The sequence below is a fragment of the Loxodonta africana genome, chromosome 12, assembly GCF_030014295.1.
Source record: "Loxodonta africana isolate mLoxAfr1 chromosome 12, mLoxAfr1.hap2, whole genome shotgun sequence".
Taxonomy (NCBI): domain Eukaryota; kingdom Metazoa; phylum Chordata; class Mammalia; order Proboscidea; family Elephantidae; genus Loxodonta; species Loxodonta africana.
Genome location: NC_087353.1, coordinates 54157777 through 54225183, shown reverse-complemented (window position 1 = coordinate 54225183; position 67407 = coordinate 54157777). Strand labels below are relative to the sequence as shown.

At 56.9% G+C, this 67407-nt stretch overlaps 5 protein-coding genes and 2 long non-coding RNA genes across 13 annotated transcripts; 5 read left to right on the top strand and 2 right to left on the bottom strand.

Moving 5' to 3' along the window:
• Positions 1-15512: 15512 nt before the first annotated feature.
• Positions 15513-21740, top strand: LOC135232946 (uncharacterized). 3 transcript variants are annotated; one of them, XR_010323585.1, is made up of 3 exons: positions 15513-15581; positions 16523-16814; positions 18982-21740. It is a non-coding gene; the product is annotated as an uncharacterized LOC135232946 (long non-coding RNA). The 3 variants fall into 3 exon arrangements; XR_010323584.1 differs by having other exon boundaries at positions 15534-15642; XR_010323586.1 differs by lacking the exon at positions 15513-15581 and having other exon boundaries at positions 15767-16814; positions 18982-19075; positions 19476-21740.
• Positions 21741-23515: 1775 nt separating this feature from the next.
• LOC111752715 (uncharacterized) lies at positions 23516-27716 on the top strand. Of its 2 annotated transcripts, XR_002787613.2 has the most exons (4): positions 23516-25375; positions 25468-25993; positions 26147-26186; positions 26301-27716. It is a non-coding gene; the product is annotated as an uncharacterized LOC111752715 (long non-coding RNA). The 2 variants fall into 2 exon arrangements; XR_002787612.2 differs by having other exon boundaries at positions 25468-25530; positions 25871-27716.
• A 3391-nt stretch (positions 27717-31107) lies between these two features.
• Positions 31108-31948, top strand: GNG13 (G protein subunit gamma 13). Its single transcript, XM_003417786.4, has 2 exons — positions 31108-31564; positions 31767-31948. The coding sequence occupies exons 1-2, from the start codon at positions 31467-31469 to the stop codon at positions 31870-31872; spliced, it is 204 nt and encodes a 67-aa protein (XP_003417834.1). The 5' UTR covers positions 31108-31466; the 3' UTR covers positions 31873-31948.
• A 2-nt stretch (positions 31949-31950) lies between these two features.
• Positions 31951-41117, bottom strand: CHTF18 (chromosome transmission fidelity factor 18). Of its 3 annotated transcripts, XM_010597443.3 has the most exons (21): positions 40989-41117; positions 40323-40517; positions 40088-40238; positions 39762-39930; positions 39131-39223; positions 38987-39039; positions 38708-38855; positions 38033-38242; positions 37484-37581; positions 37060-37183; positions 36690-36841; positions 36371-36464; positions 36011-36109; positions 35786-35916; positions 35310-35469; positions 34357-34581; positions 34063-34212; positions 33850-33980; positions 32704-32848; positions 32442-32570; positions 31952-32351 (listed from the first exon to the last, which is right to left on the bottom strand). In XM_010597443.3, the coding sequence occupies exons 1-21, from the start codon at positions 41077-41079 to the stop codon at positions 32142-32144; spliced, it is 2958 nt and encodes a 985-aa protein (XP_010595745.1). In that variant the 5' UTR covers positions 41080-41117; the 3' UTR covers positions 31952-32141. The 3 variants fall into 3 exon arrangements, with proteins under 3 accessions (XP_064151379.1, XP_010595745.1, XP_064151380.1); XM_064295309.1 differs by having other exon boundaries at positions 31951-32351; positions 40088-40517; XM_064295310.1 differs by lacking the exons at positions 31952-32351; positions 32442-32570 and having other exon boundaries at positions 32741-32853.
• A 352-nt stretch (positions 41118-41469) lies between these two features.
• RPUSD1 (RNA pseudouridine synthase domain containing 1) lies at positions 41470-45834 on the top strand. 2 transcript variants are annotated; one of them, XM_003417787.4, is made up of 6 exons: positions 41470-41588; positions 42186-42375; positions 42661-42784; positions 42903-43005; positions 43083-43184; positions 43715-45834. In XM_003417787.4, the coding sequence occupies exons 2-6, from the start codon at positions 42194-42196 to the stop codon at positions 44110-44112; spliced, it is 909 nt and encodes a 302-aa protein (XP_003417835.1). In that variant the 5' UTR covers positions 41470-41588; positions 42186-42193; the 3' UTR covers positions 44113-45834. The 2 variants fall into 2 exon arrangements, with proteins under 2 accessions (XP_003417835.1, XP_023413329.1); XM_023557561.2 differs by lacking the exons at positions 41470-41588; positions 42661-42784 and having other exon boundaries at positions 42260-42375.
• Positions 45835-45879: 45 nt separating this feature from the next.
• LOC111752703 (mesothelin-like protein) lies at positions 45880-61630 on the top strand. The gene is made up of 17 exons (XM_064295308.1): positions 45880-46832; positions 47127-47205; positions 48591-48696; positions 49162-49282; positions 50223-50343; positions 56787-56872; positions 57052-57178; positions 57250-57440; positions 57843-57933; positions 58113-58254; positions 58507-58694; positions 58943-59098; positions 59171-59298; positions 59959-60089; positions 60164-60258; positions 60501-60762; positions 61207-61630. The coding sequence occupies exons 3-17, from the start codon at positions 48654-48656 to the stop codon at positions 61515-61517; spliced, it is 2193 nt and encodes a 730-aa protein (XP_064151378.1). The 5' UTR covers positions 45880-46832; positions 47127-47205; positions 48591-48653; the 3' UTR covers positions 61518-61630.
• Positions 61631-62011: 381 nt separating this feature from the next.
• Positions 62012-65155, bottom strand: MSLN (mesothelin). Its single transcript, XM_010597515.1, is given in 11 exon segments — positions 62012-62091; positions 62166-62352; positions 62552-62765; positions 62884-63078; positions 63155-63321; positions 63520-63675; positions 63773-63951; positions 64118-64172; positions 64474-64588; positions 64854-64994; positions 65088-65155. Coding segments are annotated over 11 exon segments (1557 nt in total).
• Between the last annotated feature and the right edge of the window lie 2252 nt (positions 65156-67407).

Below are 67407 nucleotides of genomic sequence, written 5' to 3'. Positions count from 1 at the left end.
AGACACATGCAGAAAGCTGACCAAAAGCCCAGTGCCATTTTTCTTTCTTAAAATGCAGCCCTGCTCTGTTGTTGGAAGAAGCAAACATCTCCTGGAGAGGAGAAAACAGCAGGAGGAAGGGTTGCTAGTCCAGAAAGAACAGCCCTTTCCTGACCCAGGGGTGGGGAGAACCTCCCTTCCTCTCATCACAGCCATCCCACTCAGCAAAGATGGGCACCTCTCACAAATGTTGTTGTTGATGTTGTTATAGTTGTTAGCTGCCATCCAGTTGGCCTCCGACTCGTGGTAACCCCGCACACAATGGAACAAGACTCTGCCCGGTCCTGCACCATCCCCATGATCAGCTGCGAAGTGAACCATTGTGCTCCACAGGGTTTTTGTCGGCTGACTTTCAGCAGTTTCTCAAATGGGGCCCTAAGTACACCAGTGACTCACTTTGGCCAGAAGGGGAGGGGCAGAGAACTTGATGGACTTCCCTGACGTGCAGCAACAACTAAAGGAGTGAGACAAACAGACCACGGTCAGACTGTACCTGACACCAGTACACTGACCCATACCTGCAGCAGGCCCGGAAGCCAAACCACAACCCTGGAGCAATGACCAGGACTTGACCAACGATGGCAGCTTCCCTAACTGACCCTCCCAACCAGTCACATAGGGTGCCCCACTCCTTGTTAGCCGTCCCCAACTCCCCCACACAACAGCGTCCACTGAGACATGCCTGGAGCCTACCCTTTTCCACTCTGAAGCTTTCCTACCCACTGGATTCTCTGCCAAATGCAAGTGATGGTGGCCAGCTCCCTTGCTACAGCAGGTTCTGAATCAATAGCCCCTGCTTATTCTCATCTGAGGGGACGGTTGTTGTGGTTAGTTGCCATCAAGTTGACTCCAACTCATGGTGACCCCATGTACACCAGAACGAAATGCTGCCAGGTCCTTTACCATCTTCATGATCATTGGTATGCTTGAGTCCATTTTTGCAGCCACAGTGTATCTTGAGTGCCTTCCAACCTAGGGGACTCATCTTCCAGCACTATGTCGAGCAGTGTTCTCTGTGATCCATAGGGCATGCACTGATTTTCGGAAGTAGGTCACCAGGTCTTTCTTCCTAATCTCTCTTGGTCTGGAAGCTATGCTGAAACCTGTCCACCATGGGTGGTCCTGCTGGTATTTGGAATACTGGTGACGTAGCTTCCAGCATCACAGCAACACTCAAGCCCCCACAGGAAAACAAAAAACAAAGAGACCTCCCTTAAAACCCAGCAGCCAACACGGGCCTGACAACCTCATCTCCAGCTCGCCCTTCCTGTTGGGAGGCTTGGAAGCTCGCTAAGCATCCAGAGCCCTTTAAACAGGGGAGCCGGTCGGGTAATGACGGTCAGGATCTAGGCAAAAAGGTATATTGGCTCTATTTGCAGATGTTCACAGCCCCTGCTCTGGAACATCCCACAACAGACCTCCATGGACTCCAAGGACAGGGCCACTCTGTGGAGAGCCATGTCTCAGGGGCAGTGCTTTGGGAGCATCTCCCAAGAGTAGCACACCCCAAGAGCCCGTTCTCCTGCTCATGCTGCACCAGCCTCTTGGTATGATCCAAACTGGTGCCTTCTCTTTGTGTGTATTTTTCCGGGGTCCTGACCTGCAACCTCTCTGCGTTCTCTTTAAGATGAAAGACAAAAACAAATCTTTAAAGGCCATCTCCTGAAGCCACAGAATGGCTGGAATTAAACGAAAACTAAGCTTGTGACTCTCCTCTTGGGGAACTTCCTGCTTCTTGAAAATGCATGGAGGAAGGCAGGTCTGATGGGGAGGCAGTCTGTCACCCTGCCCTGTAGAGGTCGGTCAGCATCAAGGCCTATGGACTCAGTGTCGCTAGATGTGTTCGTGCGGTTTTCCGTCAGAGGGCAAAACATCGCCAAGACCTCTGAGTGGTCAGTGTAGAGGGCTGGCTGGTGTCTCCTTCAAAATTCATGTCCACCCTGAACCTCAGAATTTGGCTTTACTTGGAAATAGGCTCTTGCAGACATGATTAAGGTAAGGGTCAACATGAGGTCATACTAGATTAGGGTGGGCCCTAAATCCAATGAGAGTATCCTCATAAGATATAGAAAAGACACAGAGTGACACAGAGGAGAATACCATGTGATGATGGAGGCAGAGATTGGGGTGACACTGCCACAAGCTCAGGCACATCTGGGGCCATCAGGAGCTGGAGAGAAAGGAGGTGTATTAACCTGGGCTGCTCTAACAAAGCATCACAAAGTGGGGGGCTTAAAACAACAGAAATGTGTTCTCTCACAGTTCCGGAGGCCAGAATCAAGGTGTGGGCAGGGCCATGCTCCCTCTGGAGGCTCTGGGAGAGAATGTGTTCCGTGCCTCTTCCTGCTTCCGGTAGCTGCGGTAATCCTTGGCATTCCTTGGCTATGGCCATATCGCTCCAACTTCCACATCTGTGGTCACGTGGCAACTTCTCTCTGCGTCTCTTTTCAGAGGCTAGTGCAGAGTGGCCAGGAGAACCGGCCTTCGGGGTGCAGCTGCTCTTTGGAAACACACCCAAAGTCCTGCCTCCGAGACGTGGCTCTCCGCAGAGTGGCCTTGCCCTTGGAGTCCATGGAGGTCTGTTGTGGAATGTTCTGGGGCAAGGTCTGTGACCTCATGTTAACTGATAACATCTGCAAAGACCCTATTTCCAAACAAGGTCCTGGGGGTTAGGACCTTAACATATCTTTTGGATGACATGATTCAACCCATAATAGGCACACATGTGAAGTTCTGCCTTGCGGTCCTTCTCCTGTGAATGCTCTGTCTGGGACCGCAGACTCCGTGCTCCTGGGTCCTGGAGTCCTCTGCAGCATCTTACCAGAGGGAGAGAACACCATCCCTCTAAGATACACGTCCGCCCCATGGCACAGCACCCTACACTTTTACCAGGAGGAGTGGGCAGACCACCCACGACTCACAGGAGGCACCCCGAGGAGGAGGCAGCTGAGAAACATTAAAAAACCAAGCAACCCTCAAAAAGTTAAATATGGAGCTGCCATTTGACCCAGCAATTCCATTCCCGGGTATGCACCCAAGCGAACTGAAAGCAGAGACTCAGATACATACACACCAATGTACACTGCAGCACTGTTCACAATGGCCAAAAGGTAGAAGCAACTCAAGTGTCCATCAGCAGATGGTGAATAAACGCAATGTGTTCCATCCATACAACAGGATATTACTCAGCCATAAAGAGGAGTGAAGTCTTAATGCATGCTACAACATGCATGAGCCCTGAAAACATGATGCTGAGTGTAAGAACCCAGACACAAAGGACACATACGGTATGATCGCACTTACATGAAACTTCTAGAAGAGTCTCTATAGAGACAAAAGGTTATTAGTGGTTGCCAGGGGTGGGTGGGAGGGGGAGATGGGGGTTGTTGCTTAATGGGTATGGAATTTCTGTTTGGGGTGATGTCATGCATTGATTTGTGTACCCCAAAAATACATGTCCACTTGTTTAGGCCATGATTCTCAGTATTGTGTGGTTGTCCTCCATTTTGTCATTGTAATTTTATGTTAAAGAGGATTAGGGTGGGATTGTAACACCCTTACTAAGGTTACGACCCTGATCCAACATAAAGGGAGTTTCCCTGGAGTGTGGCCTGTACCACCTCTTATCTTACAAGAGATGAAAGGAAAGGGAAGCAAGCAGAGAGTGGGGACCTCATCCCACCAAGAAAGCAGTGCTAGAAGCAGAGTGCATCCTTTGGGCCTGAGATTCCTTCACAGAGAAGCTCCTAGTCCAGGGAAAGATTGATGACAAGGACCTTCCTCCAGAACCTACAGACAGAGAAAGCCTTCCCCTGGAGCTGACACCCTGAATTTGGGCTTGGTTTTTTTTTTTTGGTGGGTAGACTGTAAGAGAGTAAATTTCTCTTTGTTAAAGCCCTCCACTTGTGGCATTTCTGTTATAGCAGCACTAGATGACTGAGACAGGTGATGAAAAAGTCTTGAGAATAAATAGAGGTGGTGGTTGCACAACATTGTGAATGTACTTAATGCCACTGAATTGTTCACTTAAAAATGATTAGAATGAAAAATATTACATTATACATATTTTTACCATAATAAAATTTTTTAGAACAAGAAGACAGAGTGAAAGAAGTGGATGCCCCCTTGCAAAGCTGGCAGGAAGCCCCCAGGTCTTGCCTCTCAGAGAAGCCTCCTGCAGAGATTAAAAGTCAGGCAGCCCCCCACCCCCCAGACAGAAGTGGCCTGAGAGAGGCAGACACTCATCTCACTGTTTCCCGGCCCCGTTTCATCTGGTGCCACGAGGCCCCATGTCCTTCCTCATCCGAAACTGCTCTTTATGCCTGGCCTTTGATTTCTGCTCTTGTCAGCACAGACTCCCCTACCCTGCACCCCCAACCCAGTGTGCCCCTCAAAGGACATCCCTACACAGCAGACACCCCCACCTCCAAAGCCAAGAAGATGGCCAGACTTGAAACAGCGCAGACATAGCCACATCTCCTTCTCTGTAAGAATCTGGTGTTTCCCCAGAAAAAAGAAAAATGTGCTCTTATTGGGTTGTGCTCCAGCCCAAGTGTCTAATGGAAATTCTTTAATTAAGAAAATTAATTCTTGAACAATGCCATTTTCTTGTACTACTGGTAGATGTCCAGATGAGCTTGTTAGTCTACCACAGGTACTGGTTTTTCCAAATCATGTGCGGAGAAAAAAAAAAATCCCTGAATTCTTAGATGCAAATCTGTTTAATCCTAAAACAAAGCATTGGTTTGTTAAAGAGCTTTTAATGTACATTGAACCATTGATGCTCAGAAACAATGGGTTTCTCCAGGAATTTCTTTACTGGCCTAAACATTTTCAAACGTTTGGTATTTCAAGTGAATGGAAGGGGAAAACGACATGCCTGTAAAAGTAAGCTGTAATAATTACCTGGCTAATTTTAGTTTAGCCTTTATTGTAATTTGTCACCTCAATAATAGGAGAAATATAGATACAGCAAGTTTAAATGATTGAATTGGCACTTGAAATTCATTGGTTTTGTTATAATTTTTATGCAGTTTTTTTTATATTGAGGGATAAGATACTCAACAAATTGCAAATTTTTTTTTCTACAGATGTGTGATTAACAGTCACAGTGATCTTTTTTATAAATAGCATGCTAAACAGACTTGCTATATGTGGTAACTTTTTCTCTGATGGAGTTGCTATAAGCCTTGCAATTCCTATGTGACTGTCTTCCGCTATTTTGGACAATGCATGTACGATTATGCTTTGGATATAATGCTTTGGAAAGTTGTTTAAGTTTTGTCAGATAACTTATATTTTTCTTAAGTACGTGTTTCCTACTTTAAAAATAATTACTGACAAATATGCATTTCATATCTGTTTATACTTTGAATGTAAAAACATTTTTGTTTTGATATACTTTCTAACTTCCTGCATTGTTTTGATATTTTTTCGGCCAGATCATCTTTAGAAACTTTGGTTGAGTTCAGAAGTCTTAAGTATGCAAGTGTTTACGTGATTGCGCCATTCCAAAGAGCATCAGAACTGTCATTCCCTTCTAGTAACTTCTCAGGAGTAATGCAAATGACAAATTTCATCATCCTTTGGTAATATAAAAACTCCAGTGAACTCCCAAGGACACTGACAACATTTATATCATATGCTGTGTGTAAGGGTGCAGGTATGTGTGAAAGTATGAGTCGTTCTGTGGTTGTGTGTATCTCCCTGTAAGGTATGCACCGCGTTGGAACTATTCAGTGTATGTCTCTATGTGTATAGATATTTGTGCATGTATATCTCTTGCCTTTTGTTTACTTCAAAAAACCTCAAAGTAGCTCTCTTCAAACAGGGAGATATAGATTCCAAGCAACCTGTCTGTTTTTAGAATGTTCTGTGCATAGGGTTGCTATGAGTTGGAATCAACTCTATGGCAATGGGTTTGGGTGCATAGTCATCAGAAAGCATCAGTAAGTATCAAGCATATGTGTTTGCCTGTTAGCAGTGATGATGAAATCATCAAGTCAACACATGCTGTTCCCACAAGAAAAATAATAAAAGATAAACTATTTCTAGGAGAAGGACAAGCATTTCTTTACGTACCTGGGGGATACAGCTCTTCATGGTAAAGAGGGAATTTCTTTGGGGACATCAGTCAACTCTGGAGTTGCCATGTACAATGAGATTTACAATTGTGACACTCTTGGGTGGTAGTTTCAAAAGACACTACTAATATGCAGTAAGTGTTCCAACTATCTGTTGCTGGAAACTACTGTTTAATGGTCGATTAAGTCTGTGATGATGCTTGGAAGTGGGTGGAATTATGAAACTGTAGATGTTTTTAGAAAAACTTGTGAATGAAAACAAATTCAAGTGTTCTGTGTGAAGATGCTGAACCATTTCAATCAGACATTCCCTTCTCATGGCAGAAATTTTTGAACATTAAAAAATAAAATAGTCAAAAAAAAAAGAATCCAGTGTTTCCTAGGATGTTATGAATTGAATGTCTCCCCCAAAATATGTGGTAGTCCTGACCCCCTGCACCTGAATGACCCCGTTGGAAAAGTAGGGGATTTTTTTGCTATGTTAATGAGGTCATACAGGAGGAGGGTGGGTCCTAGACCCAATCCCTTCTGAGTGGTGTCTTTATAAAGAGCAAGATAGACACAGAGACACAGACACGGGAAGACAGACGCTGTGTGAGGCCTCGTCTACAAGCCAAGGAACGCCAAGGATTGCTGGCAGACACCGGACACTAGGAGAGAGGCCACAGAAAGATGGACACAGCAGAGGCCCTGATCTAATCTTTCAGCCCCCAGAACCGTGAGAAAATAAGTGTCTGTTCTTTAAAGCCAGTACTCACGGTGTCCCTACTGCTGCCACCCCACAACACTGAGCGGGCACTGCCTGCCCTGTTAGACAATTCGAACAAAAGCATTGAGGGTCTTGTCAAAAACAGCCATAAAAATGGGTTGTCATCACCTGTGGGGTAGGACTGAACTGCCACCCCTGGGCTAGGTGGGGACAGAGGGACAGGAACTCTCCCGTCGTTGTGGGCCTCTCACGCTTACACCTGCCTCAGACTCACCCATGGTCCCAAAAACATCTCAAGGGGTTGGGGCAACATCAACTTGAAACAGCATCAAGAAACCAAGAAAACCACCCATCCAACTCCACTTTCAGCTGCCATGACAACACCCTTTGGGACAGCGTTAAAATTCAAGGACACAGGGAAAAGAAACACATTTTCCAGGGAAATGTTTTTATACGTAGGCAGCCCTGAGACTGGTGCTAGAGGAAGAAGAAAGAAACGAGTGCAGGGACACGTGGAGAAGGTTTTCATCTTTGGGAAAGGCACATGGTCATAAAACAAGTCACCCTGGGTTGGGCTCCTTCCCTATAAGAGGCGACACCAGGTCAGGTCTGCCCGAGCAGGCATCTGCCCACCTCTGAACCAAGTACCAAAGTCCCCTTTTCCTGCAGTAGGGCCAGCTCCTCCCACCTCTTCAGGGTGCATCCAGCCCTAAAGTCACCAGGCTGCACTAAGTCGGGGCGAGGCTGCCTCAAACCTGCCAGGGCTGCTGCCGAGAAAAGCCCGAGGGACTTACTTTAAAGGAACCGCGCAGCAGGGGCAATGCCAACATGCATGGGCTGGAGCATCCAGACCATCCACCTGCACCCTCTCAAACTCTCCTCAGCAGTTTTCAAATGATGAGCTGAGGGCTCCTCCCAAAAGATCTAAGCCCTAGTCTTAGCGTGGTCTTTCCTTTCTCCCATCCATGTGGTTAGAAAAGACATGTTTTTTAAAAATCCACCCTCTGTGAATGGTTATAGCAAAAAGCCGCCTGTCAGCACCCTGCTGGACTGGAAAGTAGCTGGGAGTGAGGTCAGCCCTTAATCCTCTTTAAACGGTGAGAGCGGGTTACCAAGAGCGAGAAGAGAGAGGGCATGGGGGAGAGAAGACAGACGAGAAATCTGGTTGATTCCTTTTGAACAGCAAAATGTGTTACTAGCGTACAGCTTAAAATTCTAACAAGCTTTACTGAAGAAAAGAGAGGAACCACACACAGACACACACTACACATAACACACACAGAGACACACGGACACACACCACACACAGACACACAGAGACATACACATACACGGACATAGACACACACATAGACACACAGGCCACACACAGACAAATCCACACCACGGAATACACACAATAGGAACACACACGTGCACATAGGCACACACCACACACGTGCACACACACACATGCGCACCACACATGTATGCACACCACACACATGCACACGCAGACACACACGTATGCACACACCATGTAACATAGCACACGCGTACACATGCTGCACTCAACGCTGCCCCAAACTTAAAGTAGGAGCACAAGAAAATCACACACAGGAACAAAAGGAACAGAGGCACAGAGCAGTTCGTTCTGAAGCATCAAAGTCCTGATGTCTGTTTGCCAGGAATAAGGGAGACAGGGCAAGTTTTCAGAAAAGAAAAGAGGGATTCGGGGTGGGTCTGGGGAGCATCAAGAGGCATCTCATTTTGTCTGGCTTCTTTCCAACCATAAAATCTAATCCATCATCTTCTCCGGGAGAAGGCTCTTCATGAAAATTTACAGCGTGCAATTAAAAGTTAGAATTCCCCAGGGACCCTTCTCAAGGGGGTGTCTATCAGCCCCATGTAACTCAGGGGCCAGGCTGTGTGCAAAGCTGGCAGCTTTTAGCTGGCTCCTGGACTCCTGCACCCTCGCCACCACAGGAAGATGTTTCCGAAGGTGAAGCAGGGCTTGCTGATGCTGGGTCTTCCTGCTGTCTCCCAGGCTGGGGGGATGGGGTGTCTGGCTCTGTGTCACAGTTTGTGGTTCATGGCCCCCCAAAACCTTTGGGACGGGCAAGGAGAAGCCCAGATGTTTCAGCACAACTTCTCACAGTGAAGCAATTTCACCTCAGTGAAATGCCCCCTCACCGTCCTAATTCAAATGAAGACTCCAGGAAGCCAAATACCATCCTGCCCATAGAGAAGTAGAGAATCTAATCGTCCAGGGTGGAACCTATAGCCCAGGAGCTCAGGGGCTCAGACCAGGGTCTCGGTGGAGGACCAGTCAGGGTGGACAGACGCTGCTTGCTGCACACACATGGGGCTGATCCATAAGAAACTTAGCTTTTGGGGATACAGACCAGAATCAGTCACCAAAAGCCAAGCACTGGTCCCCGGTAACTGGTTCAGATGGCGGCCATCCTGATCCCGGCTCTCCTGGAGCCAGGCTGCCCCCAGAAGGCACTTGGCAACATCTGGAGACATTCCGAGTTGTCACGACCTGGGGGAAGGGGCTGCTGGCATCAATGGGTAGAAGCCAGGGATGCTGCTAAAATCCCACAGTGTACAGGACGCCCCCCACCATCACAATTGGTCCTGCCCAAGTTGTCACCTGTGCTGCGGTCAGAAGTCCCTGCTCTGGAGCCCTGATTTCAAGGACCAAATACCCTGTGGCAGCAGCAGCAAGCCCTCAGCATTTGCCCAGGGTGCTCAGCAGGCATCACTCTGGCAACCACAGGGGACTTAAAACACCCACCAGAGGCTTCCTGGGTGGCACAAGTGGTTTATGCTCAACTACTAACCTAAAGGTTGGTGGTTTGAACCCATCCAGCGGCTCCTCGGAAGAAAGACCTGTTTTGGTAAATCAGCCCATGAAAACCCCCATAGATCACAACTGTCCAATCCCCAACCCACCATGGGGACAGCACAGGACCAGGCAGTGCTTAGTTCTGTTGTGCATGGAGTCACCGTGAGTCAGGGACCCACTCAATAGCAACTAATAACAACAAGATGGTAGCTGCATGTTTAGTTTTTTAAGAAATTGACAAATTGTTTGCCAGGGCGGCTACACCATTTATGTTCCCACCAGCAACATCTGAGCAGTCAGTTCCTCCACATCCTCGCCGGCATTTGGTGTGGCCACTGTTTTTTATTTTAGCCATCCTGAGAGACATGTAGTGGTTTAATGTGCATTTTCCTATTGGAAGGAGCCCTGGTGGCACAATGGTTAAGCACTCAGCTGCTAACGGAAAGGTCTGAAGTTTGAACCCACCAGCAGCCATAAAGGCTACAGCCTAGGATACCCTATGGGGGCAGTTTTACTTTGTCACATGGGGTTATTGTGAGTCAGAATCATCTCGATGGCACCCAAGAATAGCAACAATGATGTTGAACACCTTTCTATGTGCTGTTTCGCCTCCCGTATATCCTCTTTGGTGAAATCTCTCTTCATGGCTATTGCCCATTTTCTAATGAGGTTGTTTGTTTTTTTTGTTATTGAGTTTTGAGAGTTTTTTCTATATTCCAACACCCCGGGGCACACAGTGAGGCAGAGTGGAGGAACCTCGCTCAGTCTCCACTCCAGGAAGCCAATGGGGTCCCGCAGCGCTGAGGAAGGGGGAGGGCTGGACATGCCAAAGTTTCCCTAGCCAGCCCATGGCCCACAGCTCCAGGCTGCACTTAAATAAACAAGGGTCACAATAGCACCCTGTAGACGGAAACTGTTCAGCCAGCTGACTGTTTCCTGTATTCCCCGCTACTCTGAAGATACGGCAGGGTTTAGATAAGTATTTTGCTTCCATTCACTGCCTTTTCCCCTTCTTCGCCTCCAGCCTCTGCCCTGTCCCTGGTTCAGGCTTCCTGTGAACCGCAGTTGTGTTTAGGGTATCTGATATGTTATCGTGAAAATAATAAAGTCAGAGTTGCTTCCAGTTGGAATGATGTGAATATGTTCCCCAAAAATGTATGGACACAGGTGTTTTCAACTCTCTGCAAAGGATGTGCTCTTGGAAACATACGTGACCTGAAGCTGTTGTTGATTTGAAATGCACCAGGACACAGGAAGGGCCTACAGCAAGCACATTCCTGGCTCAGTGGTCACTGCTAGGCTGTGCGTTATTCTCTGAGCTTGTATATTCCTTTATACAGGTTTCTTTTCTAGTTTAAGAAAAACGGCTCTGAGGGGGTGTTATTACATTGCCATCCCACCTGTATTCCACACCCAAAGTCAGATTATGGCTGGGAGGGATAGAGCAAGGACGGGTTCTGCAGGAGGGGGTCTGGCATCCTCAGGCTGTGTCTTGGTGTTAGCAATCATTCCAGGTCATGGTGTTGACAAGAAGGTGACGCCCATCACCACCACTGCCACAGTTCTCGTTGTCATCACCACCATTGTCATTACCACCACCACCCTTACCACCACCACCACCATCGCCATCACCACCACGATCACCACCGTGACCACACTATCATCATCATCATCACTATCACCACCTCCATCACCATCATTACCACCATGACCTCACCATCACCATCGTTGACATCACCATCACCACCACCGTCACCATCACCAACACCATCACCATCACCACCATCACTATCACCATTGCCATCACCACTATGACCTCACCATCACCTTTGCTATCACCATTGCCATCACCACCATTGTCATCATCATCATCATCACTATCACCATCGTCATCACCACCATCACCATCGCCATCATCACCATGACCTCACCATCATCACCATCAACATCACCACCATCACTATTACCATCACCATCACCAACATTACCTCACTATCATCATTGTAATCATAAAATCACCACAACCACTACCACCATCACTACCATTGTCATCATCATCGTCACTTTCACTATCACCATCACCGTTGTCATCATCACCATCACCACCACCATCACCGCCACCATCACTATCACCACCACCATCGCCACCATCACACCATCATTGCCACCATCACACCATCATTGCCACCATCACACCATCATTGCCACCATCACCATGACCCCCACAGTCATCATCACCATCGTCATCAACACCACCATCACAAGTACCACGAACACTGCCATCACCACCCTCACCATCTCTATTGCCATCACAATTATCACCACGATGGCCATCATCACCTCCTTCACCACCACCACCACCCCCCCATTGTTATCATCACCGTCACCATCACCTCCACCATCACCGCCACCACCATCATTGCCATCACCATCACGATCACCACCATGATCACACCATCATCACCTTTGCTATCACCATTGTCATCATCATCAGCACTATCACCATTATCATCACCACCACCATCACCACCACCACCATCACCACACCATCATCACCACCTACATCACCACCATCACCACCATTGTCATCATCACCTTCACCAACGCCATCACTGTTGTCATCATCACCATCACCGCCACCATCACCATCACCGCCACCGTCACTATCACCTTCACCATCACCCACTAAAGGCCAGGAGCAGGTAGGTGTGAGGTCCCATCACCATACCATCATCACCACCACCACCACCATCATCACCACTGTCTTCGCCATTGTCACCACCATCACTGGCTGACAGCTTCATAGTACTTGCAAGCAGCCCTTCGTTATTCATTTCTCTATAACTCCCACATCCGTGAAGAGAGGCCACTAACCCCAATTCACAAATGAGGAAACCAGGGCACAGAGAGGTCAAGGTCGCACAGTAACAAAGGAACATGAACCACGGCAGTCTGACTCCAGAGTAAGGCTCACCCCTGAATAACCAGCCTGTTCGTGAGCCCCACCTCTGGGCACAGAGGCTCCTGGAAGCATAGTCCTGAGGACCACCTTGCTGTCCTTTCTCTTAATTCCAGTTTCTTACAGTGTGGAGCTCCAAGGCAGTCAAATGGGCCTGGCTGTTTTGCATACCACAAAAGCTCCCAAACCCCCCATTTGAGAGGAAGAAAGGAGGCATGTGGGTGTTGAAGCAGGAAGATCTGGCTACTGGCCCATGACCGATGTGATCCAGACAAGCCCATGTCAACACGTGGTTTGCTTTTCTGAGGACAAACTGCAGAAGTTCAATTCCTGGGGAGCAGGGCTGGCCCTGCTTCTGCTTTAAGCCTAAAGGAAACCTCAGCCAGAGGGCTGCAGTTCACGGGGGCCCAGACAGGCAGAGAATCTGAAGTAAGTAGGAGCCGACAGAAAAGAAGGGATCAAGACATTACTTCTGCTGTGATCACCCCGCCAGGCCCACGTGGGGCTACCACAGACCTGGGCCTCCAGGTAATGTGTAAAACTGTCCATCAGCCAGGTCTGAGTGACAGGCGAATTAAGCTTGTTAGGAACACCCGCTAAAGGCCAGAGGACAGGCTCTACACTTGAGGGTGCAGAATCCTGTGTCCTTCTAGAGGAGGGTGTGGGTTCTTACAAACTCATGGTCACCAGGAACAGGTAGGTGTGAGGGCCCAGTGGGTGGGTCCCAGCCTGCTCTTGTCAGGGGCCACGTAGGCAAAGAGAGGCCTGCTAGGGCTCCATGGGTTCAGTTCCCTTCACCACCTCCCTCCTCACTTCCTGGTCCCTCTGACCCCACTCAGGCCATGTGCACTCACAAGTGCATCTGTTACCCCCTTCCCTCCCCACTGCCCCCATGGAGCCACCCTCAGCCAAGGGGTCCCCCAGACCAGAGGGGGATCCACAGGACAGAGCAGACAAGCGAAGCTGCCTCTGTAGGCCCCAGGCCACCCCCACCCTACCTGGCATGGCTAACTGGGTTTCGAGCCTTGGGCAGCAAGATTGGGTCCCCAAAGCCTCACATGAACCCCAGGGGGAAGAGGTAAAACCTGGCTGCAGGCCTAGGGTTCAGTACCACCAAACCCCAGTTCCCAGGTCCCATCAGGTCACCTGGAGGAGCCGGCCTGGTGGGGAGAACAGGCTGGCTGGCAGGAGGCCCCTGGGGGATGTGGGGGCCTGAGAGGTTGAGGCCTGACATCTCGGCAGCCATCATGTAGCCTGTGGCTCCACCTAGTGGCGACACACTTGGCCAGCCAGGCCACAGCACAGGACCCAGACCCCCAGACCAAGTACCCAGGGCTGCCACTACCACAATGCACTGCCTCTGGGCTTCTTTCTCTACGCTAAAGCGGTCGCTGGGTAGGGAGGGCAAAAGAGGTGTCATTTCGAAGCTTCCAGTGAAATCTAACCACAAATACATTCTGTCAGAAGCGGCTGCTCAGACCACCTCCAAGATCCAGGCAGCTTTTGTGTGGCTTTATTAGCTTTCCTTTTGTTTTTTTCAATTTTATTGTGCTAAAATATATGTGACACATTTGCCATGTTAACCACTTTTTTTCTAAATTTTATCTAATTTGCTGTTGTTTAGAATATACACAGTAAAACATGCATCAATTCAACAGTTTCTACGTGTACAATTCAGTGACATCGATTACATTCTTCCATTTGTACAATTCTCATTCTCCTATTCTGAGTTGTTCCTCCATTCACATAAACTTCAGTGCCCCCTAAGGTTCCTATCTAATCTTTCAAATTGCTGCATTTTAACCACTTTTAAGTGTACAATTCTGTGACATTAATTGCATCCACCATGTTGTGTAGCCATCCCTACTATCCAAATATTTTTCATCCCCCATACAGAAACTCTAACTCCCCATTCCTGCCCCTAGACCAAGGTAACCTCTAATCTGTCTCTATACATCTGCCTATCCTAGGTATTTCATGTAAGTGGGATCATACAATATGTGTCCTTCTGGGGTCTGGCTTATTTCACTCAGCATCATGTTCTCAAGGTTCATCCACATAGTGACATGTATCAGAACTTCATTCCTGTTTATGGCAGAGTAATACCCCATTGTGTGGATGCACCAAATCGTATTGTCACCTGTTGGTGGACACTTGCATTTTTTCCACCTCTTGGCTACTGTGGATACTGCTGCAGTGGACATTAGTGCCGTTGGCCTTCAGTGTGGCCAGGACAGCCAAAAGGCCCTCCACGTGCCTATCCACCAGCACCACTGGGGTCTTCGGTGTGGTCTCCCCAGGCATGAGCAGACAGCGTTTGAGGCTGAGAGGACCCCCACCCAGCGCAATGCTCCAAGGCTTGTTGAGGGCCCACCTCAAGTGTAAAAACACCAACTCTATCTCCACCTCGGAGCCTGGGCTAGAGTTTTGGGGCAACAGGACGACCCCAACCAAAGCCACATTACCCTTGGTTTCAGTGAACAGATGCCATTTAAGGTCCTGACGAAGCACTTTACAATGCTGGTATTGATGTTATTTTTAATATACCCACCCTTACAGATTAAATTATGCCCGCAAAAAAGCTATGTGGAAGTCCAAATCCCTCCACCTATGAATATGCCGCCTAACACATCCTTCCGGGTTATCTGAAATTGTAAGATGCTTGGAGCCACGCAAAAGACTACTGTCCGTGGAATTTAGTCCCGTGAAATGCAGACGATTCTTGACCTCTAGTGGGGTCAGCTTTGCGTCCCATGCCCGACTTCAACCCCACCGCCGTGTCCACGCTGTCCGGCTCCAAAATGGCTGCAGCGCGCTAAGGACGCACGGAAGCCCCCGCCCCTTCGCGCCGGCAGCCGCTCCGCGCCCCGCCCCACCTCCGACCCGGAAGTGATCGCCCAAGGCGGAAGTAGCTGTAAGGCGCGGGAAGCGATTGAAAAGTTTGTAGGCGCGACTTCTAGAGTGAGGCGCAGGGGTAGCTACGGACGTGCGGGGACCGAGCGGGCCGGGGGGGTTCGCTGAGGTGGGGCCGGGGCGGAGCCCGTGAGCGGGTCGGGGTTCCGGGCGGGAGGCTGCGAGGGAGACCTGGGAAGTTCGGGGGCAGCGAGGGGTTTCGGGGCCTGGTGGGGGGCCGCAAGAGGGACCCGGAGGGTTCGGGGGCCGGGGCAGGGCCACGAGGGGGACCCTGGGTTCGGGGACCAGGGCAGGGGCCAGCGATGAGTTCGGCCCGGCAGGCGGGCGGTTCCACCAGTGCCCGGGTCGGGGTTCGCTCTTGGTGGTCTGGGCTCACACCCCTGACTGACTTAAGGGTTCCTTCACATGCCGGCGCGGGAAGGAAGATGGACCAGGCCCCCCGAGCCCACAGTGTCCTTGCTGTCTGTCCCCTTGGGCAAACCCTTTATCCTCTCTGCTTCAGTTTCCCCACCTGTAAGATGAGCCTGTGTGAGGGTTGTTAGTGCTAGTTGCCATGGAGCTGACCCGATTCATGGTGACCCCACATGTGTTAGAGTAGACTGTGTCTATAGGATTTTCAATGGCTGATTGTTTGGAAATATGTCGCCAAGCCTTCCGTCCAAGGCACCTCTGGGCAGACTTGAACGTCCAGCCTTTCTGCTAGTAGTCGAGCTTAACCATTCACACCACCCAGGGGCGCTCCAGTGTAAACATTTGCTATTTTTTCTTACACAGTAGTAAAACTGAGAGGCACCTGCTCTGGGGGCATAGGCTCAGGGAGTGTGGCCTAGTTTGGAGAACTGTGAGACTTCCCTTCGGAACTGGTGATGGAGCTGGGCTCCACTGGAGGAATAGCAAGGAGAGGGGTGATCTCATTGTGGGCACCACAGGCACTGACCACCCTAGCTGTGGGCATCAAGGGCACTGACACAGGACTGCTCTGGCTGTAGGCACCATGCACCCTGACAGAGACACTGTCCTGGAGGAGTCTGTGATACGGATCGGCAACAATGAGACTACCTTCAAGAACTCGGTTTTCATGATTGAGCTCTCCGGTACATGGTACGGTTCTCTGTCCTTCCTGGAAATGGCCACCTGGGCTTTTAACGGTTGACCGTCAGGACAGCATCTCCTAGGGGACTGGACTGTGCTTTCTGTGCCTGTAAGAACAGTGTGGGGGCGGCGTCTGGCCTCCTCTAATTTCACCTTCAGGATCGACACCCTAAGGCTGATTGCCATGAGGTGAATGTCAGATATACCTCCTCTCCAACCTTTTTACTAATTTTGATACTGGATGCCCTTCCCACGTTGTTCTCTATATCTCTGCTGGGTTCGATAATTCGTTTCGAGAGCCACACACAAGTCACAGGCAATACTCATGATTATTGGGTTTATTAGGGAAGTAACATAATACAATTCAAGATGAGAAACGATTCAGCTGTGCCTGTAGACAGTCCTCTCACTCCTCAGCCCCTCAGACCTCTTGGGCCAGCCCAGCCTCTGCCCTGCTTGGGCAAGTGTTACAAAGCTCTTTAGTTCCATCAACAAGTGCCCATAGGCACACTGCGCTACCAGTAAGGCTCAGCCGGAAGACACTTCACTCCCTCACTCCATAGTTCAGGAAGCCTAGCTCAGCCAAGTGCCAGGAGGCACCCCACTCCACCAATAGGCCTCCTGCTGAAAGGTGCTCAGCGTTCTCGCTCCATGGGCCAGGAAGCCACTGCAGTGCCTCCTCGTTCTGCAGCTACCATTTTTCAGCTGCTGCATCTCTCCATCTCTGGTGTTATAGCCCTCTCTGTCTCAGCACAGGGATCCCGGGTCCGAAGGACACACTCCACTCCTAGCTCTTCATTCTCGGTGGTAGTGGGTCCCCTGCTCTCTGCTGGCTTCTCTCTCATTTTATCACTTGTAAGAAAAAGTGTGACTTGAATAAGGGTGGTGACTGGGGTAAGGGTCATGACTTGAGTCACACCTTTAGTAAGGAGGTAACTCAAGATACATTTCACCCTGATCCTGTCTCATTAACATAACGGATAGCTCACTCCCCAGTGGGACCAAAATCATAGACATAGAAGCCGGGATTTATAATATATCACAAAATGGAGAATGACTACATTATTACATAACCCCTAAAGTATATCTTTATATAATCGCCAAGCCACTGAAAATCATGGCCCAGCCAAGCTGACACATCTTAACTATCACAGGTTCCATACACCTTATTTGCATGGTTCCACCCAATCATTGTGTGCGAGTCACAAAGACTATGGTTAGAAGGGCCATATTAAGTAATTCACTGCACCGCGGTGCCTTTCATCCTGGACGTGAATCATCGGTGACCCCAGAATCCCGGTCCTAAAACATGGCTCTGCATCTGCACGGTTGCTTCGGCTGGGCCGTGCTCCTTGCTGAGTTGGAGGCAGGGTGGGGCTGCTAGGAAGGCAGGTGAGGACCCCTCAGGAAAGCCATGGAAGCAGCCAGTGAGCACATTCAGAACGCAGAGTCACGTGTCACAGACTTAGGAGGGTGCTGGGGACACAGAGGGCCAGGGGTGGGGGCACTGAGCCACTTGGGAGGGCTTCCTTGAGGGGCGTGCACGTGGTCTGGCTCTCACAGCTTTGGGGGAGTCATCTGAGAATGTGGGTCTTTAGGTTGGTGTGCGGCAGGAGTGACGGTATGTAGGGCCTAGGCAGGACGGTGAGGTGCCGTGTGGCAGTACTCCTCTTCCAGCAGCTAACCTGGGCCTGGAGGAGAGGGGACCTGAAGAGGCTGTGGACGAGGAGTTGGAGCTGGTGGTGACTCTACAGGAGAGGCGACGTGGTGCCCCACACGCAATATGACTGCCCCACACACCCATTCAAGTACATGCGTCCCCACTGTCGGAAGAGACGCGGTCCTGGATGGGGAGGGTGGAGAGGCATAGGGGCATGTGCAGGGGTTTCGTTCTCAAGGCAGCTTGGTGGCGGCATGTGAGGTTCTCAAGGGGAACCTGCTAGATTATAGAACACCAGCCCCCGCCACACTAGGGCCCAGGGATGGGTCTACTGAGTTGCCCCTTCAGCATGCAGCTGCCCTCCAGACCATCTTTGCTCTGTGACTCACCATGTGGTGTCTGTTGTGGGCTTCCTTATTTCAGACATTTTTAAGTTAAAAATACTCCCTTTACTCTGAACGTTAATACTGTTGCAGAAAATTCCAGATGTCTTCACTGGATTTAATGCTTTTTGAAATAAAGGGGCCGTCAGCATTAGTCCTGCGAGTTGCTGTAAAAGAGGAATCTTAACAATGGTGTTTGTTGAATTGAGATTTCCTATTGAAACTCCTTCCTTGGGGAAAAATTGTAAAAATTACCCATGGGGACCATGACGCTCGTACACGGCTTCACCGATTCTGCTCTCATCTCTTTCAGACGTGCCGAGAATGAGACATCACTTTCTGTCGGCCAGAATTCTGAGACATATGGTCAGTGCTACTGCTATGTTTGTGATAAGCTGGCATCTGAGGTAAGGTGCCCCGCAGGGCCTGTGAGGGCTTCAGGGCCTGCGGGGGGAGCTGTAGGGGCCTGAGGACCAACAGGAGAGCTATGGGGGCCTCAGGGCCTGCAGAGGAGCTTCAGGGACCTCGGGGCCTGTGAGGGGAGCTGTGGGGGCCTCAGGGCTTGTTGGGGGAGCTGTGGGAGCCTCAGGGCCAGCAGGGGGAGCTGTGGAGACCTCAAGGCCTGTGAGGGAAGCTGCGGGGGCCTCAGAGCCAGCGAGGGGAGCTGTAGGGGCCGCTGGTCACCTGGGTCTGCACCGGGTCTCCGCATGTTTTTGTGCTTTGGTATGTCTGGGTCTATCCTAACACCATGGTCACGCCCCACCTTTGGGGGTGGTGACTGGACTCTGAGGCGCTGGTACCCCGCAGCGTGAGAGGCCTGTGCATCCAGTCTGCACCGCCAGTGCCTGTCCTGGACAAGCGCCCTGTCCTGCCACTGCAGCGCCCACAAGAGCAAGCACTGGAAGGATGAGCAGAACCGCACCCTGGCCGGCATCCTCGTCGTAGACCTGCGGCATGGAAGTGAGTCCCGCAGGAGCCCAGGTCTCGAGAGCCAAGCTTAGAAGGTGCCACAGCTTCCCTGTCTCCCCCGCCCCCGCAGGAGAGCGTCTGCTGCTGTTTATGCAGGAGTTTGCTGCGGCCTACACCCACTACCTCAGTGGGGCGATGCTGCCAAGCTCACAGGCCTGCTGTGCATTCCAGTCAAGGCCCAGCTTGGGACAGTGTTATCCCTGCCAGTGTCGGCATCAAAACAAGGAGCCCATGTACTGGTGAATGTCGGGGCAAGGGGGCTGGGCAACACTGGGGCACCTTTCCAGGTTAGCTCCAAAAGGGTTCCCACTGCACATCTGGGGTCTTAAACGCTAGCAAGCAGCCATCTAAGATGCATCAGTTGGTCCCAACCCACCTGGATCAAAGGAGAATGAAGAACACTAAGGACACAAGGCGATTACGAGCCCAAGAGACAGAAAGAGCCACATGAACCAGAGACTACATCATCCTGAGACCAGAAGAACTAGATGGTGCCCAGCTACAACCGATGACTGCCGTGACAGGGAACACAACAGAGAACCCCTGAGGAAGCAGGAGAGCAGTGGGATGCAGACCCCAAATTCTTATAGGACCAGACTTAATGGTCTGGCTGAGACTAGAAAGACCCCAGTGGTCATGGCCCCCAAATGTTCTGTTGCCCCAGGACAGGAACCATTCCCGAAGCCAACGCTTCAGACATGGATTGGACTGGACAATGGGTTGGAGAGGGATGCTGGTGAGGAGTGAGCTTCTTGGATCAGGTGGACACTTGAGACTGTTGGCATCTCCTGCCTGGAGGGGAGATAAGAGGGTGGAGGGGGTTAGAAGCTGGCGAAATGGCCACAAAAAGAGAGAGTGGAAGGAGAGAGCGGGCTGTCTTATTAGGGGGAGAGTAATTGGGAGTGTGTAGCAAGGTATATGTGGGTTTTTGTGTGAGAGACTGATGATTTGTAATCTTTCACTTAAAGCACAATAAAAATTATTTAAAAAAAAAAAGGGGTTCCACTGCGGCTTCAGAGGGCTACTGCCATCCATTCACATGTCCCTCAAGGTCATGGAGGGCATGAGGTCCATGGCCCTGGTCAGAGACCTTCCAGGCTTGAGATAGTCCAGGCTGCGGAAGGGGCTCTGCAGGGCTTTGTCAGGCTCGATTGTTAGACGGGTTTTTTTTTTGTTTTTTTCGTGTTTTATTTGTTTTAGCATTTTATTAAAAAGCAGTCAAACACATAGAGAAGGTTGTACATGAACACCACATGCCCACTGAGATGCCCCATTGGTGTCCAGCTTTGGGCCCCCAGGCTGGCTTCTTGCTGTGGTGGGGCTGTGATCCTTCAGGTGGATATGACAGGAGGCAGTTTCGACGGACCAGCCTTGGACAGGCTCCGTGAGCAAGGGTCTGCTTGCATGGGGCTTGGTGGTTTCCAGAACCTTCCCAGTAGACTCTCCTAGCCGCTCAACCTCCCACACGTGTTGGGGAAGCTTGAGTCCTTGGTCGCCCCCAAACCAGCGTTGGGGCCTGTGTGGCCCATGTGCCACGTGCCCATTGCCTGGGGCCACTCATGCAGAGGTGGGCCCTGAGCGCCTCACTGCTGTCCCCAGCACGTGACCCCCTCCAGCCTTTGTGGAATCCATGGTTGTGTTCCCACCAGAAATGGCTCTGACCTTTTGCCATCGGTGCCCATCAACGAACCTGATAATGCAGAGGGGTCCAGCGTCCTGTTTTTTTGTTTTTTTCCTCTAGGTATTCAGAGATTTTCAATTTGGTGTCTTCATTTATAAGCCAGGCAGAGAAAGAGACTCCAGAGACATCGGCCATCATGTTGCTGGGGGCAGTGAGGGAGATCGCACTGCATAAGGACCCCGCACTGTAAGCCTGAGGCTCTCGCCAGGTCTAGGCCCCGGAGGCCTGATCATCGGGTCTGGAGGCCCTGAGGCCTGATTGTCGGGTCTGCAGGCCCTGAGGCACAATCATCAGGTCTGAGAGGTTAGAAAGTCCTAAGCCACCCACAAGGGTGACCTGCATGTGTCCTCTTGCAATTATTGGGAGAACATGGGTACCACTGAGTCTCTGAAGCTGGCAGTGCCCCGGCTCATGGCCAGGTGTGTGAGGCTGTCCCTGATGGCACTGGGAGCCACAGGGCAAGGGGCATGTGTTCAGAGAGAAGCAGGCAGTCCCGGACCCAATGAAGGCAAAGGGGGGTTGTGTGGGAGTTGGGGTAGGGGGCACAGGAGGGGTCCTGGAGGCCATGTCTAGGACCTGGGTGGACAAGCGCTTGGTTCCTAACAGGCTGACCTCATCCAGGATGCACATCAGTCCTTGAGGGCTCCTGGAGGCCATGTCACCACCTGCCGTGTGCATGTGCACTTTTAAAGAATGCATGTGCCCATGTATGCCATGATTGCAGAGCTGCACCCCCAACGCCCAGGCTTCCCCTGCTAGGTGCCAGGTTGGTCACTGAGGGTCCTCCCACTGGCGTGCTGTCCTCTCCCAGTCCAGTAAAGGCCCCATTGTCATGACCTCTGCATCCCAGCCCCCCACCCCCCATACACATAGGTGCAGAGCACAACCAGGGAGTGTCCTGGCGTCTCTTAGCAGAGGTCCTTATTCCAGGCTCTGATCCCACCCTCATTGTCTCAGGTGAGCCGGGCGGCCCTGTGGAATGGAAGTCCTGCCTCATACCACCCCTTGCCCTTCAGACATCTCTGATGGCCACTGTCCCCCCAAGATGACGCAGCTGTTGCAGAGGACGCTGGTGCTCGGCAACCTGCCTCAGGCGCTGTGCCAGAAGTTCATCTGCTTCTTCCAGGCTGCGCCACTGTCCCCATACTGCTTCAGCTTCACAAATTGGTGAGTACTGCTGCATACGCCCTGCACACCATGTTGCTCAGAGAGTTGGGGACCCTGCGCCCCTGCCCCAAGCTGGGCGCCAGGGCCTGAACTGGTCAGATCCTGGAAGAGGGGCTGCAGTTCCACCCCCTCAGCCAGGGGAACAGCTTCATGGTGTCCACTCACCCACATCATTCCTTGAAGACACTGGGAGCCCAGTGTCAGGAAGGCCAAGCCATCGTCCTACCTCTCGGGGGCACAGGTGGGCAGGGGGTGCTGGTGCTGACAGCTGGTCGACAGAGAACGTCCAGTCACCACTCTGTGCCCAGCCTTCCTGGACCAGTGAGGGTACTAATAGCCCCAACAAGTGAGAGACGGCTCTGTGACCACAGCCTGTATGCCCTCAGCCTGAACGTGGCACCTTAGGACCACCGGCTGCTGACCGCCATGCTGAGAGGCCAGAACATCACTGGCCCCAGAGGAGCGGGAAGAGGGAGTTTCTCTGGGAAGTGTTTGCCATTGTCAGAGCCAAAGTTGAGCAGCTGGAGGGCCTGGGCCAGTGAGTGACCCCAGGTGGGCTGTCGGGTAGTCTCTGTCTACCCCTCCTGCCATCTAGCTGCCACGGGGCCCAGAGCCTCCTGGCCCCAAACCTGGGTGTAGGCTCATCTGTGATCAGTCCCCACGGTTGGGTACGGTGCAGGTACAGTGTGACCTACCCTGCTACAGCTAGGCCTGTTGGCATGTTGTCTTAGTCCCTATTGCTAAGGGGCCTTCCTCCCAGAGTCTAAGCCTGCCCTAAGCATGGAGACCCCAGGTCTCTGCTGACTGGACGTCAAGGCCTCTGGGGTGCTCTGCACTGGCTTTTGGGCTATCCCTGACTCCAGGCTTCTGCCAAGTGGGCAAGGGTCAGGGTGGGTGCTGCAAGGTGCCAGGGCTAGAGGCAATCCTTCCCTCTCCCCTCCCTACCTGATTGCTGCAGTGATGGGTTTCTTTCCCCTGCTTCATGCTTACAGAGAGCTTGTGCACTACTTGAAGGCAGTGAAATGTGAAGACACCCTCGGGTAAGAACGCTTCTTCTCCTGCATGGTGATGTCTGATGTCTGATGGGTGGTGGCATACCATGCATCTGTTTCATTTTAGCAGACAGCGGCCTATCAGCGCAGGTGCCCACGGTGGGAGCTACCCTGTAGGCTGGACGACCTCCAGGACAGGGTCCCCTTCTACCTGTGCAAGTGTGGGGACTTCGCGGGCGCAGCCTACTTGCTGCTGTCTCCTGTCAACATGCTGACCTGCTGCACTGCCTGCTGGCTCACACCTGCACACTTCGAAAGCTACCTGAAGGTGCTCTGGACGGGCAGTGTCCCTGTGGGCAATGATGTCCAGGACACTGGCCACTGGACGGTCGGCGTGGGTGAGGAGCTGGGGTGCTGGGCTCACCCCAGAGGGCAGGCTATGTCTGTCCTCCCGCTTCCCACCAGCCCACATTCAGGGCTCTACCACTACCTGCATGGACAGGGTGCCCAGCCTGGGCTCTGGCTAGCTGGGGGTCAGATGAGGGACCATGCAGGTGCTCAGCTGATGGAGTCATGGCTCTGTGTACCTGTGGGGTTTGTGGGTGTGGCCCCTCCTGTATCAGAGCCCATCCATCCCCAGGTGCGCCAGTGAAGCCCTGGGTCCTCATGAAGCAGGCCCTGCGAATGCTGTTTGGGAACGAGGCCTCATACCAGAATGTGACTGCCGAGTGGGGAGGAGGTGCAGGCCCTGTGTAAGGAATATGAGTGTGTGGGTGGGCAGGCAGGGCCATATGCTGAGCTGCCATGTCACAGGCCGGTTGCTGGAGCACCCTCCTCTCCCTCTGGGGCAACAGCCCCATCCTGGAGTCACTGACGCTGCAGGCATCATTATCCTCATTCCAGAAGGTAACCACAAGTGCGCCTGCACGCATGGGGTCCGCCCCACTCTGCTCCCAGCCCACCTGCCCCTCACAGCTTTCCTTCTGCCTCTGGGCTCCCAGCAGGCATGGCATCGGTGCCGCCTTCCTGAACTGTCCAGCAGCCCTGCGCTCGTCTCACTCAGGGAGAGCCCATTAGGGCCCAGGGGTGCCCTTTGCCTGCTTTTATAACCCCTCAGGCTGCCCCTCAGGGCTTCCCAGCCCTCTCGTGGTCGACTTTCAGCCAAACCACCAGGCAGCTCAGGGTTTTATTCGGGAAATGGCCCTATCTGCACGGTCCCCTCCCTCACACCCAGCCTGACCATGGCACTGCCAGCCCTCTTCCAAGACACTGGTCAGCCCACCTCCCTTGGGGTCCTGGTCCCTGCAAGCCACAGCAGCTGACCATCTGCATGGCTGCCCACCTCAGATGGTATCTATGACCACCCAGCACCCAGCCCACCCCTCCTGGCCGCGCCCCCTACTCTTGGGGCTGATGGCACACTCCTTGCAGAAGGTGCTGCGCGCCTCCGATGCCATCCTGCAGGAGCTGAGGCAGCACGGGCATGCCACCCTGCCTGCTGACCTCTTCCTCAGCCCAGTGAGTCAGTGGAGCTGAGGCAGGCAGGGCCAGCTGTCTCCATGTGAGCTGCCGGGTCGAGTTCATCTCCCCAAGCAGTTCCCTCCGCTCCTGTCTCCTTTACCGGCTCAGCTTGCTCGTTTTTCTCTGGCTCAGTCCCTGCTTGCTCTGACAAAGTTGGGTCAGGCCTCACTCCCTTATGTCCCCTTTCCCCACAGATGCTGCTCTGGGCTTGTGCACAGGGAGGGTGATGGCCCCCATGTCTCACCACCTGCCCATCTGCCCAAGCTGGGCCTCGAGGCCTGCCTCCTGCTGTGCACCCAGGCTGCACACCAGAAGCTGGTCACCGAATTCCCTTGGCCAAACTCACTGCTGGACATCATCCTTGCCTTCAGGGTAAGGTAAGCACAGGCCCCAGTGCTGGGCATGAGGGGGTGGCCAGGTGGGTGGCATGGTCAGGCTCAACTACATTTCCTCCTGCTGGGTCTTGTAGAAAAACCTCTGGGCACTGAAGGTGATTCTGGAAGGCGTGTACAAGACCTCTGCCGTCTACAAGGTGGGACCTGAGCTACCAGAAATACACGCTGCTACGGCTGTGAGTGAGCCTGCGGCCTACGCCATTGTAGAGGGTGTGTGTGTTGGTGTAGGCCCTTGTGTGCGTGTAAGAGTGTGGTTTGTGTGTGTGTGTGTACACATGCTAGTGCATGGGCATGTATGTGTTGGTATGAGTGCTGGTATGTGTGGGCTATAAGTGTGAGTGTGTCTGGGGGTGGCTGGTGAGAATGTAAAGGCTCTGGCCAGTTGGTGTCCATGGCGGTCCTGGGCACCCTTGAGCCATGCTGTTCTGTTAGTGGAGGAGCCCAGGCCAGCATGTGTTGAGCTGGCCATACCCACAGGTGGCAGATCCTGGGCCCTGATTACATGGGAGAGCTGCTGTGCCTGCTCATGGGCTTCCAGAGCGTCGACCTCCAGACCATTGGCGTCCTCCTGACCCACGTCGTGGTGGAGAAGCTCAGCCAGTGAGTGCCCACCATGCCCTAGATGGCCCAGCCACACGTGGTTGAGGTTCCGGGAGCACTGCTGGCCATTGGTTGTGGAGGGTATCAGCACTGTGCAGGGCAGGGTGGGGCCGCAGCACTGAGCAGAGTCTCAAAGGCCACCCTGCCTTCCAGGTGTACTTGGGCCAAGTCACTGGACCTTCACCGTCTCAAGGTGAGTGGCTTTCTCCAGAGGGGCCGGTTTCAGGGTGCTGCAGAACATGCCCTGGAGTTTCAGGCTCCCTACCGTCTTGGCCACACCTGGCCGTCTCTGTCCCTTCTCCCACAGGCCTTCCAGACACTGCATTTGGACCCCACCAAAAGCTAAATGCCTTTGTGTCAACCTTGGAATACTTGTAACAGTTGCCATTGATGCTTGTGGAGAAGAGGGGTTTTGGTGAACATGTTGTCTGGGCTCTGTGCCCTGCAGGTTTTTTTTGTCTGTTACTTCCCCTTCACGATGTTGGCTGCTGATTGTTTCCTGGTCTCCAGAGAGCAGAGTGGCCGGTGGGGTGGGGTGAGGCGCCGTGTTGGCACCAGGCACCAGCAGGTGCGCACAAGCAGGTTTTGTCTGAAGGCACAATGTCAGTGGGCCTGTCCTTTGGTGCAGGGACACCACCTACCACCCCCATCCCTCTGTGGCACCACGTCCGGAGGTGGGATGCGGGCTTTGTACATTCTTATTGGCAGTTCAGCTGTGCTCTGCCGGGGCCCTGGGTGGGTGCAGTTTGGGCAGCTGGGGGGCATCAAGGGGCCGCTTTCAGAGACCTGGGATGGCCACTCAGTTGTCACTAGGGTACGTGTCTTTCTCACGAGAGATGCAGCGGGAGCCTACACTCCTCATCACCCTGAAGTTGTTTGTTGTATTTTTTGCACACGTAAGTCTAAGACTTGAATTATTTTTGAAAATTACTTTCAAACTTCCAGAGATTACACAAGAGAACTGATTTTTTATCAGCCTGTTTAACTTGGTGAAATATAAGTTTTCTTTGGTATTTTTCCAGTCCTCACAGCTGGTTTATTTGCGGAGGGGGACAGAGCTGGTGCATCCCCTTGGGCATGATTGGCAAACCTGGGCTGCAGTTGTTGCTGGGCACTCTGTGAGGAGGGGAGGGACACTCCTCCCTCCCCACCAGCTGTGTCTCCTTGAGGCGGCTGTGGCCTTGGGGGGCACACCAGCCCAGTGCTGGGTGCCTCAGAGGCACCACCATGTAGCAAGGGCCCTGGTTTCTGTGGAGGATGGCTGGGCAGGAGGGGGGCTGTGCCCCTACAGAGCCACCACAGAGCAAGCCTGGCCCTGTGCCATCTCCCCAGCCATGGAGATCCACAGATACACGGGCCCCACAATGAGGCAGGAACACAGGTGCCAGGGTCTAGCTCTTGGGGTGCCCTCTGCAGGAGATTGTGTCGCAGAGGCCACCCTCATCCTCTGCAGCATCTGGGGGCTCTGGTGTGCACACTTACTCAGGGTACCCTTCTAATGATCTCCTGAAGGGTCAGAGCACCGGCCTCCCCGGCAGGGGTTCAGCCAGGGCATGGAGGGGCTGCAGCAAGCGTGAGGTGTCTGCAGCCTGTCCGCCACCCACCGCACCAGGCCCACTGGCAATGGCCGTCCAGTGAGTCTGGCACACAGGACTGGGCACCCACTTCTGGGCCACAGAAGAAACAATGTGTCCTCACCCGGCGACCCAGTTAGTGGAGCTAATTTCAGAATGGGGCCTCTGCTCTCGAGACTGGCTAGCAGTGGCAGTCAGCTCAGCACACAGCTAGGTCCTCCCAACAGCCTCTTCCCACGCAGGCTGCAAGGTGGGTGCACCTCCCAGGGCAGGCATGGTCCTGGGCACCATGCGGTCTGGTCACCTCAAGGCTGACTGGAGCCAGGAAGGCGTCATCCAGAGTGCAGAGTGGGACCCTGTCCTGTACAGAAGTGAAGGTCCGTTGGCCCTCACGTCTCGGTAAGCAACAGGTGCAAGTACTCAGCTTTCTCGCAGAGTCACAGCTGTCACACAGAGCAGAAGGGAGCTACCTGTAACCCAGGGGTGGGGGTACCTGGGCCACAGGCCTGTGACCAGCAGGAGGCCACACAGCTGTTGGGTCTGAAACACTCACCAAGGTGGGGAGAGTGGCCCCCATGGCCCCACCACCCTGGCATCGCCACCCCAGCCAGGCTGTCCCTTTTCTCCCTGCCCCATCACTGAAGCCAGGGGCTTGGTCCCTGACTTGACGAGTCATTGAGTGCACAGCGCCACAGAGAGGACTTCAGTGATCAAAGTGGCACTGCCTCAGCTCCTCATGGAGACCTGAACAGCCACCCAGCAGGGCTCCCTACCCCAACCCAAGGGTCACAGCTGTGCAGTCTCCCCACCCCCGCTGCTTTGGAAGGAAGTTAGGAGACCATGCCCACTTCCCTCCCCAGGAGACGGCCTCCCCTGGGACCCTCAGCCCTAGAACCCTGGGGGACACCGTTGGGCAGAACCTGTCCTGAAAGCAGGCCTCCCACTCGCCCTGTCCTACCCATGCCTCCAGAAGGGCCAGGTCTGTACCCAGGGGGCGCCACAGTAACCATGGCACAGTGTCCTGGATCCTCGGTGGCCTGCTGTGTCGGGACCATGTGGTGCTCAGGGCACCAAAGGACAAGCTAGGGGGCTGGGGGCTGCAGCCCCCCACTGTCGTTCTGGGGTCCCGCAGGAAGCCTGCCATGATGGGAGCAGCCTCTGTGATGATGCTTGCTCAAGGCCAGGCAGGGCTGGGGGCCTCAGGATGATAAGCAGCCATCCGGGGAGGGCAGAAGTCAGCCAGCACCACCATCTGCCCAGCGGGAGCCAGCACCCTTGGGTTTAAGCTCCCCACCCCACCCCATAATCCGTAATAAAAAATAATCCCGAGTTTCTGAACGTGCTCCTGTTCCAGGGTACCCTTTGCCTTGTCATTGCAAGTGGGGGTGGAAAGAGGCTGGGGGGGGTGGCATCTGGGCAGGCTGGGCCATGGGGGCCCCTAGGGACTTCTCGTGATGTCGTTGTGCCCACCCACCTGCCCTCTGGGTGGGGCAGAGTGACTAGGTGCCCGGACCCAAAGGACCATGTTTTGGAATCTGGCCCTACACTCTGCTGCAGTGTTGCTGCCTGGGAGCCCCCACCCAGGATGCAGCCTGGTGCGTGCGTCACTCATGTCCCCTAGGCACAGCTCTCCCGAGTGCCAGCCAGGAGCAGGGACGGTGGGCAGCAGGGACTGTGTCTCGGGCCTGCTGGCATTTACAGGGCTGCAAGATCAGGCGGAGGGGTAACCAGAGCCCTAGATGCCCAAAGACTACCAGGTGTACCACCACCCGGGGGCAGCATGTCCTCAGGCCCCTGCTGGCAAGCCTTCTGGGCCACTGCTCGGCCCTCTGTGCCTGGCCATGCCAGCCCAGGGCAGGCTAGGGTGTGGGCAGCCCCTCTAGACCCCAGGACAGCCACCCAGGCTGCCTGCCTGGCCTAGAAATGGGACCAAGTCCCCTAGAGGAAGAGGCCAATGTCCACAGTAGTTCAGCTCCAGCAAGAAAGAGCGCTCTGACCCCCAAAGGGCAAGGGGCCATCCCTGTCACTGGGCATTCCACTAGCCTGGTGGCCAGTACTCCTATAGCCAAAGGGTGGGCAGCAGAGGGCAAGAGGGCCTGACCAGCTTTGGGTGAGATGGGCTTAGAGGGGGCACTCAGCTGATGGCCCTCCACACCCAGGAGCCCCTGCCCCATTGGAGGGCATCTCAGCCTCCACTGCCCTGTGGGCCCCAGCACCTGCCAATGGGGAGATCCTTGGAGATGGTGCTCGTGCCAGGCAGGTCAAGTCCCCAGGGTCCCCCAGAAGGGGAGAGTGGGCTGGGCGGGGCCAGGGCCCCAGGTGGCAGGAGTGGGCAGGGCTCTGCCTGCCTCTAGAGCCTGGGTGCACTTCGCCCATAGCTTTACTGCCACTGGGTCCTCCTGTCACCCCGCCCTCCTGCCACCTGGCCCTCCAGGCTGTTACCTGGCCATCCTGTCACCTGGCCCTCACCCTCCCTAGACCTCCAACCACTGTCTCTGTCGCCGTCACGCCTAAGGACGCCGTCCAAGGTAGGCCCCTTGTTCTAAAGTGACCCTGGTCCTCGGACTGGCCCCAGTCCCAACTCCGGAGACTGGACCCTGCCTGTTCCGGCCGCGCGCAGAGGCCAGCCCGGGGGCGCGCGGCGGGGGCGGTAGGCGCGTTTGCGCCTAAGGCGCCGCTCGCGCCGCAGCCCGCCAGTGCAGAGACGCCGAGAGCCGGGCCGGGGCGCGGCGGCGGGCGGCTCAGAGGTAGGTCCTGTCCCCTCCACCTTCCTGTCCGCCCGGCGCGGGGACGGCGTTCCGGGCAGGGGTGCCATGTGGGTCCGCAGGGGTGCGAGCGGGGTCGCAGGGAGGGCGGCCCCCGCGCACACCCCCCCTGCCCTTCACCCCCTTCGCGTTGGCTTCCCCGCCCCCACCGCCCGGCCAAGGCCCCCCCCCCTCCCCGCCCTCGGCGCAGCTGCAGCCTCGCCAGGACAGAGACCCGCTACCTGGGGCCCAGTCTCCAGGGCTCACCACAGCCTGAGGCCGTTTCCTCACACCCTGGAGGAGCAAGCAGGGCGGAGGGGCTCCCTGGGCCCTTGAGTGGGCTGGAGGCAGGGAGCAGCTGCCTCATTCACCTCCAGGTCTCAACCTGTGGCTTTGCTGAAGAGGGGTCTGAACGGTCCATGGAGTTGGGGGGGACACTAGACTATGTGGGTCAGACTGCCCTATTCTAAATCCTGAGGGCATATGTGCCAGGGTGCTCTTGCCCCCCACCCTGCTCTCCAGGCTGGACATGCAAACTTCAGCCATATCCCCAGGGGGCCCCAAGCTGTCTCGGCCCCCTGTGCCCAGGGAGGGCCTCAAGGTGGGGACACAGGTGAAGGGCCAAGTGGGGTACCTTCTGAGGCCCTGCCCCCACCCCCCCTACGGCAGTCGTTGCCCCGTCCCTGCAGCCTGGAATTGGGAGTGGCCATGGGAGGTAGCGTGGGTTCCCAGGGCCCTTCCCCAGTAAGCGGCCCATTCTGCTGCCTCCTGGGAGACACTGCCCTGTCCCCACCTCCCATTCTTCAACTCTCGAACCCTAGTCCTGGGAGGCTAGGCTTTGATGAGGCTGATTGGGTGGGGGAGTGTGAGCTGAGGGTGGAAAGTTAGCACTGCAGTTAATTGGCCCCAGGGGTGAAGGGTGGGGGCCCTGGGGCTTCGTCATCAAGGAGAGGCTAAGGCAGCAATGTGGTCCCTGGGGCCCACCCTGGGCAATGGGGAGACCACTCTCCAGGCCAAGCCAGTCTCCCACCCACCCTGAGGGGGGCTCAGGCAGCTGGGGAGGCAGCTAGGGGTGACCGCTCTGGGCACCCAGCTCAGTCACTTTCTCCTTCTCGTGCCCCCAGCTCCAGGCTGGCTACCGAGGCCCCCGACACCATGGAGGAGTGGGACGTTCCTCAGATGAAGAAAGAGGTCGAGAGCCTCAAGTACCAGTTGGCGTTCAAGAGAGAGATGTCATCTAAGACCATCCCAGAGTGAGTCCCAGACCCCTGCCCATCTTAGTATCCCAGGCTATTCCCACCCCATGAGGTTTGCATTTCATTTGCCTGCCCCACACTCATTTGCATGAGCCAAGACCACACCCCCTGGGCTGGCCGATGCCATCAGTTCCACCTCCCAACCTGTGGCACCCTAGAGAGGGGCCGGGCATCCCCACTCACCTGCTCCTGTCTGCAGGCTCCTCAAGTGGATCGAGGACGGGATCCCTAAGGACCCCTTCCTGAACCCTGACCTAATGAAGAACAATCCATGGGTGGAGAAGGGCAAGTGCACCATCCTGTGAAGTTCCCCCTACTCCCTCCCCCACCAGCCCTTTAGCCCCCAGCACCCTCGCCCAGCCCCCACACCCCCAACTGCCAGACAAGCATCTTTTTTGAACTTGTAAAGGTATAACTTTTATTGTCTTTTCCAAAGTTTTTACTTTGGGGACACACACTGCAGTGGGAGACTGGTTTCCAGCTGAAATAGGGAGGTGCTATGGGTCCTGGTGGGGCTTGGGGCCCGGTCCCAGCATGGGATGGGGGAACAGGGGCCCCAGCGTGGGCGGCCAGGCTACAGTAGGTCACGGATGTGTACGTGACGCCGCACGGCATTGGACACTCCCTCGCTGAAGCGGAACCAGACATGGCTCTTGCCCACGGCTGTGCCTATGAACCACTCCACCACATCCTTCCCAGGGGCCGTGTCCTCTGCTGGGGCCACATGCTTGCTGGGCGCGGCCACGCTCCTGACGATTACGCGCCCGAAGAAGTCTCTCTCGGGCTGGGAGAGGATCAGAGGAGGGCATCCTGGCACCTCTGAGCAACACCCTTGGCTCCCCACAGCCACAGTCACCTGCCCAGGTCGCCTAACCTGCTCCTCGAAGGTGGCCTTCCTCATGATGAATTCCAGCCGCTGCTCATGGTTGCAGGGAGCAGAGTGCCGCACCCCTTTCTGCTCATCCCTCAGAGAGTGCTCGGTGCCTGGGGGACCCCCATCTGCCTGCAGAGGCATGAGAAGAGGGTGAGGCTGACTGAGCAGGGCCACACCAGTGACAAGGCTCCATCTGCCATGGGCAGGGCTCACCAGGAACAGGGCTTACCAGGGGTGGGCCTCACCTGGGAGGGTGCCTCACCTGGGGGCCCTGGGCAACTTGGGCCAAGGCCTCTGCCCGGCGCATTTTCTCCACTTCAATCTCATGGGCAATGAGCTGCTTGGCCTGGTAGGTGAGTGGCTTGCGGGTGGGCAGCTCAGGGAAGCAGCAGATCTCTTTCACATTCCTGCTCTTGGGCAGCGGGGCAGGGAAACCAGGGCCTGGTCAGCGGAGGAAGGATGGCGCCTGCCCGCCAACCTTAAGCATCACACTTCGAGAACTGGAGTCTGGGTTCATGTCCTGTAACCCCCACATCCCAGCTCTGTGGCAATGGGGGGCTGACCTGTCATCCCCTAAAGAAAACCAGCTGGGGAGGGTCAGGGCGGAGCATGGTCCCAGGACCAGGTTCCCCCAGCCTGTCTCTAGTTCTAGGTAGTCTCTAAACAAACGAGGAAAAAAAAAAAAAAAAAAAACCAATTGCTATCAAGTCGCTTCTGACTCATAGCGTCCTTATGGGATAGAGCAGAACTGACCCTGTAGGTTTTCCAAAAAGCACCTGGGGGATTAGAACTGCCGACCTTATGATTAGCATTCAAGCTCTTAATCACTGTGCTAGTAACGGTGTATCCCACACGTAAGGAGAACAGTGGTGCTGGGGCCAACTCCAAGCCCTGCTCCTGGATACCACTCAGCCCCCTCACTGGGGCAAGGGGACCCCAGGACTGAGGCCTGAGCCCCTCTTGGGTCCCCCAGGAGAGAGGTGGCCAATAAGGCCAGCAGCAGCACCTTGGGGTCAATCCCTGTGCCTCACTGCCCCAGAAAGAGGAAGGGAGCTCAGAGGACCTAAGTGGCTATCCAGAACCCCCGGCGGGGGACAGGCACAGGCATAGACAGTGAGGGGCTGAGCAATAAACCTGCAGACCAGACAGGGTCAGGGGTCATCCCAGAGCCGTCAGTGATCCCCACCTCACAGTCACATTTGGAAAGGGCTGAGCGCACCAAGATATTTTAGACTGGGTCCTCGAGCCCAGGCCTCAGCCTCCCCCCCCGGTGCCCCAACCCCCGGTGGCAGTGACCTCGGACAGTGTGCAGTGAGCCCCAGGGGGGCAATGACCCTGGGCAGGGCAGGTTGGGGTAGGGCAGTGGTGACCCAGGGCAGGGCAGCAGCCCCAGGTGGGGTTCACTCACGGCTCTAGGCGGTATGTGTACTGCCCATTGAGTGCCCGCTCCTGGCGGTAGGTGAGGCTGTAGGCCAGCATGGTGCCCACGAGGTCAGCCAGCTGCTGCTTTTCACAGGCGCTGTACAGCTGTGTGCTCACCTACAGGCAGATGGTAGGACACAGGATCTGAACACGGCCAGCCATATCTGCTCGGAGCCTCTCCCCTCCACGAAGCACTCACGGGGCGCAGCTTTGGCGTGAGGATATCCAAGAGTGGGCAGAGGGCATCCAGCACAAGGGCCTGGGGCATGGTACGGCTGCGGGCAGACGGTGTGATGCCCGACACTAGCGTCTGGATCAGGTCCTGCGTGCGGCTAGTCCGGTTCTGGGCCTGGAGTAGGTGGGGGAGCAGGACCTGACTCACCTCTAGGACCCGCCTGACTCAGGGAGCGAGACCAGCTCAGCCCAGGACCCCCTGACCCTAGTGGAAGCAAGGCCAGCTCAGCCCAGGACTACCCTCCCCCCGCACAGGCACCTCCTGCTGGCTGCTGGGGAAGGCCAGGCGCGGCACATGGGCAGCGGCGAAGAGCAGGTGGAAGGCAACAGGCAGGATGAGTGGGTAGCGCAGCAGCTGGAAGCTCTGACCACGGAGGGTAGCCCGGGCCAGCAGGTCATCAAAGGCCAGCCAGTCGAGGGCAGCACACACAGTACCCAGCCTGGGGTCCCGAAGCCGCAGCCGCAGGAAGTTGTCATACAGGCCCTGTGGTTGGTGGGGTCTGTGAACCCTCAGCCCCTTGCCCAGCCCGGCCCTTTCTCTCCACCCGCAACCCCATGAGTTCCAGGGTCTCGGGGGGTTCCAGGGTCTCAGAGGATGCCAGGCCTGAGAGAGAATAAGCCGTACTACTGTTGGACAAGGACCCCAGGATGTGCGGGGAGACCCTCCCTACCCTGACTACCTCAGGAGCCAGTGGGCTGGCCCTAGCCCTCCCTTTGGGGCACAGCTGGCACGAGAGGTCCCCCGCAGAACCCAAGGCACAAAGCCCATCTCTCGCCTCTGCAGCCTTGCCGGCCCCCACCTACACTGAGCCACCCCCCACCCCCACGCTGAGCCACCCGCCACCCCCATGCTGAGCCACCCACTCAGTGGGATTTCTAGGATCTCAGACTCCTAAACCAAAGCTGTTCAGGGTCCAGCTTAGGCCCGGGCTCTGGGGGGCTGGGAAAGCCATCTGTCACCTGCTCTGGTTGAACTTCAGCCAACTCCCCTTGCTCTCACACCCATGTGTCATCCTTGTCCCCCACTCCTGCCCAGGACTCAGTCCTGACCCACCCCTGGTCCCGGCTCTGACAAGCCCTGTCTTTGCACCGACACCTTCTGACCCCCCCATCTGCCACCCGCCTCCCCCAAACTTTCTCTTCTCCTGGAGCGCGGCACCCACTCCCTCCGTCGTGGGGACACATTTGCCCCACACACTCGCTGTGGGTTACCTGCACCACCTTCTCGTGCTCGCCAGCAGAGGCAGCCACATGCAGCACACGGTGGAAGCGCTGCGAGACGCAGATCGAGGCCATTTCGGCAGGGCAGGGTCCTATATCCCTAGTCAGGAGCATGTGGGCAGATGGGGCTAGGTCTTGGTCCACATGGCACCTGGCGGGGGGACACTGAGGCTGGATGGAGCCCTGTGTGAGAGTGAAGGCAGCCCCCTGCCCACCCTGACTCCCCCCAAGAACCCCTCCTGACAGCAGCCCCAGCCCCTCGTCCGCAACCCCTCCCCCAGAGGTCTCATTGCCCAAGGGCCAGAGGGTCTACATGGTCACACACTCTGGGGTCCAAGAGGTCTCGGCTAACCGGAATCTCACTTAACTGGAGGTGGTCAAAGCCCAGCAGTGGAGATGGGGCCAGGGGCCTCAGCCCAGGTGTCCACAGGGCCTGTGGAGGGTGTCCCCCCGCCCCATGCCCACACCTCTTGGCCCGGGGCAACTGGAAGACTTCCTGCCATACTGCAAAGAGTCCCTTGCGCTGGTCCTTGAGGCCAATGTGCATGCTCTGCACAGCCTGTGCACTCAGCTCCCGCCGGCCCTGTCCATGCAGGAACTGGACACACGGGGATGGTGAGGGGCAGTGAAGGGTGGTGAGACACAGCAGGGGTGGGCAAGCAGGCCCCCACCGCCACCCTGCCAGCCCCCACCTGCAGGGTGTTGATGCAGGCGCGGATGTCATTGTCCGTCTTCTCGCAGAGGGCCACAAGCACACCGGGGTCAGCCTGCATGCCCCACCGCTGGGAAATCTGTGGGGGTTAGGAGCAGGCTGGGTACTCTCCACAAGTAAGGGGAACCCTGTCCTGCAGGGGATGAGGTAGGTCTCCACTGATGGCCACAGCCCTGCCTGGAACCAGGCAGCAGCATAGGACACTCTGGCTCAGACACCACCAGCCACCACACCCAGGGCTGGCCAGGGGCTGGCTGGGGACCTGGACATAGAGGTTAGCCTGGGGGGAGGCCTGTGAGGGACCCACAGCCTGGGCATGTCCCCCAGGGTCCTTACTAACCTCCTGGAGCCGCTGCACAAGCCGCGAGGACAACGTGGGCGGAAAGTGGAGCAGAAGGGCCTGCTGCTTGAGCTGCCGCAGGGATGGTGCAAACCTGGGGGAGGGATCAGGCCATGCTACTGTGCTGCCACGCCCACCCTACTGGGGCACCCAGGCTCCATGCCACAGCCCAACGGGCACAGGGAAGAAAGCAGACCCAGGGCCCGGTTCTGATTCCATCACCAAGAGTTTATGGGCTGTGAGGCAGGTGGGCTCTCCTCAGGAAACCAGTGGCCCCACTGCCCACATGGTGGACCCCAACCGGTACCACCACACTCACTGGTCATTGCAGATGCAGATAATGGGCCTCATCAGGAGCCCCCCCTCCACCTGGTGCTGCCGTCCCCTGCCCTTGGGCACAGCCTGGCCTCTAGGCTCCCCCTCCTGTGGCCCCCTGCGGTCCAAGATGCTCAAGAGGACATGGACAGCGGCCTGTGGGGGATGCGAGGGATGTAAGTGGAGCCCGCCAACCTCTACCCCAACCCAGCTACAGAGGCCCCCCCATACCCAACTTGTCCCCAGAGATACCTCCCATGCCCCCTTCTGCCCGAGATCCCCCACAACCCCATCCAGCCCTGGAAGCCCCCCTCACACCCTGCCTGGCCCTGGAGGCCCCCCCCCACCCCACCCAGCCCTGGAGGACCCCCTACCGTGGGGGCCCCGTCGATCTCATCAATGACCAGGCAATTGGGCCTCCCGCCAGCACCCAGCACTGACTCCATCTGCGTGGCTGCCTCGATGCATGTGCGAAAGGCCTCAGGGCTGCGGTCATCACTGGAAGTAGACACAGTGAGGTCAGGGAGGGGCTCGGACAGCGTCCTGGGGGTGGGCCACAATGCCCCCAGCTGGGCTTAGAGGCTGCCACGTGATGTGCCCACCGCCAGGACCAGTGAACCTAAGGAAGGAGAAGTCTCCTAGCCCACGCACCTGGGACCGCCACCACGCCCAGATCACAAAGCCCCACCTCCTCTGACCAGTAGGAGCATGGGAGACCTGGAGGCTGGCCTTCCACGCCCTACCTGGCCCCTGGTCCAGCTGCTCCCGAGGATACCTCTACCATGCTACTCCGCTCACCTGGCATTCATCTCAACCACGCAGTACCCTGCATGCCGTGCAATCACATGGGCCAGGGTGGTCTTGCCCAGCCCTGGGGGCCCGCACAGCAGTGCCACCTGCAGATGATGATGACATGCTGGAGCTGGCACCACCTCCAGGAAGACCCCCTTGCCCAGCAGCTGCAAACTGTAGCTCCCAGCTCTAACGCTGACAGTATCTTACTGCTCACGGTCCTCGTGTGAGGACAAAACCCTGCCTGCTAACAGCACAAAACTTGTCTGCTAAAACAAGAGAGCAAGTCACGGGAAACTAGAAGGACCACAGCCATTACAACGTGAGACCCCAGAACCACCACAATGAGATGGGGGCCCATCAAGGGGCATCGTGACCCCATCATCTGAAGAACATTCTTAAGTTTCTGCTCAGGTTAACACAACAGACCAAGACCCCGACATCTTTGTGCTCCTGAGAGCAAACATGCCTCATGGCTCACAGAGGCTGCAAAGGCGCCATCCACCCCAAGCTCAGCCCTTAGCCCAGGGCAGTGGTGCTTGTGGTGGGGCTCACCTTTTGCTGGGGCCGCTGGCTCGCGTCCAGCTCAGCCTCAAGCATTTCCTCCAGCACCTGCTCGTAGCTCTTCCACTTGCCGGAGGCTGCGGCCTCCTTGCCCACTCGGGGCAGTTCAGTGCTGGGCCTGGGCTTCCAGGTGGGCCTCTCACGGCCGAACACCACCAGGTCCCACAGCTTCAGCCACTTGAGAAGGCAGCGGTTGGTAAACTGTGCAGGGGAGGGGCACAGCCTAAGGACTCCCCCCCATCAGCCCCTTCTGTCAACCTGCTGCCCTGGGCCCACATCACAGATGAGGGTGCCACACCTCAGGAAGGTACATGACCAGTGTCCAGTCTCCTTGGTGGCAAGTGGCAGGGCAGGGTTCACAAAGGTCCTCTGACCCTACCAGATATGCCTTGCTTCTCCAGGTTATCCCAGTATTAAATAAAGGAAGACCCCACAGTGGGAGCAGGGACCGGGGTGGAGGTTCTGGGGAGGTGACACAAGGGCTCCCAGCTGAGCTCACAGGTGGCCAGCAGCAGACCAGCCCCATGCTGGGTCTGTTTCCCCATCTACAACTCTACAGGGTGGACCAGCTCTCTCTCCACCCAACAGCCCAGCGAGCTGGGCCCTGAGTTTTTCCTTCTCAGGGACAGGGAAGTCAATCCTAGTTGAACAAGAACAAGGCCTCACATCATCACTGAGCAATTCCATGTAGTGCCGGGGCGCGAACTCATCAACCCACAGGTAGTGGTGGGAGGCGTCTTGGCCATCAGCCACCTCTGGCTCTTCCTCTGGGGCCCTCACAGGCTGGGGGAACTCCTCCTCCTCAGGCCTGAGGCTGAAGAACATTGTCGTCTGAGCCACCAGGGCCTTGACCCCAGACCATGCTGACCCTGCATCCATGGAATACAGGCGGAGGCAGTCCAAGACCAAGGGAGGGTCCCGGGGTGCGGAGAGCCACTGAGTCACCTGTGCAGCACATCTGAGAGCTGCTGGGCCTCCTCGAACTGCCGCTGCTGCCGCTGTTTAGACAAGGGTCGGGTTAGAGTGGCTCAGACCTTGATCTCACCTAAAGCCACCCTTCCCTGCCCAGCTGGACCCTAGCCAACCCACCTTGCCATCCACCTGCTCCTTCAGGGAGGCAAAGGGCACACCCAGCAGGTCCAGCTGGCTATGGCGACGCCACCGGATGTCCAGGAGAGGGCTCTGTGGGGAGGGGGCCACAGTCACCTCCGCACCCTGGTCACAGGGCTCTCACAACCCCCCTATAGTGCCCAGGGAGCTAGCACCCAGTGTCAGCTGGCCAAGGGAGGTGGGGGAGGCCCTCTCTAGTCAGGGACCCCAGTGGGGAAACCAAAAGGGATGGGGTCAGATCAAAGGAGCCGCGAGGACCTCCCCATCCTGGGGGTATGCCTGGCCTCAAGGGTGGGTGGGGAAATGGGGTCTCCCAAGGTCCCTCTGACCACACAGGACCTCCACCACACTCCAAAGCAGCTTCAGCTCTCCCTGTTGGTTCTCTGCCCACCACCTCACCTCCTCCCAGAAGCTGACTGCCACGTGCTGCCAGAACCACAGGTAAGGAGACTGAGACCCAACAGAGAACCCAGGTGACCCAGTACCCAGCAAACCAAACACATGGACCCCATTTGCCAAGCCAGGTGAGCTTGCCGAGAGGGTCCTGGCCAGGGATGTGAGGCCCGAGGCCCTTCCCTCGGCCACAATGAGCCAGCCACGTGGCACCCACCTGCACCCCCATGCCTGTGGGGTCAGCCCATAGCACCAGGAAGGCTCGGTCGCCACCAGTTGACGTCACGTTTATGTAGTCTTCCAGGACTGGTGGCCGCCGCAGGACAGGATTGCGAGCAGCTGGTGAGGCCGACATGGGATCCGTGTCGGCTCCAGTGTCCAAGGGCCTAAGAGGAGTCGGGACTCAGACTCAGGACTCGGCCTGCTGTTACCAGTAGGCAAGGGGCCAGGCCCACCCCTGGGCACCAGGCCCTCACGGGCCACCCCTCCAGCCTCAGGGCCCCATCTGAGGAGCAGGCTCCTTGCCAAGTCCAAGGCACGTACCCATCACCCCACAGCTCAGCAGGGACCTTGGGGCTTGGCGGGGGAGTGATGCCCCACTGTAGGGAATTGGGCAGTGACTCCTCCATCTCTTCCTCTGACTCAAAGTTCAGTCTCTTGACCACCTCCAGCCGCGGCCATTTGATCCTGGGGGCTGTGGGGACACATGGAGGAGCAAGAGACACTTCCCCAGCTTCACACCCCACCCCGGCCCCTGCGGCTAACCCTGCAGACATACTGGGAGGCAAGACTCTGTCCCTGTGGACATCACTATCCAGTTTTCTCTTCCTGGCACCATCCTTGCCTTTCTGCAGAGACCCGACCAGAGAAGAGCAGGTGGCAGCATCTTCTCTGGTGATGGCCTCCTCAAAGCTCAGCTGGGGTTGGCCCACTGGGGGCTGAGGAGTCCTGGAGAGTGGCAGACCTGAGGCCCCTGCAGAAGAGAGGGTGTTCGGTGGCTGCCGCAGGACAGCCTCCTGGGCCAGCGGCGTTGAGGCCCTTCCCTCCCCAAAGGGCGGTTTTCTTCTGGCCTTTGCTCACCGGTCTCTACCTCATCTTCTCAGAGAAGCCCTCCCTGATTGTCAAGCACCAGCATCACAGTGCTGTACAGGCGAGGAGGGTGAACAAGCCATGGGAGATGAGAAGTGGGGAATGGACGGCGTACACAGGGGAGGGGAACAGAGCCCAGAGGGAGGAGAAGGGGGGAAGGAGATGGGGGCCGATGGGAGGCCGGGGGAAGGACAAGGTGGTGGGGGGGAGGGGATGGGGGAGAAGTTGGGGAGGGGGGCGGGGAGGAGGGGGAGCTGGAGGGAGGAGACGGGGCCGGGAGGAGGGAACCGGGGAGGAAACGGGGGGCCGGGGGGTTCGGGTGGGGGGGTGAGTGGCCTCCCCGCCCCGCGCGCACCTTCCAGCTCGGCCAGCACCTCGAGCTCGGCCGCGAACTGGCTGTGGAAGTCGTCCTCGACCCCAAAAGGGTCCTGTTCGTAGTTCTCCATGCTGCTCGCCGCAGCGGTATCTCCAGGCCCGCTCCCCGAGCCTCCCGCCTCCAGAGCGCTGCCCGCGCCGCCAATCAGCGGCCGGCGTGCGGGCGGCGCTCGCCATTGGGTGACGGTGGCTGGCCGGCTGGGCGTGGTTGAGTGAATTCATTGGCTTCGAAGCGGCGGGTCCAGGAAAGCTGGCCATTGGGCAACGGGGGCGGGGCGGAGGCGGGGCTGCGCGCGCAGGCCGGGCGGGGCCGACTCAAGTCACTGTAGAAGAGTGGCAGCCCAGAAACGCTCGTTATTGGTCGCCCAGCTGCCCTTCCGCGGCGGGGGCAAAGGGGGAGACGGGGGCAGGCGGGGCGGGGCGGAGGCGGGGCTGTGCGCGCTGCGGGGCCGGGCCGAGGAGCTGCTCCGTGACCCGAGCGGCGACTCCGGGTCGCAGGTGGCGGAGTGCGGGGTCGCGGGGGCTGGAGCTCGGGCTGGACAGCGGCATCGGGGATCCGGACGGCGCAGCTCGGCGGCAGGTCGGTCCTGGGGCGGGCAGGAACTCAGAGCCGGGATCTGGCCGGACTCCTGTGGCCAGGGGCCACCTAGGGGCGCGGAGGCAGGGCCTTAGGGAGGGGGTGTCTGCGGGGAGGGGTCGGCTCTGGCCGCCCCGGGACCCCGCTCCTCTTTTGGGGTGCAACAGCCCCTGCCCGTGTTCCCCGACTCACGCACTCGGCGAAGCCCGGAGGAGGGCCTTTCACGTGTCCAGAGCCCGGAAGGGTCTACGGGACGGGCTGGGGAGGTCAGCGAAGAACAAGCCCGTTCCTTTCAAGATCTGGGTCGTGTCCTCACGATCCAGTCAGAGTCCGGAGAACCACTGACTCCCACCCCCGCACCCCGCTGATGCTTCCCCCCCAAGTGGGCCTTGGGTGCTGGGACATAGGGGATGGGGCATCAGAGGGTTCAGACCTGGGGCGGCGGGGTGGGGGGGGGCCTGGGGGACAGGGAGAGGTGTCTGATGAGAGAATAGGGGGTGGGAGGAGTGTTTGACTCCGGGATGGAGGTGTCTGACCGGGGAGGGTGTCTGACGTGGCGGTGACGTTGCCCCACCCCCTGCCCTCTCCTGCCTCTTTTAGGCACAGCCATGGAGCCAGGCAGCATGGAGAACCTCTCCATAGTGTACCAGAGCCGCGACTTTCTGGTGGTCAACAAGCACTGGGATGTGCGCATTGACAGCAAGACATGGCGAGAGACGGTTACTCTCCAGAAGCAGCTGCGTCACCACTTTCCTGAGCTGGCTGACCCCAACACCTACTATGGCTTCAGGTGCGAAGAGTGGATGAGACCACAGCTGGTAGGGTCCAGGCCACCTGAGGATGAGACCACAGCAGGCAAGGTCCAGGGCACTTCAGAATGAGACCGTGGGGGTGGGTGGGGTCCAGGCCACCTCAGTACAAGACCACAGCATTTGGGGTCCAGGCCACTTCAGGATGAGACCACCGGGGGGGGGGGGGAGTCCAGGCCACTTCAGGATGAGACCACAGCCAGCAGGGTCCAGGCCACCATGGGACAAGACCACGGCGAGCGCCTCAGTGACCCTGCCGTCCCCAGATTCTGCCACCAGCTGGACTTCTCCACTAGTGGGGCGCTCTGTGTGGCCCTGAGCAAGGCAGCTGCCGGCAGTGCCTACAGGTGCTTCAAAGAGCGGCGTGTCACCAAGGCTTATCTGGCTCTGGTAAGGCCCTCCTGGGCATGGGGGCCATAGCCCTGTGCCAGGCACCCTGTCATCTCCACTTTGCCCCTGTGGCCACTGGGCTGCTCCCTGAGAGGTGTGTGTTTCACCTGCCCAACAGTTGCGGGGCCATGTCCAGGAAAGCCGCGTGACCATCAGCTATGCCATTGGCAGGAGCAGCACAGAAGGCCGGGCCCACACCATGTGCATCGAGGGCACTCCAGGTATGGCCTCAGGGTGGGGTCCGGGCAGGTGGGGCCCGGGGTGGCAGCTGACCCTCACGTTGCCTCCTCCTGCCCAGGCTGTGAGAACCCGAAGCCGAGCCTGACGGAACTGGTGGTCCTTGAGCACGGGCTGTACTCTGGGGACCCCGTCTCCAAGGTGCTGCTGCAGCCACTTACAGGTGTGCCAGAGTGGGGCAGGGGACCCTGCCTGCGGTGTCCCCATTTTGCAGGGAGGTAAACAGGCACTGGGGGAAAGTAACCCGCCTGAGGCAACCCCAAGTCACTGGCAGAACTGTCCCCCACCCCAGCACAGCCTGAGCCCTCAGGTCTTTACTGGGCCCTGGAGGTCCTTGGAAGGAGCTGTGGTGACGCAGTGGTTCACGTACTCAGCTGCTATCCAAAAGGTTAGCGGTTTGAACTCACCAGCCTCTGCAGGAGAAAGGTGTGGCGGTTTGCTTCTGTAAAGGTTTCTGCCTGGGAAATCCTGTAGTGCAGTTGTACCCTGTGTTGTAAGGTCACTGAATCTGAATCAAGTGGGGTTTCTAGATGGGGTTCTCCGTCTGGAACCTGAGAGCACCCTCTGTCTGCCTTCTACTGTCCTGAGTGTCAGTCTCGCTTGTAAAGGAGGTGGCTATGGGGTGGAGGAGCATGGATGCAGAGGGTAGAGGGGCATGGATGGAGGGCCCACTGATCCATGCCCCTGCCACAGGCCGGACGCACCAACTGCGAGTGCACTGCAGCGCCCGCGGCCACCCCGTGGTAGGCGATTTAACGTACGGGCGGGGCGGCAGCCAGGAGGAGCGGCCCTTTCGCATGATGCTGCACGCCCTCTACCTGCGGGTGCCCACAGATGCCGAGCGTGTCGAGGCCTGTACACCCGATCCCTTCGTGCCTGCCCTGGACGCCTGCTGGAGCCCCCACACCCTAGTGCACCCCCTCAACCAGCTCATCCAGGCCCTGCGAGCAGCCCCTGACCCTGACCCCACCGTCTGGGGCCCCCAGCCCTGCAGCCCCACCACACCCCACTCCGTGACCCCCGAGACCGAGGCACAGCAGGCCTCTTGCCTACAGTGGCTGCTGGAGTGGACACTGGAGCCAGACAGCTGAGTGGGCAGCCAGGGTGTAGGGTGGCAGCTGGAACCCCAGGATGGGGCTGCAGGACAGAACCCCAGACCCACCCTGAGGCAAGTGGTGTCCCTAGTGGGCACACAGATGGCTGCTGGCTCCTCACTGGAGGAGAATTTAGGCCCACCCTGACTGCTGCAGGTTGAGGGCTGCGGTGTAGCCTGTCGGTCAGCAGGGGGAGCCAGGCAGTTGCAGGTGGAGGAGCGCCCAGGAAGTGCTGATGCCTGGTCACCAGGGAAACCGAGGCCCTTCTTTTCTCCTGAAAAGCGTTTCTGGCTTCTAACCCTCACCCTCGGGCCCCCAATTTACAGACAGGATGGAGGCCAGGGAGGGGGAGTGACTTCCCACAGTCACCCAGCTGGATAGGGCAGAGTGGGCCTTGATCCCCAGCACCCACAGTCCCTGCCGTGCCCCTACCACCTGAAGTGACGCATTTCCTTTGCTCCTCTGCCTGGAGCCCCTCGTCCTATCGTCTGCAGACCCCGGCCCCTCTCCCTGTCTACCCACCGTGGTCTTCACACCCTGCTAGCCCACCTCTCTCTGTGCCTTTGTTTCTGCTAGATTCCGCCTGGGAGCCCATCCCCCTCCACCTGGGTCCTAGGGATGAGGGGGGTGGTGGCTGAGGAGCCCCAGCTGCTCACCCACCCCTCTACACCTATCAGGGGTGTGCTCCACTATAGGGTCTTCGGGCTCCTAGCCTACCTCTGGCACTGCCTACTCCCACGAACCCCTGGCTTACAGGAACCCCAGCCTGGGAGCCGTGGGCAGCTTGGGTCTCACCTCCTGTCTCCCCGCAATGTGCCAACTACAGCTTAACTTCAGGGACTCAGAATAAACTCAGTGACAGACCCTACGGGTGACCAAGAACGTGTCTGATGTTAGGGTCTTGGGGGGTTCTGGAGACCCGGACCCTTCATGCCTCCTTCCTGAACCAGCAGGCCTCTGCCCTGAAACTACCAGTAGGGCTCAGACCACCTCAGGTTGCTAGCTGTTGACCTGAGCCCCAGCTGTGCAGGGGTACCCTACAGCCCAGCTTGAGGGCTGGGCTATCAGCAGGGATGGAGAGGGTGGAGGCCAGGTCAGGCCCACCCTGGAGGACCCCCAGGCTTCCCAGGGCCTCCCAGCCAAGTTTCCCAGGGCCTCTTAGAGTCACCTCCACCTCAGTGCTCACCCCCAAACTCTCAGAGCACTGGGTGGTGGGGGTGGTGGAGGTTGCACAGGGCTGCAGTTCTGGGCCTGGCATCTAGTCTTGGGCCAGCCCCACCTGTGACCACAGTGGGGTGGCAGCAGGGCTAAGGCAGGGCAGAGACCCAAGTCAGAACCCCAGAGACAGGGTGGCCGGGTTGGAGGTCCGGCCTAACTGCCTGAGGGCTGCATGGTCTAGGGCAAGTTACTGCTGCCCCCGTGTCTGTTTCCTTCTCTGTTAAGGGGGACTTGAATGGGTCAAAGGAGGCCACACGAGCCCGTGGGGCACCCCATTCTCAGTTGCTGTCTAGCCAATGGGACCACTCATCCCCTGGCCCTGCCTTTTTCAGTTGTTGTCTAGCCAATGAGACCACTCATCTCCTGGCCCTGCCCTCTTGCTGTCTAGCCAATGGGACCACTCATCCCCAGTCCTGCCCTCACACACCTCTCTCACTAGTTCTCATACTTGCTGAGCCCTGCCTACCATAGGCTCCACACCACAAACTCATCCCCCTTTGTCCTCATCAGAGCCTGCTCACCCCTTGGGATATCGTGTCTCCTGCCTCTGAAGTGGCAGCTCCCAAGTCTGGGACCATATGGATGATTCAGCACTGAACCCCTCACCCGGCACAGGCCTAGCCACGTGGTACTCAGGAACCATCTGGAGGAAATGGGAGGATTTCTCCAGGGGTTGGTCCCATGGCCCGCCCCCACAGGAGTGCCTGCCTCTCCTAGCACCCCACTCTTCCTCAAGCAGCCCTTGCTCAGCTGCCATCATTCTTGTTCCTGCCACACGAGATCACTGTTGGACACCGACCCACGCAGCCCCGTACTCAAGGGTTGTCACCTGACTCTCACCTGTCAAGCTCACTTGCTCCCCAACAACTGGCACCTACCAGAGTGACTGGGTCCGTGGGGGCTGTGGCTGAGCTAGGACCACCCAGGTGACCCCAGAGTCCCTCACTTCCAGGTCCTCAGGCAGGGCTATGCCAGAACATCCCCAAGGTGGCTGGGTATCCTTGTTGACCCCCAGGGCCAGCTATATCCTGTGGGTCAGGAGGGGGCAGCTACAGACACCATATGCACAGGGCTGTTCTCCACACCAGGACAGAGAGCCTCTGGGGCAGGCAGGCTGCTCCTTGCAGTTGTCAGTCGACTTCTTCCTCAGCTGGGGTGGGGGGGCTCATGGGGTCCCCCACTTCCTTCTAGAGCTGGCAGCAAGAGTGGGTGGTGGGTGTCACTGTGTTACCCCAGCCACTCCCAGCTCCCCAGGAAGCTGCAGCTAGGGCAGGTGGCCGGGGAAGCCCACTGCCCCCCAGACCCAGCCTCCACCTTTGGAGCAGGGCTGGCCCAACGGGGGGAGGGGGTAAGGTCAGGAGCACAGAGGTACCTTCTCAGTATCGTTGGCTCTGCCCTCCAGCTCCTGGGCCCCCAGGTGTCAAGAGGCTCTCGCAGCGCCAGGAGGTCAGGAACAGGACTGGGAGCCTCAGGGAAGACCCTGACTACCACTCTGCAGGGTAGGGACACCTGGGCTCAGTGGGCCACAGGGAGGGCAAAGAGTAGATGTGGCCAGCCAGAAGGCCATGGAGCCCTGCATGCTGGCCTGGCACCGGCCAGGGGCCTGAGTGCACAGAGTAAGGCACAGGACAGATGGGCAGACAGAGGGTGGGAAGACAGAATGGGTGGGTGGCTGGCTGAGTAGCTGGCCTGAGAGATGGACCCTGTCTGGAAGAAGGCTGCCACTCCACTCCCGTCCTCCCTGGATCCTCCCCCTGAAGAAGAAGAGCCAACCCCCCACTCCCATCTCCCAGGACCTCCTGCCTGCCTCCCAGGACCCACACAACCCCTCTGACCACCCAGCCACCAGGGCCAGCCCTTTCTGCCTACCAGGTAAGGTGCCCTGCCCCCACCCCAACTGCCCCATGCCCCAGCTGTTGTTGGCAGGGTCTTGGGTAGGCGTGGGAATTGAGTGAGGTTTCCTGGAGGAAGAGGGAGGAGAAGTTCCCCAGCAAGGATCCTGGGCATGCTTCTGATGGCACGTGTGCTTAGTGACATGCAGCAACGCGTCTCAGGGCTTCAGCGTCACAGGGTGGAAGCCAGCCACACCCGCCCACACACAGGTACTGCATCCAGCCCACATGTGCCTGATGTGCCTGACAGGGACATACCGTGGCACACGGCACAGAGGAGTGCAGGCCGAGAATCACACATTGGGCCTGCATGCACGGAGATGTGCGCTCTCATAGAACCCAGAGTGTGGGTACGGCTGGGCTGCTGCCAGCCATGAGCTCAGCTGAGCTACTGCCTCCCCTGTGACCAGGAGCAGGTGCCCGCCGTGCCTGGGCCCCTGGGGGTGGCACCACAGCTTCAAGGCTCCACCCAGCAGAGGCTCTGTGGGAGGGGGTGGCAGGGCGCAGGGCAGTGGCATGCTACCTGCAGGCGAGGCATGGAGAAGCACAGAGTCCCCCATGCCCCCACCCTGTGTAGCTCCTGTGCCCCGGGGCTCAGCGGTACAGGCTGACGACGGCTTGGTGGGCTGGGATCTCTAATGTTCCTCCACCTGCAGACCTCAAGCCTCAGGTGAGAGGGTGGGGCTGTGGGTCTGGACCAAAGTGCAGCCCTGGGCAGGGAGTGGGGCCTCTCTGGGCCTCACTTTTGTCCCTTGTGGTGGGGGGAATAGCTCCACTCTCTTCCTCCTGGGCCATTTGTAGGGTCTGGAGACCCAGAGCTGTCCTGGCCAGGCTCCCTAATGTCCTCTAGCCTCCCTGGACCCTAGTCCCCAGACCTCACGACTTTGGTTTCAATGTGGCCAGGGCTGCGCAGGGGACTGGGGCAGAGTGGTCACTTGGGGCCAGTTCCCATCCAAAGCTGGGTGTTTGAGTGGAGGCAGAGAGGGGCAGAGCCTGCCTGGCCACACCTGATGGGGTAGGGGGAGAGAGGCTGCCCAGGGCAGGTTGAAGAGACCCACTGCCTTTCTCTCAGGTGCCTACTCAGAGTTACAGGGACCGCCGCCCCTCCCTCTTCTCTGTCTCCTTAATTGGAGATGCTGCAGCTGCCGCTTGGGTCCCCTGAGCCCCCACCTGTGATAAGAAAGACCTCATGTTGGCCCGGCCCCCCGCCACTCCTTTTTGTTCCAAAGCGACATATTTTTTGTGGGGTTTTTCCTCCTAAACACGGAGGGAGCTGGCTGGAGCCCTGTGACCCGGAAGGCCTCCCTCACTCTGGCTGGACAAAGGGGGTAAGGGGCGGGTTCACCGCAGTGTGCTCCCCTGCAGCTTGTCTGGGACCCGCTGCCTGTGACCCCGGAGCCTTCCTGCCCTGGGACGGCCTCAGCCAGGATGACCATCACCAGCCACCGAGCAGCCATGGGTCCCTGGGCGGGTGAGACGTCCCCCTGCGTGGAGGGCCCCTGTGGCTGGTCTCCCCAGGGAGGTAGGGAAGGGGGGCTCCCCACGGAACACAGCACCACCCACTATCCTGCCCCAGACCCAGTGGCCCAGGAGGTGGCAGGCAGGACTGTGTGGGACTCCACAACCCACCCATTCAGGGCTCTTCTTCCACTGGAGAAATGATCTCACTAAATGGCCTCTTGGGGCTGGCAAAATATGGGGGCTAGCACCCCACCTCTGGGCTGGATTTCCAAGGCAGGAACATGGAGCAGGCCCCCCAAATCCTTCTGGGAGGCCCAGAGCCTCAGGAGACCTGGCTGGAGGAGAAAAGTTTACACAGATGCACATACCACCAGGCACCCCTCAGACACAGGCCTGGCCCAGCCCTCCAGCCTCCATGAGCACCCATGGTGGGGTCCAGGGCTCCCCAGCATGTTCATGGCAGGCTCTGTTCCAGGCGTCCTGGCCAGCCTGGGCCTCATCCTCCTGGTGTCACTCACAGCCCACTGCTCAAGCCCCCAAACCAAGAGCTTCTTCCAGAGCCAGCTGTACACAGACAGGGCCAGCCAGTGGGCCAGGTAAGTGCCAGGCTGGGGAGTCCTCCAGCAGGGTCCAGCCCACAAACCCTGCAGGGCTGGAGGGGGATGAGGGCCCACTGGTCGGGGGTGCTGGTTCCCATGTTCCAATGGGGGGAGGGGGAAATGCCTTGCCTGCAGTCACTCATCCCAACTGCAACATGAGATGACCAGACCACCCCTCCCTCACTGACCCTCAGGCTCTGTGGGAACTCCCTGAGCCACCTAACCCCCACTGAGGCTCCATAGGAACTCCTCAGTTACTCCTCGGCTCCAACAGCTCTTCCTTCCACCCGAGGCTCACCGCCCAGCTGGTGCCACATGTGCCCTCGGCCATCCCTGCACTGTCAGGTGGCTCGTGCATGGTGTCCCCCACCTTCCCAGGGGATACATGGCCACTGATCAGCACATTCATCAGTCAGGTGGGGCCAAGAGTCCTGAGTTGGACCAGTCGGACACAGGCTAAACTCACACTAGAGCAGCGCCTGCCGTGCATGGGATTTTCTAGACTCACACTGCAGCCAAGGGGCAGCTGAAGATAGTCACTTACCCAAATCCCTCAGCAGGTGGCCAGAGTCCTCCGAGCCCCGCCTGAGCACAGAGCCATCAGAGACTGGGCCTCAAAGGGGAGGGAATAAATGAGTGAATGAGTGAGTCAGCAAAGCAGGGGTCACATCTGAGCCCCAATGATAGCTTGAATCCTGGCCCTAGCAGGTACTCAAGGAGAAAAGGAGGGAATGAATGAATGAACACACACGAATGAATAAGTAAATAAATGAGCCAATGAAGCAGGAACCCACCCTGCATTTTGAGACACTTCTCTGCACCATTTCCAGCACTTCAGCACTCCCCCCGACCCGCCTGGTGCTGGGAGGCAGCTCCGAGTGCCCTTGATCCTGCAGGCTGTATCTGTGCCCCTCACACCTACCTCCTCTCTGCCCAGGGCCAACGACTCCCTGCTGCACAGCTTCTGGTGCCAGCCAGCCAGCCAGCTCAACCGGGACCAGCTGTCAGCTCTGGTCAGGAGGATGACATCCCAGCAGGTGCTCCTTGAAGCCTGGCAGGTAAGTGCCTACCAGGGCCCTGGGCTAGCAGGGCACAGGGTGGCTCCAGGTGGGGAGGCTGTGCAGGGAGGGGGAGCGGGGGGTGGTCTGCACAGATGAGAGGGTCTCCCTGGCAGAAGCTGGGCTGCAGGACCTCCAGGCCGGGTTGGGAACATGGGAGTTCGGGTCACCGAGCTCAGGGAATGTTTTGGAAAAAGAGCCAATCTGCCAAGCTCAGAATGACTCAGGATACGTCCCTCAGGTCCACTCAAACACAGTGGGAAGTTTGGCCCCTCCAGGACAGTTTCTGTCCCTTTGGGCATCTTTTCCTGCTCCACCCACTTCAGACGTTTCTAGGATTTTTTGGCCAATTCACCCGCAGTCGCCCAAACCTCCTGTTGTTGGGAATGAGAGTTTGTCACCCCAGCACATTGGCCTTTCCCTCCTATGTCTAAGGCACTATTCCCCCTGAGGCAAGCTCGCTGGACCCTTGGAACTCGCAACCAATCCACGCATCCTCCATCCCCAAGTTCAAGGAAAAAAAGCTATCACTTTGTCTCAATATGAAATTAGTCTAATGCAGAAAAATGGTAAAATGCAGAAAACTTTCCTTTGGGGACCTACTCCAGCAGAGAAAGTCCTAGCATTTAGGGTGGATCCTCTGTTCTCGGCTCCAAGCAGGGCTTTCTTGGGATTTAATCTCATAGAGTTGGTGCCTCCCCCACCCCACCAGACTATCCATGCCCACTGCCTCTCTCCAGGGCTGCAGCTCTGAATAATGCTCCGAGCACTGACCCTAAACCACCCCTCCTTGCTAGGTTGTCCCCTTGTGACTGCCCTTCCCTGGACTAAACCGAACCCTAACCCTTGAGCTTTCAGGTTTATCGTGATTTCTTGAGGATAGACCCCAGGAGGGATGGCTGGGAATGTGTGTAGTTTACAAAACTTTCCCCGATTGTGAAATTCATGCTCATGTCAGAGGGCTTGGGAGGCACTAAGGAGCACAGGGGAGAAGTGAGACCCATTTATCTGCTGCCAAGGAAGATCCCATGAGCAGCCTGACAGCCCCTGCCCATGTCATTCCTGTGCATCTGTTAAATGTAGCTGGGATTTTAAAAAACAAAAAACAAGCTAGTTGCTGTTGAGTCGATCTCAGCTCACAGGGACCATGTGTGTAAGAGTAGAACTGTGCTCCATAGGGTTTTCAATGGCTGATTTTTCAGTAGATCTCCAGGCCTTTCTTCCAAGACACCTTTGGGTGGACTTGAACCTGCAACCTTTTGGTTAACAGCCAAGCATGTTAACTGTGTCACCCAGGGACTACATAACCAGAAAATACCTAACTTGCTTTCAAGTCCACCCTGACTCCTGGCTATCTCCTGTGTGTCAGAGTGCTCCACAGTGTTTCCGGTGGTTGGTTTTTCGGAAGTAGATCACTAGGCCTTTCTTCTGAGACACCTCTGGGTGGACTTGAACCTCAAGCTTTTGGTTAGTAGCCAAGACTTTTAACTGTTTGCACCACCCAGGGACATAATAACAGGCAGGCAACTATATATTCTACTTTCCTCCCTAATGACTGCATGTTTCTTTTCTGGATATTTAAATACTAAATATCTTTCATGGAGAAATGGCGTCTTCTGTATGAACATTTTAGGACCACAAGTACCTGCTGTTAAGTTGCCTTCTAGAAGGTTCTACCAATTTCTGATTGTCTAGTAAAGCATGAGGGGGCTGATTTGACCTCATCTTTGCCAGGGTTGAGCATCTTCACTTAAAAAAACCAAAACAAAACTTGGCAAGGCAGAGAAAGTTTTGGAAGTTTTCATGCCATTTGTGTCCAGGAGTTACTCTGAGGAAAGGAGGACCACCATCCTGGGAGAAGGCGAGCCTTCACTGTCTGTCTACTCCCTTCCTTGCTATGTGAGTTTTATGAAGGCATCTTGCTTTCATAATGCATTTAGGAATATAAGTGTCTTTATGGGCTGACTTGTTTTTAACATTTGGGTGTCTTTGTACATCCTTCTATCATCAATCTTTGGGCGGCTCTGTGTTTTTAGGTGTGTTGTGGACAGCATTGTTATTAGGTGCTGTCAAGTTGGTTCTGACTCATAGCGACCCGATGTACAACAGAACGAAACACTGCCTGGTCCTGCACCATGCTCACAATCATTGTTATGCTTGAGCCCATTGTTACAGCCACTGTGTCACTCCTCTTTTTCACTGACCCTCTACTTTACCAAGCATAATGTCCTCCTCCAGGGACTGGTCCGTCCTGACAGCATGTCCAAAGTTTGTGAGATGTAGTCTTGCCATCCTTGCTTCTAAGGAGCATTCCAGCTGAACTTCTTCCAAGACAGATTTGTTTGTTCTTTTGGCAGTTTGTGATATATTCAATATTCTTCACCAACACCATAATTCAAAGGCATCAATTCTTCTTCAGTCTTCCTTGTTCCCTGTCCAGCTTTCACATGCATGGGGGGAGATTGAAAACACCATGGCTTGGGCCAGGTGCTCCTTAGTCCTCAAGGTGACATCTTTGCTTTTCAACACTTTAAAGAGGTCCTTTGCAGCAGATTTGCCCGATCCAATGCGTCTTTTGGTTTCTTGACTGCAGCTTCCTTGGGTGTTGATTGTGAATCCAAGTAAAATGAAATCCTTGACAACTTCAGTCTTTTCTCCATTTATCATGATGTTGCTTATTGGTCAGCTATGAGGATTTTTGTTTTCTTTATGTTGAGGTGTAATCCATCCTGAAGGCTGTGGTCTTTGATCTTCATCAGTAAGTGCTTCAAGTCCTTTTCACTTTCAGCATGCAGGGTTGTGTCATCTGCATAACACAGGTTGTTAATGACCCTTCCTTCCTCCAATTCTGATGCCACATTCTACTTCATACAGTCCAGCTTCTCGGATTATTTGCTCAGCATACAGATTGAACAGGTGCAGTGAAAGGATACAACCCTGACGCACACCTTTCCTAACTTTGAACCACACAGTATCCCCTTGTTCTGTCTGAACGACTCCCTCTTGATCCATGTACAGGTTCCTCATGAGCACAATTAAGTGCTCTGGAATTCCCATTCTTTGCAATGTTATCTATAACTTGTTTTGATCCACACAGTCAAATGCTTTTGCATAGCCAATAAAACGCAGGTAAACATCCTTCTGGTACTCTCTGCTTTCAGCCAGGATCCATCTGACATCAACAATGATATCCCTGGTTCCACGTCCTCTTCTGAATCGAGCTTGAATTTCTGGCAGTTCCGTATTGAGCACTGCTACAGCTGCTTTTGAATGATCTACAGCAGAATTTTACTTGGGTGTGATATTAATGATATTGGTCGATAATTTCTACATTTGGTTGAATCACCTTTCTTTGGAATGGTCACAAATGTGGATCTCTTCCAGTCAGTTGGCCAGGTAGACAACAGCATAGAACTGGGTTTTCTTTTTTATTGTGGTGAAATACACATAGCATAAAAATGACCACTTTGACCGTTTTAAGGTGCACATTCAGTGACATTAACTATTCATGATGCCATTCAACCATCACCGCTATCTGGTTCCAGAACATTTTCATCACCCCAAGCAGTCACCCCCCATTCCCACCCCCAGTCTCAGTAAGTCCTAATCTACTTTCTGTCTCTATGGATTTGCCTATTCTAGACATTTTGTGAAAGTAGAACCACCCGGTAGTTGTTTTTTTGTGTCTGGCTTGTTTCACTGAGCATAATGTATTCAAGGTTCATCTACATTGTAGCATGTATCAGTACTTTATTGCTTTTATGGCTGAGTAATTTTCCATTGCCACCACCACTTGTCTGTCAGTCTGTCAGTTTTTTGAATTATGGTGTTGGTGAAGAATATTGAATATACCATGGACTGCTGGGAGAACGAACAAACCTGTCTTGGAAGAAGGACAGCCAGTGAGTGAAATTAGTCAGTTGCAAAAGGACAAATATTGTGAGACCACTATTATAAGAACTGAAGAAGTAGTTTAAACACAGAAGAAAATATTCTTTGATCGTTATGAGGGTGGGGAGGGAGGGAGAGGGGTATTCACTAATTAGATAGTAGACAAGAACTATTTTAGGTGAAAGGAAAGACAACACACAATACAGGATAGGTCAGCACAACTGGATTAAACCAAAAGCAAAGAAATTTCCTGAATAAACTGAATGCTTCAAAGGCCAGCATAGCAGGGGTAGGGGTCTGGGGACAATGGTTTTGGGTGATATCTAGGTCAACTGGCATAAGAAATCATTCTGCATCCCACTTTGATGAGTGGCGTCTAGGGTTTTAAAGGCTAGCAAGCGGCCATCTAAGATGCTTCAATTGGTCTCAATCCACCTGGAGCAGAGGAGAATGAAGAACACCAAAGACACAAGGTAAATATGAACCCAAGAGACAGAAACCAGAGACTACATCAGCCTGAGATGTGAAGAATTAGATCGTGCCCAGCTACAACCGATGACTGCCCCAACAGGGAACACAACAGAGAATCCCGGATGGTGAACAGTGGGATGCAGACCTCAAATTTTTGTAAAAAGACCAGATTTAATGGTCTGACTGAGACTAGAAGGACGCCAGAGGTCCTGGTCCCCAGACCTTCTGTTAGCCCAAGACTGGAACCATTCCCAAAGTCAACACTTCAGATAGGGATTGGGCTGGACTATAAGACAGAAAATGATACTGGTGAGGAGAGAGATTCTTCGCTCAGGTAGACACATGAGACTATGTGGGCAGCCCCTGTCTGGAGGCAAGATGAGAAGGCAGAGGAGGACAGGAGCTGGCTGAATGGACACAGGGAATACAGGGTGGAGAGCAGGAGTGTGCTGTCTCTTTAGGGGGAGAACAGCTAGGAGCACATAGCAAGGTTACATAAGTTTTTATATGAGAGACTGACTTGATTTATAAGCTTTCACTTAAAACACAATAAAAGCAAAAAAAAAAAAAAAGTACAGCCAGGATGGCAAGACTTTGTCTCACACATTTTGGACATGTTATCAGGAGGAGCCAGTTTCTGGAGAAGGACATCATGCTTGGTAAATTAGAGGACCGGTGAAAAATAGGAAGACCCTCAACGAGATGGATTGACACAGTGGCTGCACCAATGGGCTTAAACAGCAGCAATTGTGAAGATGGTGCAGGACCAGGCAGTGTTTCATTCTGTTGTACAAAGGGTTGCTATGAACTGGAACCAAGTTGATGGCACCTAACAACAACAACACTGTCACATTGTGTTTATCTGTCATCTGCTAATGGCCACCTTGGGTTGCTTCCACCCTTTGGCTGTTGTGAACAGGCTCCAGTGAACATTGGTGTTCACATCTGTGTGAGTTCCTGCTTTCAAGTCTTTTGAGAGTAGAATTGCTAGGCCATGTGGTATTTCTGTTTAGATTTTTGAGGAGCCACCACACTGTTTTCCTATAGCTGGATGTTTTAATAGTGTTTGAAACTCTGTCCCTCATTGCAATGCTGGTCTGTGCATGTCTGTCAGGCTTTATAGGGCTGTTTGTTCCATCTTGCTCTCTCATCACTCTGTGTCCTACAGTGTGTTGGTCCTGACTCTGGATGGGTGGGATCTTGATAAGGGGCAGCTTCTGAGTTCTCCTCCTCAACGTGAGGAACTGCTGATAAGGCAAGATCAACAGTTGTGTATTTGCTGCCAATACTTTCCTAATCTGGTTTTTGCCTTTTACCGATAGTCAATTTTTTTACCTTTCTTTTCATACTTTACAGGTGTTCCAAATGTTTAGGAGTCAGGGTTATCCCTATTTTTCTTCCCTTCTCTCCTCTAAGAGGTCTCATTCCCTCAGGGATTCCCTATGGGGTATCCTGTGGGGTGTGGGTTAGGATGGGGCTGTCTCAGGAGCACCCAGCTTGGGTGGGCATCTCCCCAGGATGAGATCCAGGCAGGGTTTTGTGGAACTGGGGAGGACTGGCCTGGTTTGCCCTGAGGCCCCCTGAGGCCCCCTTCCTGTCTTACTTGGGCTCTGTTGATGCGAGGTGGGGCTTCGGGCCCTTGAGGGATTGGCTGAAAGCCTTTAAAATGGCTCCAGGGCAGGCCACAGAAGTCCAGGCAGGGCATGGGCATGAGAGGGGGCGTCCTGCAGGAGTGCCAGGGATGACCCCGCTGTGGGGTAGGGGAGGCTGGGTGGCGCCTGGGCTAGGTACTGAGGGTGCAGGGTCCCACCCGTGACTTCTGGGATGCCCCTGGGGGTCTGCATGAGGGCCAGGGGGCCTCACAGGCCCTACACCTGCCAGGCCTAGGGTCACCCCTAAAATCCATTTGCAAGTGGGAAGGCTGCTGCGTCTTCCCAGCCAGAGGGGAAGGGGGTGGAAGAGAGGCCTGCTGTGATGTGCAGTGAGCAGGAGAAGGGGACATGGAAGAGGCCTTGCAGGGAGGCAGCTGGGGACTCAACCAGGGTGGGCAGGAGGAGGAGTGACCCCCACACCCTGCCCAGCTCAGCTGCCTGGCCAATCTTGTTGGGCAGCATGGCCTCCAGGACGACTTTGAGCAACACCCACCGGACCTGCTGCTCTTCTATGAGTGAGTGCTCTGCCTGCCCGCATCCCCTCTGAGCCTGGGCCAGGGGCATGGCCTCTCCTGGGAGTCCCCTCTGAGCCCCAGCGGGGGGGCAGCCTCTCCCTGGACAACCTCTGTCCTAGGCATCCACTCTGGAGGGAGGCCAGCCCCACCCTCCCTGACAGAGCCCCTGCCATCCGCAGCCTGACCCAGGTGAGGGGGGACAACTGCCAGGCCTTCACACACCATGCCAGCCAGGGGGACACAGAACTGCTGGCCAACCTGCCTGACCAGAGGGTGGCCCTGCGGTGCAAGGCCTTGGACTGCCTTGTAGGTGGCCAGGCAGTGAGGGTGGGGTGGGGCCCCAGGCCTCTGGCTCGGCACTGACCTGCTGCTTGCAGGGAGGGCCCCGCCCTTGGCTCAGCGCCTCAGACCTGCTGCTGCTCGGGAGCATGGTGTGCGACATGGATGTGGCCAGCATTGCGGCTGCTGACCCCCACATCCTGCAGAACCGGCAACGCTGCCCCCGGCTGACCACCGCCCAGCAGGATGTCCTCAACATGCTGCTGGCCAGTGGGAGGACTGTACTCGGGTGGGCGGGGGCTGTGGGGGGCACCTATCTACTCAGGCACCCCAGGTCCACACTCACCCAGGGCTCCCTGCCTCAGGGATGGGACAGGGTGCAGCCTGGGTTTGGGCTGAGGAGGTAACTGATGTCCAGAGCTCTGCTAACCTCTGACTTCAACCTTAGCCCTAAGCCTCCCTCTGACCCTGCAGTTTATGGGGCACAGGGTTTGAGGGTGGAGCCACAGCTTCTTGGACCCACAACCCCTGGGCCCCTCATTCCAGGTATCCCGACCAGGGGCGGCCTGCGAACTGACCACTCTCGTGGGCTTCAGCTGGGGCGAGGGGGGAGCTGAGCTCAAAAAGGGCAGGCAGCTGTGGGACTGGGATGCCACCCTGGGCCCCCACAGCCTCTCCTCCCATGTACCAGGTCCCCGGGTTCCTGGACTCTGGAGGGGCTGCAGGCTCTGGGACCCCTGGCCACCCACATCAGCCCCTGGCTGTGGACGCAGGTGCCCAAGGTATGATGCAGTATCCTAGACAGTCTTCACCCAGCCTGTCCTAGGCCTGGGGTTCATCAGGCAGCCACCCCAGGGCCTGAGAGCTATACCAGATGCTCCCTGGGGTCACAAGGCTTCTGACTGTGGGGAAAGGGGGTTGGTGGCCCAGGAGGCAGAGCCACCACGCCCATCCCCTCCAGGCCGTAGGCCTGGACTTCTTCTGCACAGCAGTGTCTGCATACCGGGAGGGGAGGCTTGGCCCTCGTGATGCCAGGCGCTTCGTCACCAGCTTTCTCAAGGCCAAGGCCAAGGCAGTGTCCCTAAGGTCCAGGTGGGGCACAGGTCAGTGGCCACTGAGGCCAGTGATGCTACACCTCCTCTGCTTGGGGCTTCTTTTGGTGGGGGGGAGCTCGAGACATCTGCTCCTGGACATCCAAAACCTGGGCCCAGGGGATGAGACCAGTGCAGGCTCTGGGGTGGAGGTCCAAGCGCAGTGGGGCTAAGCAGTGGGATTAACAGTTGAGGCCAGAGCCATGGTTTGGCCCAGATTCTTGGTTAGGGGTCAAGGCGGAAGTTCCGGCCTCACCACCGCAGGGAGAGCCTGCATCCGTGGTAACATCACGGCAGCCACCTTGCGGGACGACCTCTTCCTGGTGCACTATGACTGCCAACAGCTTGAGCCCTGCCTGGGCAGCCACGTGCTCCAGGCCAACCTGGACCCCCTGCTGCAGCACCCACTGCCTGCTGAGTGTCAGCGAGTGGTCAAGGCCAAGCTCAGCCAGGTGGGTGGGGCCAGTGAGTGGTCAGGGCCAAGCTGGATCAGGTGGGCCAGATAGTGGGTGGTCAAGGCTGAACTGGGTCAGGTGGGTGGGATGGCAGGTGGTCAAGGCTGAACTGGTCAGGGGGGCGGGTGACGGTGGGTGGTCAGGGCTGAGCTGGGTCAGGTGGGTGGGCCAGCTCTGCAGGGTGTGGCAGAATGGGGCCTCAGGGCAAGGGCAGCCCGACCGGTCTCTGGCCCATCCCCCTGCAGATCTACCCGCGTGGCATCCCCGAGGACCAGCTACAGCGCATTGCCTCACTTGTCTACCTGTACTCAGATGTTGAAATCAGCCAGTGGAACATCACATCCCAAGACACGGTCCTGGCCCTCCTGGCAGCGGACGTGGCCCTAGACAACCAGACTGAGGTGCATCAGTGGGGTGGGGCCCCCTAAACCCCCAGCCCTGGGCCCAGCCTGCTGATCCCACCCCACCTGCAGGCTGTCCTACAGAAGTTCCTGGACCACAATGGCACGCTCACCAGCCCACTGCTCGTGGCTATTGGGGGCCCCCGTCTCTGCTGGATGAGTCCCTGGCAGATCCAGACCATCCAGCCCTCCGAGTTCCGGTGAGACCCCTGCCCTGTCCACGAGCCCCACCTGAAGGCCCTGCCCGGCACATCATGTGACTCTGGAGTCAACTAAGAGGACCAGGCTGGAGTTGCTTCCACCCTAGGCCAAGGAGGACCTGAAGGGGAAACTGAGGCTTGGTCAGGGGGTGGATCCCCAGCTGTCCAGAGGGTATACTAGTCTTCTGGAGGCGCCATAACAAAGGACCACAAACTGGGAGGCTTGAAACAGGAGAAATTTATTCTTTCACCCTCTGGAGGCCAGAAGGCAGAATTTAGGGTGTTGTCAGGGCCGAGCTTCCACTGAAGGCTGTAAGGGAGGGTCCTTCCTTGTCCAGGCTTGTGGCCACTTCACTCCAGTCTGCCTCATGTCTCGTGGCTTCTCTCATCTCCCTGTCTCTGCATGTCCTCTTACAAGGACAGCAGCCACCACACTAGGGTCACTCTGCTGCACTATGACTACATGCTAACTAACCCCATCTGCAAAGACCCTATTTCCAAACAAGGTCGCATGCTGAGGTTCCGGTGGGTGTGAATTTGGGGGGATGCCATCCAGCCCACCACAGAGGTCGAGGGGGAGCTGAGGCCTGGGGAGCAAGGGCCAGGCCAGGTGTCCAGAAGGTGGAGGCTCCTGGCCTGTTCATCAGTCTCATTCCCCAGGCTGGCCGGAGCCCTAGACATCTCCGCCTGCCCACAGAGCCAGAAGGACGTGCTGTACGCAAAGGCCCGCGAGGCCTTTGGTGGCACCAGGACCACCGCAGCCTACTACCGCTTCATGCGCCCCTACCTCGGTGAGCTCCCTGCATGCAGCGCCCTCCCCTGAATTCTCACCCTCTCCTCTGACTGACTGCCTCCCTGCCCCCAGGTGGCGCCCCTGTGGAGGAGCTGCGGCATCTGGCCCAAGCCAACGTCTCCATGGACATAGACACCTTCACCAACCTCAATCCCCTGGTGCTGCAGGTGAGCCCAGGGCTGCTCAGGGGGCGGGAAACTCCCTGAAGCTCCAGGGAACAGGTCCCCCAGTCCCCTCCAAGTCACAGCCGTGCAGACAGTGTGGGCCCAGCATTCGTTCTGCTGCCTGGCCCCGCTGTCGCTTCCCCGCCATTCGCCATCATGCCCCAGGTTAACACTGCCATGTACGTCTTCCCGAAGCTGACCCCCACAACCCTGCATGCCCCCACAACCCCACATGCTCCCTGCAGAGCCTCAGTGTGGACAACGTGACGACACTGCTGGGCCAGAACGTGGGGGACCTACAGAAGGTGCGCAGCCACCCCACCATCAGCTCCTGGCTCCGCAGCCTGAACCACTCAGCCCTGGGTGAGCTGGGGCTGGACACCGATGTTGCCAGCACCATCGACCCAGCCTTAATGACTGGAGGGACCCCAAACACCAAGCCCTGGCCACCACTCCTGGCCCACCCCTCGGGCCTGCCTGGGGACAGTGCTGAGGCCCCCACCTCAGGTATGCCCCGCATGCCCCGCTGCCCTCTGGCATCCTCCCTGGTGGTGCCCACCTCCCAGGGCCCACAGCAGCCCTTGTCACTGGCCTCCCACCCACATTACGCTCTGTGCACTGGCTCCCCATCCCACATTTGCCTCCTTGGGTGACACCTCACTTACTTGAGTTCCACTTTTACTGCCCACTGAGTAATTCAGGAGCATAACCACCCCATCCCAAGCTCTTGGAACAGCAGAAAGTGCAGGGATGCTTTGAGGTCCTGCTGGGAGCTGCTGGTAGGGTCCTCCCTTGCCCTGTCCATCCTCAGGAAGGGGCGGGCTAAGAGCCTGGGGAAGGGCTGCCTCCGGTAGCTTCAGGTGGGACTGACAGGCACCACTCTATGTCCACTGCAGGTGCCCCTCGGACACCTCTGGGGGCCCTGCCACTCACCCTGGTACTGCTCTCCAGTCTTCTGTGGCTGCTCCATTGGGCAACCCCGAGCCCACCTGGGCCTGCTCGCCGGGGGCCCATACTGCGGAAGGCACTGCCCCAGGGTGGCCAGGCCCGTGGGCAGTGCACGCAGGGTGGACAGGGCTCATCCACAGAGCTGGGCCAGGAGATCTGGGGGGCCTGCTGTCCTGGCCCCTACTCACCCCTGGCCTCTAAGACCTAGAGCTGGACTGAAGCACCATGGCTGCCTGGACCCTTCTCACCCCTCCAGGAGGAAGAACTGGGTGGGGGACTTCAATGTCACCAGCTTTGCTGATGAGTATAAATAAAGCTTGAGTTCTCTCCCTGCCTGTGTCCCTCTACTCTGGGCTGGCAGTGGGGGGTGGGGGGCACTAAGAACCTCTGCCAGGGCCCAGCCCCCATAGCCCTCTGCACACCTTGGCTGGGGGCTCAAGAACAAGACCCTAGAAGTCCCTGCCTTCAGGACAGTGGGCAGTATTGGGAAGGCCCCATTTGCCCCCCAACCTGATGAGTCCCACCCTCAGATCCCCTTTCCCAGTGGGAGTGGGGGGCCGAAGAAGGCCACATGCAACTCTGAGAGGGCATGTTTGTGGGGTCACAGCCGCCAGGCCCTCCAGCGCCCAGGGAGCCCCAAAGTTATGCTCTGACCCTGTCTGCAACCTCACAACACCAAGGTTGCATCTGCAGGGGGGACGTGGCCCTGTTTATTGAGGCTCTTGGGGTGGGATGGGCACGACCAGCCTGCTTGTGGCCCAGTGGGGCTCCAGCAGGTCTGGGGAGAGTCATCCAGGGCAGTGTCAGCTCAGGTCAGAGCCAGAAGCAGTGACAGGAGCACGGCAAGCACAGATCCGGGTCCAGAGAAGCAGGGGCCCCTAAGAAGGTCTCTGTGCAGAGAGGAGCCCACACAGACCCAACTGGCCACCCTGCCTGCCAGCCAGCAAGCTACCCACGCCCACCTTGGCCACCCAGGTCTACGACCAGGTAGCCACTGGGGATGCCGCCCTGAAGCCCCAGGCCCAGCGTGTCCAGGTCTTCCTGCCGCTTCTGAACAATCCAGTCCCACACCGGGCTGTTTTGCGCCTCCGCCTTTAGGTCCACCACATGCAGCCCCAGCAGCCCCTGCACCTCAGCCACTGTCAGGGGCTGACAGAGACACCCCAGGGTGGCCGTCAGGGTCTCCTGCCCCCTCCCTCTCACCTCCCTCCAACCCAGAAGACTGCCCAAACCTGCCCTGTTTCCGTGTCAGCAAGCCCAGCCTCAACCCCACAGCCCCGGCCTGCAGAGCCTGTCTGGGGCCAGACCCTCACCCACTGCTGCCTTGCCCATCCCCATCCGGCCATACCAACAGAGCCTCTGTCCACAATTCCTTGAATGTGGCCATGTCCATGCTGATGTTCTGCTGGCTGAGGGCTCACAGGTACTCTGTGGTGGCCCCCCCGCCACATGGGGAGAGGGATTCCAAGGCTATGTGAGGCCCCGCAGACACCTCCAGAGCCCCACCCCCACCCCTGCTCGCTTGCCACAGAGATTCCCTCATCCAGAGGAGCTCTGGGCCTCTGGGGAGGTGGGATGGCTGGAGCGGGTAGGGATGCCCCTCAGCGGCACAGAGCCCCACCACAGCATTTCAGTTCACATACACTTGGGGGCCGAGGATGCGGGGCCGCCCAGTCACACGCCAGTGGGCAGCTCTGAGGTGAGGAGAGAGTTGCAGCCTCCACATCCACCAGGGCCCCAGGCTCACCCAGGTAGGGCTGGATCCTCTCCAGGTATCTGGGCCCAGTCGTGTTCTGGAAGGCGACGTGGACCTTGGTGGGAAGGACCTCCATCTGTGGCCGGGGACATCCCTCCAAGTCTCTGGGCTTGACCACCCTGTTGGAGAGCATGGAGCCGGGCAGTGAGCTTGGCCCTGGCACACTTGCCATGCCCTGGGCCCTCGAGGACTCACCAAAGGATGTCTGGCTGCAAAAGTTGCAGCTGCTCAGGACTGAGTAGGCACAGGTAGGCAGGGTTGAGGGTGGCCACAGTGGCCAGCGTGTCCTCATCAACCTGGACCCCTCCTGCCACATAGCAGGTTATCAGGGCAGCCACCAGCGGGAGGAGCTGCTGAGGCACCTGGGGTATAAAGACGCCTATTGCCCACCCCCAGGCCTGCACAGCCTCACACTGTGTTGTCCCCCACACCGCCGGCACAACCTCACCATCGACCCCACTCCTGGCCTTCCCAGCCTCACACCCTGTATCCCCCACCTGCACAACCACATGCCCTGGGCACCCCCACCACCACCTGCACACCCCTGGGCAGATGGTCACCTGAGCGTCTGCCTTTTGCCCCCTGCTGACTCGGACTAGAGCTTTCAGTGTCTTTGTGGACATCACGTCCCACTTGCTAATATCCTCAGGTGAAACCAGCAGGAACAGGGAGCCCAGTATTTGGACCACATCAGTGGTGTAGCCCTGGGGGTAGGTCTGCATGAGGAAGGAGCTGTGAGAGCCATGGCCTCTCCTGAGGTGACTGGGGATATGTGGGTGCAGCAGACCGGTGGGAGCCCATACCCTAAGCTACCTTGTCCAGCTTGCACTTGAAAACAGTGAGCTGCTCATAGGTGAAGAGGATGGCATCCACCTGGTCCAGCTGCTCAGCCAGCAGGGCACTATCCACACAGGCCTGCAGCTCTCCCTCTGAGTAGAAGACCAGCATCTTGTCCACCCTGACAACCTCCAGCCCCGGGAGACAGCCCTCCTCTGCAGGGGGACAGATGGGATGGGGGTAGGCTGCTCTTTTGACTGCATCCCCTGTACCCAGGTGGGCCACGGCTTCTCCTCCCAGGGCAGGCACGGTGATCACTGTCCCCAGTATCCCGCTGCAGTCTGGCTGACCAGGCCCTCAAGAGGATGGCAGACAACTTACGGTGCCACCAGGACAGGTCCCTGGGGTTGTGCTGCAACCAGGCAGCCGTGATGGCCTGAGGACACAGCAGGGCAGGGTGGGGTCTCACCTGGCAGACACTGCAGAGAAGGGGCTGGTCCAGCATGGGCAGCAGCATACCTAGCTACTCCCTAGCCAGTAGTACCTCAGGTCCAGCTACATGTTTGCAAGTGGGTGTCTTTGAAAACTGACTCCCACTGTTGAGTATGTAGCTGGGTGTGGCTGCATGTATACCTGTGTGTGTGTGAACACAGACTGGACTAGCCCACACCATGCAGGGCTGGGACCCCTTCCCAGGCCCATGAAACCCTTCCCCCACACCCCCTAAGGGGACTTACCTGTCCTGTCTCTGCTGCCTGGACCCCAGAAGGTAACGCCCACACTGCACAGGTAGGGTGCAAGTTGGAGGGAGGGCCCACGGCTTCTGGGGCGTGCCTGCCCCAGGCCTTGACCCTGGGGGTGAGGGGACAAATCCTGGCCCCAGTCTGATCCCCAGCCCCTCAGCACACCCCACGGGATGAGAAGCAAAGACAAAAACTCATCCCACCCCATCCCAGGGGCAGGGACCTGCACCCCACTAGGAAGTCCCACCTCCACACCCTAACCAGACAGTTCAGAGAGCCACCAGGACAGGTCCCTGGGGTCATGTCCTGGCACTCAGCTGCTCAGGGCAGTCAGGTACCCCCACAGGCACCCGGCTTTGGCCTCAGCTCCTCACTGCTCCAGCTCACCCTCCAGCGCAGTGGAGTGTGGCAGTGGGGGAAGGGTGCCAGACACAGCCACCTCTGGGGGCAAGGGTGAAGCAATACCTCCAAAGCCTGGCCGATGGTGTGGGGGCACTTGGATCCCTGCCCACAGCCTGAGAGGAGGGGGGCTGGGACGGTGGGGGGCACAGCCTTTCCCCAAAGTCCCTCCACCCTGTACCACCGAACCCCCTCTCGCTCTCCCACACCTTGAGCAGCCTCTCACTTTACTCACCAAGGCTGAGAAGGACAAGGCTGTAGTGGGTGAGGGTCCCATGGTCCCCAGTCTGTGAAGTCATGGCCTGTGGGGGACAGTGGCCCTGAAGCCCCCTGGGCAGGACCAGATGCCCGATCATCTACCCTGTGGTCTGGGACAGCTCTGGGAGGGGGTTTGTGTGTCTGAGGCTGGTCCCTGCTCAGTCAAGTTTCCTGTGGAGCCAGAGAAAATCCCAGACCAACCTCCAGAGGCACTTGCCACAGCATCTGTTCAGCTGCCCAGCTGGCCCAGCCCCTCCTGCCCCAGTCATCCTCTGAGTCACACCTGCCTCACTGTGAGTGCCCAGGACAGGAGGCAATACCATTGCCTTCCTAGGGGGTTGGGTGGGCATCTCAAGGTTAGTACAAGGCTGCCTCCTGCCCAGGCCTGCCTCAGTTTCTCCTTCTGCATGCAGTGTGCTTCAAAGTGAGGGGCTGGTCTGCTCAGTACCCCCTCCCCACCCCATGCAGCCCTGCCCCCCCCACCTCTTGCAGCCCTGTACCCCCCGCCCCATGCCCTTGGCCACAGGTGTCCTGCTTTGTGGGAACCAGAGTCCTGCAATGAACAGTGCCGCAGGACAGGGTGGGGTGGGCAGGGTTGCCTGCCAGAGGGGGTGGATGTTCCTGTGTTCCCTTTTGAGCCCCTCCCAGAAGCAGGAAGAAAGAAGGCCCTCGGGGTGAAGTGGGAGTGGAAAAGGGTCACCCCGTCCCACCTCCAGCCCCTTGGAGCCACCCTGGGTCATGGACCACATTTTCAGGGGTAGACATGGGGGGTACCCTTGGGCTTCTGTGTGTGCTCTCTGAGGGTGGGGCTCTGGGCCTGCGGGTCAGGTGAGTGAGGAGCCCCTCCCAGGAGAAGAACTGCCCTTCTGGGGTGGGGGGTCGGGCCTGCAGGAGACCACCCACTCTCTACACTGCCCCTCCCCTCCCAGGAAGGCCAGACTGGGCACTGCCTGTGGCTGGGTGGAGTAGAGGGGGCTCCCTCCCCCTAAATCTTTGCTCAGGCCTGTGCCTGCCCCCCCAGGGTTCAGAAATGGGAGGGGCTTTCATGCTTCAAACAGGGGCAAAGAATCTCCTGGGCCAGCCCAGTACCCATGGTGGGGTGGTCTTGGGGAGTGACCGCAGCATTCAGATGTCACCTTGCAGTCCCCTGGCCCCTGCTGAGGTAGGAGACTCTTGGGGCTGCAAAGACCCCGAGGAGGCCAGAGAAAACCTGACCTCCAAACCAAAAAGTGGGCAGTGAGGTGGGGGTGGGGTTCCCTAGGGTGGGCATGGCCAGACATGGACTATGCACCCCCTGTTGTCTTTCTCAGACTGCAGCAGACCCTGACATGGCCCTGTTCCCTCCTCTATGACTGGAGTCCCCTCAGTCACTCACTGAGAGCCTGCTACTATGCTATGGGCCCTGCTCAGTTTCTGGGCGTATTCGGAAGCAGAATAGACTGGGGCTGTGTCTAAGGCTATGGGAAGGGGACCTGACCACACAGAGAGTACTGGCTCTGTCCCTCTGCCCCCCTGCCCTGCCACCAGGGTGACAGCAATCCCTCCTTATTCCCCAGGTGGAGTCTGGGGTCTGAGTGGGTCACGAGCTCCTCAGAGCGGTGTGGGAGAAGGAGATGGCCCAGGACATACCAGCCGAGGTTCTTTCCTTGCCCACCTGCCCCACCATCTGCAGAACCTCCCACCCCAGCCCAACCGTGCTCTCCAAGTGTTTTCCCTCAAGTGAAAGCAAAGAAGTCAGACCACATTCCCTGCCAACCTCAGGCCTGTCAGGTGAGGGATGGGCAGGGGAGAGATGGCGGAGCCTGCCTGGGATCACATAGCATGTCAGCAACAGGCACAGGGCTAGGGGCAGAGATGATCCCAGGGCACCACCCTCTGAGGAGGGGGAGGTCTTGCCCCTCCCCCCATGCAATGGAGACCTAAGGAGGGGACATCAGCACTGGGCAGGGCACCAGGGGGTACCCCACCTTCCACAAGTTGCAATGTTTGGAGCTGGCCCAGGCCTCCTCCCTGGGCAGGCCCCAGCCACCGACTAATCCTTGCTCCCACCCCGAACAGGCATGGCCAGGGGGTTAATGGAGGTGAAGATGGAGACTTCCCTGCCCTCACCGCCACCAGGTATGCCCACTCACAGGCACATTCCCAAGCCTGTGACCTCGGACCCCTGCTGCACACAGATGAGGTTATAGTCACCCCTTGTGGCCTGAATGCTGGTCTTAGTACCCAGGAGATGCTGTTCCTTGGGGAGACCCCCAAGTGTCCCCAGAGCCC

Bases quoted from the DNA above. Each gene is read 5' to 3' on its own strand.
- GNG13 (XM_003417786.4), top strand. From the start codon at position 31,467: ATGGAGGAGTGGGACGTTCCTCAGATGAAGAAAGAGGTCGAGAGCCTC. The intron at 31,565-31,766 runs GTGAGTCCCAGA...TCCTGTCTGCAG, and splicing joins TCATCTAAGACCATCCCAGA to GCTCCTCAAGTGGATCGAGG.
- CHTF18 (XM_064295309.1), bottom strand. From the start codon at position 41,079: ATGGAGAACTACGAACAGGACCCTTTTGGGGTCGAGGACGACTTCCAC. The intron at 37,582-38,032 runs GTGAGCCCCACC...CATCATCTGCAG, and splicing joins GCCAGCGGCCCCAGCAAAAG to GTGGCACTGCTGTGCGGGCC. The intron at 35,917-36,010 runs GTGGGGGCTGGC...CCGTGTGTCCAG, and splicing joins CCTGCATCAACACCCTGCAG to TTCCTGCATGGACAGGGCCG.
- RPUSD1 (XM_003417787.4), top strand. From the start codon at position 42,194: ATGGAGCCAGGCAGCATGGAGAACCTCTCCATAGTGTACCAGAGCCGC. The intron at 42,785-42,902 runs GTAAGGCCCTCC...CCTGCCCAACAG, and splicing joins CCAAGGCTTATCTGGCTCTG to TTGCGGGGCCATGTCCAGGA. The intron at 43,185-43,714 runs GTGTGCCAGAGT...CCCCTGCCACAG, and splicing joins GCTGCTGCAGCCACTTACAG to GCCGGACGCACCAACTGCGA.
- LOC111752703 (XM_064295308.1), top strand. From the start codon at position 48,654: ATGACCATCACCAGCCACCGAGCAGCCATGGGTCCCTGGGCGG. The intron at 57,934-58,112 runs GTATGATGCAGT...CATCCCCTCCAG, and splicing joins TGTGGACGCAGGTGCCCAAG to GCCGTAGGCCTGGACTTCTT. The intron at 59,299-59,958 runs GTGAGACCCCTG...CTCATTCCCCAG, and splicing joins ATCCAGCCCTCCGAGTTCCG to GCTGGCCGGAGCCCTAGACA.